We start from the raw sequence: 71,126 nt of genomic DNA, 5'->3' as shown, positions 1-71,126 counted from the left end.
AAGTGATGTCAACCCTTTTTAGCCATACCCAGTGACTAGTCCTCTCAGCAGTGTTAGTTAATTCTCTTATAGTTATTAACTATTAACTATGACTATTAAGCCGAAGGAAGAGATGGCCAATAAGGTAATTTGGTTATTTATTTAGCTCTGACAAGGTGATTTTTATTGCTGGTACAAGACTCATATACTTTGAGAACAAAACGATGAAACAAAAAGCCACTGCATAACATCTGGATTTAAAAAAAGACAAGAGCACAAAGAGTCAAAGGTCTGTTTTTGAACTGGAGGACAATTATGGCTTAGCAGAAAAACAGCTGAAGTTGAGATGAAGGTCTGCGCTTCGGTTACTAAGGTCATCAGAAGGCAGAGTCAAAAGTGCAGCCAATCCACAGCCAGACATGTGCTCCACTTTAATAGAAGGCGCCCATCCAAAGGTCAAATCACTGGCAACAAAATTTGTCAGAGCTTCATTTAAAATGATTTTTTATATTATGAAAAAAAAAAAAACACACACACACACACACAACAGCACAAGACGCAGACATTTTCCAATGTCACATAAGATGGAAATTTTTTAACAAGTCTTGAAAGGGTCAGACGGGTCAGACTTGTCTGGACGGAGACACTCGAGGAGGAGTGATCTCTAACAGAGATCTTTTCATTTCTACAGTTTAACCCTCTCAGGCTCAAATTAAACTTTTTGTTGCTAATGCACAACCAAGTCCTGCAGTGGTACTTCTGAGTAAAAAAACCTCATAAAATATGTATGTGGGGTAATCAGGTTGTTAGTGTTTAACTGTTGCAAATCTGCAACGCCTGCCTGGAGAGGGTTAAGTGCTCTTTGGAAGAGCTTTTTATAGATGGTCGATTAAATTGTTGTCTATGGGAGCACGGTTTAAAACCTTCAGAGTACATTTCATAACCCACAGATAAGAGTAAAGTGGTCTTTTCTACTGGTTTACACTTTTAACCATTCATGCTTCCCTTGCATGCAGACAGCACTCATGTCCTTGGAATTTATCCATTTCCCATTTGTAGCAAAAAAGCAGCAAAAATAACCAAGAAGGGCACCAGTAGATCCTCTGATGTAAGCAGTAAAAGTGTTTACATAAATGTTACTGAAACAACTGTTTGAAAAAGCAAGATGTATTTATTACCACACCCATCTGCAGCCAGTGGACAGGTTTTTTAATCTTCGAATTGCACTATACTGCACTTAAAATAGAGAAAAGATGAGTCACTTCAGCGAAGGAGTGGAGGCAGCGTTTTAGTCTTGTTCAAAGAAAAGCAAGCACAAAGTGTGGAACATAATGTGGAGAAATGGCTGTGATGTTTGTTTATGACAGATGATGTTTTCTGTTTAATAACCAGAGAGGCATGAGTGAATCATAAAGATGAAGCCTCTCTCACCCTTGTAACTGAAGTATAGGAAGGAGGGTGATACTGAAAAGCACACTCATCTGTGATGACTTCAGCTTTTGGACTAAATACTAAACAACCTCCAAACTCACATGTATTCTTAATGATTTATTACCCAGGTGTTTCCTTATCTCCATATCCATGACACTGGTTCAGCCTGCCGTAAATAACCTTGTGTCCTCTCATTAGTAGGACAGCCATGTCTCCCTTTGGCCTCGTTGGCACATACCCACACACAAACACACACAATCCCCTGTGAGACCTGGCCAGCCATCACCATCATAAATCCATGGGACGCACAGTCTGGCAGCGAGGGCTGGGCAGCTAATTATCCAGACACGAAGAGCTGGGCATGGAGGTGACCCAGACGGACAGATGGGGAAACCCAGATATGCATATGCAAGCTGGTGGCAAAATGTCGCGGGTCCTCCGCATGAGAGGTGGACACCCTAATCTCACTTCATGACCGAGAATTAAGTAATCAATTGGCTTTACCCACTTGTTGCTAATTAGGGTCACTTAGGGTAAGCATTTGTCTTACACGGGATGGAAAAGAGCCTGGACAGGTTTCTCCTCATTGCAGGATCTCACTGCCGAAAGGCCACTGTGACATGTGAGGTTTTTTTAAAGTGCAAAATATAAAATGCTATACAACCACTGCATGTTTTAGTTTCTAGACTCTAGATGCCACAGCCAAAATCTTTTACTCATTCAATAATAATAATTATTATTATTATAATAAAGAACTGAAATCTTGACAGCTTAAAAAAAAAGCAAATTAACTTCTTTAGGTTTGTGGAGACATTTCACCTCTCATCCAAGAGGCTCACTTTATCAATAGTGCATCAGTGACCCTCAGAACGACCTCCACTAGGGGTTAGATATCTCAGACTCTCCGCCATTTGTTTTCTATTGAAGAAGCTTCTTGGATCAGAGGTGAAATGTCTCCACAAACCTAAAGAAGCCTGTTGGCTTAAGAGCTCTTAAAAGCTCTTAAGATTCCCATGACCTGTGAAAATACTTTAAAAGCCAAAGAGCACAAATTGAAAAATGTTTAGCTATGAGAGGTGCAATGAATGAGGCTGGAAAGGTGGAGTGTTATAGACACTATAATATACTGGTGGAAATGTTTAAAGTATACATGACTCATACATTTATACATTAACCCAGTGGTTAAGTATCTGTGGTTGGTATTTCTGGAAGAAACCTACAAACACCTAGAATGATATTTACACCTGTCGAAATGCAAGATAAGAGGTAACTCTGGATAATCACAATGTTACAGTGCAGTACAATTACAATACCCACTCATATTTAATAAGCCCGATTCATACTTAAAGGAAAGGAAGAAACTATCTTGTCAAGTGAAAGACAAAATGAAAATCAGTTCAACTTGTAACAGTCTTTGGATATTTTAGAACAATAATCCATAAATGTAGACTTACAAATGAGTCAGACCACTTCCATTCAGAGCTGGCACTTCATGGCTGTCTCCCACCTGGTGTAGTCACGCTCCAGTGGATCGACTCAGTGGGGGGGAGATCAAAGCTCGCCAGACTCAGCCCAGCTGCTGATAAAGTCATACTACTGCTGCACTGGGTATGTTAATGGGGGAGGCGCTGACAGACAGGCGATGGCGGCCTGCTGTGCAGCAAGGTGCCAGAAAGTCAAGGTGCATAGATGCAGTATGTGTGTGACTGTTTATATCTGTATGTAGTGGACTTGATGAGCAGACTGTGAGTGGGCTGTGTGAAGTGCCAGGAAATGTTGGGGTGCTTTAGTATCAGAGTGTCGCACTAAAATATTTGTCATATGAAATGACTTGGTAATTTCTTAATGGGGAGGAATGCATAAGACAGATAGTTGTTTCTATTTCTGACTCTATTTACAAAAATCAGTCAAAAGTCTGCTGTTGGGAACTCAGCTTGAGCTTGACACCAGTCAGTTTAAATAGTGTAACATCAGAGATCTATTGAAAATTATAATTTCTTCTTGGACTATCAGTTTATAGCCCAGAGTAGTGTTTTTATTTTTTGCAAGTGAAGTTGTGTGCCATTTATTTACGACTGTGAAATATCCAAGGGAGTGAAGTTCAGGGTGGTAGATGGGGTTGCAACATGACTTGGATGCAGGATACCAGGGTTTGTGCCAAAGATCTTCAATAAACATTTGCTCTTGTTTTAGCTATTTTTCCTCACCCTGGTTTATGTGCCAAACCAATGTCACAGGACCATAACAGTTGATAAATAAGAGTCAATAAATATTGGAACTGAATGTCAAAATAAAATAGTGATTAAACACAGCTATTGTTTTACAGAGTTATGCATGTTCAATGTCATTTGGATGCTTGTTTTTACAAACAAAATTCAATTGGCCTAAAGTTTACCATTGAGTGCATTCATGTGCAAAGGTTATTCTTTTTTTTTGTTTTTGTTTGTTTGTTTGTTTTTAACCACCTGGGACAATAAAAAAAAGGTTAACAAAACCTAATGTGTTATCACAGTAAAGTTGGGGTCAGTGTTTCAGCAAACTTTTTGATTTTTGTATTTACAAATCAAGTGAACAATGAAGGAGTGGTATGTTTTAAAGTGTAATATTTTGTAATATTCTTGCTGTCTTGGCTGATAATTTGGCTGCACTGATGGCTCACAGGGTTATCGATCCAGGGTGAGTAGCAGTGAGTGAGTATGCAACTGGATGAATATATCTGCAGTCCTTTATGCAGTTTTGATTTTTTTTTATTTAGTGGTCTGCCTATCATCATGTATGGTTATGATCGTAGTGCTGTGGAGGACTTGCAAAGTTGAGCACTTTAAAACAACACGCTGTTGTGGAAGTCTCCATTCCTCTGTTCGAAAAGTCAAAAAGTGTTGAAACTTCAACATTCTGTTTCACTGGTCTGTTTGCTACATTGTTTCTCAATATATCCCTTCTCAGAAGTCTCTGATTTTTATTTCATAAAAACATCTCTCAAATCAAATCAAACCAGGGTCAGAACTCTGACGTCATGAAGCTTTAACATTTGTCACATCTCTCTAACACCCAACCCGTTCCATCGGCTTTTGTCAGCGCTGGTTTCCAGTGCAATCAGGTTTGTGTTCTGCATGTCACCTAGCAGCTGGCTGCATTCTGACAACCCAATCAAGAGCACCAGCGGGAAACCAGTAGGACCTAGCCACACTCAAAATGAGATTACAGTCCAGTTAGCAATACACCTGCAATCATGGTCAGAGTAACAAAGAGCAAATAGCATGATTTCTGTACTAGTGAAATCACTCACGTGTTTTTGGGCTCTGGTATAGTGTTAGGTTGCATATATTAAAACGAAAAGCTACAAATTTAGCTACAAATGCTTCAAGTACATGTGCATGAAATTCCTTATGTAGGCAATGCAAACTACCCAGTACTCACAACAGTCAAGAGTAGCTGTATATCAAATAAATAATAATATACACAATATTGTATGAAACAGTTAAGATTTCAGCAACATAAAAAGCTAAAGTTGGGGGGAGCAGTGCAGAGTAACTAAGCAGACAAGCATCTATTCCTCACATAAACTGCATGTAGGTGTAAGAAAATACAAGGTTGACTCCAGCCACCCCAGCAGTCATCTGACAAATTCATTCTAGTGACACTGTGTTGTACACGATGGATGGATCTGCCAACTGCCAACCTCTCACCTCCCGGACCAATCAGAAAGGAGAATGAGGTTCATTATTCAGGACAATTAGCCAATGGGCTGAGTGTCCTCTGTTGTTACTCATGGCTCATTTGGTCACAGTCAGATGACAGTGCCATGTCTACTCAGGCTGCATGCCACTCAGGGGAGCTGACACAGAAAGAGTAGACAAGCAGCCAGTTCAAGATCTGCTCAGTCAGGAATACAGCCCTGCTTTCTGGTGTAAGGTGTGTTATATGCTCATGACTGTATTCATCCTCTTTATAGCAGATTCTGCAAAATGCACAAATACTGTAAAAAGTGACAAGAAATAGAGAGATGGGGGAGTCATAGCTAAAGACAACAAGGTAACAACATAATATAGCAAGCATTTGATGAGGTAAATATTTTACAGCTTTTATCATAAAATGTATGTGGGATTAAGCCAACACATTAATTAATCCAGAAGTCTCCTCTCCCACAATATTATGACAACAGTCTGTAATGTTGTAATCAGTAAAGTTGGCTGTTGTATTTTTGCATGTGGGATCCTAGTTATCTACAAAGGAGACAGCATTTATAATTTTTGATTTATCAGTGTTGTGGCGTGGGCTCGTATGTATGATGTGCGGTACTCCCATATGGGATTCTGCCTGTGCATCAAATTAATGATTAATCATCAACCACAAATGCTGCTGAAATAGCTGATAAGTTCTGAAATCTGTTTCTAGTCTTTATAGCAAATAAGAGTGTTATTCTTCACTAAAGAGGGTTGGTTGTGGACTAGAGGATGGGGGTATTTAGTGATGACTGCCCCTTGATGACCGTTTTTTGACTGGCTTGACTTTGGACTTTACTTTTTAAAGCCAAACCTCTAGATACCTCTAGATCTTCTCATATAATTGCCAAAGTTTTGTCACATTTATCAGTGTATCACAAGTACAGCTTTGCTTAACCACTTTCAGCAAGTTTTTAATGTATGTATGAAGGGTCCCTGCTCCCTCCTGAATAGTAGCTCTGACACCTGCCAATCCTGCCCACTCCTTTAACCCATCATTATATGGCTATAAGAGTCTCAGGGCACTGGGTTTTGGTTGGGACCCTCCATGCAATTTGAGGAGTGTTTGGTAGTATCCATCTCCTCCCTGTGATCGCTTGGATAATCATCCAACCACTGAGCTGACTTCTCTGCCCCCATCCCATGGAAATGTTGGCTGACTTTCTTGCATCCTTGTAGTTCTTTCTGGACTATAGGATACACAGGTTGTATGTTTTTATGCCCAGTCTTGCTTTTCCAGTCTCAGTCACCTTCCCTTATATGGCAAATTATATTCTTGTATCCTCTCCCTCAACCCTGGTAAGGTAGATGAGTTAGTCAATGTTGTTTACACCTCTTGCAAAGCTAAATGTTATCCAAACACAGGAGGCGGCTGATGGTCATTTCATTGCTAAATCTGAACCCATATCTATGCTCTGTGCATATGCAACGGCCTGGGAGCCAGCCACATTAAATTATTGATGGAAGTTATCAGTGACCATTTAACCTCTAGTACTAGTTGCTTAGTCGTAGAGTCTTGGTTGATTATGCTGATTGTGCTTACTAGCAGTTACGATGCTTGATGTGTGCTTCATTGATGTAAAGAGGCAGTTTATGGGCTTGTAGGTCAAAGGTGGTGTACTCATATGTCTGTGTGAGTGCCTGCTGTTAGCAGTTCACTAATTATGCTACCAGGTAATTATGGAGTGTTGTTAGCTGCTTCAGACAGTAAGAGTGATTTATGTCTGTTTTTGGTGTCCATTCAAAATGCAACTTTCTCATTTTAAACTTATTTCTTGTTTGAAGAGTTTGCTGTGATCTGCTCTTAGATCCCTATATGGTTGCTTGTTGAAACTCCCTGAATGGGGTCTTGAATGGGAGAACAGATCTTTGTCTTCTTGGTTTCTGGTGTTTCTCCTCACATTAGTAGTCATAATCGTGAGTCTTGATTTGCAAGTTCAAGGTGCTAGCACGCTAATGGGACTCCCTTGTGCGCCTGTTTTAGCCAACTAACATACACAGTTTCTTGATGGTGATTAAGCACCCTGACATGACTGCTTTTGTGATTTGACAATATATAAATAAAACTGAGTTGAATTGACCTGAATGTCGGCATGCAAACCCCTCCTCCACAGATGACACTTCCTGTATGATACTGTTTTGATTAGTGCTGCAGTGTGGCATACCAACGCATTTTATTTCAGATGCTAACAAACTTGATCAGTGGACAGATTGAGTTGACTAGTCCTGCTAAAAGCAGGCAGCAATAGTTCCTGATTAATTACTTTGACAGACCATGCACATTACAACTCAGCAATACTTCATCAGTACATCTATTATTCAAGGATAGAAAGCTGACTTCGTTTTATAGATTTGTGTGTGGCAGCCGAACGAATTGATTCCTAAGAACAGTGCATAAAATTCAAGTCTTTGCAAAGTTTTGGAAAGCTACTCAGGTCTTTAGGTACAAGGTTTACTGGATTTTGAATTGATTTAATTCTTAAAATATTGAGACTGAATCATGTTCTAGAAATATACCAAACTTTTTGACTTCTACTTGCCAATGTAAATCATTTACACTGTATGGCTGTCTAATCTCATGAGCTGGTGGGATCTTATGGTACCTGTGGGTGTTTGAGCAAACCTGAAGTCATTATTAAATCTACTATTTTTGGTTTTTACTCGAGGAGCTTCATACTTGAAACAGACGGACGTCGTTCTTTTATAATTTTCAGCTCCGTAATGAGGTTTAGGTTAAGTATATAGAGTTGTATAGACTACCTAATGCATGACTGGTCTTTAACACCTCTGTTTGTGTATAGGAGAATTACATAATAGCTTTAGTGGGAGTGTCCAGAAAACACGGTTTAATCTGTAGGATTGATAAGCAGGTGAATATATAAAATGACTCCGGTTTCCATTAGGCATGTTCCACCAAATTGTTTATCGACCCATATCTCAGCACTGACACTCTCTGATTAATGATGTTATTAGGGAGGGAGGAGCAATGGGGGCTAGGACATGACAAGCCATTTTGAGACTGCTCAAAAACACTGAGCATGAAAGCGTGTGCTTGTGCATTTGTGCATTAAGTTTAAAACATGCCCATTCTGCCATGTGTGTCAGCATAAAAATGTACATTTTAATGTGGCCCTCATCATTCTTTCATGTTTATTCATGTTGTTTGTAGGACTCCATCACTGACTTTAATAAGCTTCGTGGATATTAAAGTAAACATGCATGGATGTACAGTATGTATTAACAAACTCATCAAAAACAGCGTAATGTATTCTGGCAGTGAAGTGTTTTCGTGCTGTTGTACCAGTGTGGGGTAATTTCTCGGATAAAAACGCACATTCTAGCAGATTATTGCATCAAATACTTATTTGTGAATATCGTCTCCACTCTGGATTGCACTTTTGGCCAAATGGAAGTGCTTTCGTTAAGAACGACAATGGCCCTTTCAGCCTGGTTAAGTGTTCAGCCTACATTTTGAACAGCTTGCTAATAATAGCAACCAAATGCCGAGGTTTTTGCAAATGACAAGCTATATTCCAAATTTCCGCGTTTATGCTCTGTTTTACAATGAGTCTATGACATTGCAGAAGAGGCATTTTCCCCACTTCTGTAATGACAAGGGAGATGATTTCTCCGAATCATATGTTAGGAGTGATTAGTAGTCCAAAATCGTCACTACCGCACCTCGTCTTTTTGCACACACACTTGTATCACAGAGGAACGTTTTTTATTTATTTATTTCCATCTAAGGCTGAAGGCAATTCCCATCAGTCTACCTGCTTCTTGAAGTACTCTGTCAGCCATCAGTCCCCCTGGATGGAGCCTTGTCCACCGGCTGTGAGCCCAGTCAGACAGCGGTACTGTAAGTCTAGGTGACCTTTGAGCTGTGGCAGGCAGCAAGTCATCTGACACCTGTCTCATTCACATCTGCTTCAGGACCCATGGGCTGCTGATTTTTAGTATGTGTGTGCTTGGACTCATGTGAGTGAGACAGAGCGAGAGAGAAAGAGTGAGAGAAGCGGCCGTGCCTCACTACACCTCCGACGGATCAGTCGGGAGGAGGAGAAAAATGAACTAATCAGCCTCTCCAGTGGTGGAATCTCACCCAATTTATTTCCAAGCTAACAGGCGTTGGTTAATGAGCTGAAACAAAGCATCCTCTCTTTTCCTTCTCTCTCCTTTCCTCCTGTCCTCTGCTGTTCCACTGGTAATTCTGCAGACCAAACCAATTACTCCTGAGAGCATCTATTCATTCGCACACACGTTCACATTTGTGTTACCAGTCATACATGTTCACAATGCAGTTTGAAGAGAGAAAAATAAAGCACACTGGTATATAGGCAGTCATTTTGAAGCCCTTTGTGCTCTTTGAGTTCTTTGTGCGTCAATTACAAAAAGTCTTAGCGAGGGTAAAGTTCCTATTATTTTAAAAAGCTGTGAAATTGAGATAGCGCCTCTATCTAAAGATCTTACTATTGAAATAACACCTTGCTGACTTTCTGTTAAGGTGCAGTTCAGACAGCTCCATGACTGAGCTATTGTGGAAAACAAATCCTTGCAAACCTACTGCGCCTTTTTGGTTTTTATGCTCATGTGGCAAAATAATGATTTTGAAAACCTTTTCTTACTGTACCTTTGTTTCAGCAACATCTCATGAATAGGCACATCTTACTAGCTCTATCCCTCTTCTCAACTTCTCCGACTAACTAGAGGAACAGTCAAAAAAACATCTATCTCCACGCCTTTATATTCCAAGGCACAGTGTGTATTCTCTCATCCATCAATACCTTCCAAAACTATCACAAATTACTGCCCGAGAATCAATTTTTTGGTGTAACAACAATGGTTAGAATTAGGCACAAAAACCACCTGGCTGGGTTTAGGGAAGAATCATGGCTTGGATTCCAATAAGCACTTAGCTGATGTGGGAAAAAAACATTGTGGTTTGGGTTGTGGATGCAATACTAAACGTATTTATGGTCATGCATAAAACAACATTGACTGTAAGTTTGAAATAGGAACTGCACGTCTGTCTCCTCTGTTAATGTATTATTAATTTTTCTTACAACCTTGTGCATTCAAGCATTAAAACATTCAAATGCTTGTCTCTGAATCTGATGGCGGGAACATCATGCTCGACGTCTCGACTAAACGTCCAGTCCTCTTCCGCTTATTTAATTGAGGGTTGCAGGGGGTGAGGTAGGGGGCTATGTGGGGTCAGCTGGAGACTAGTTGAACTGCCACAGGGTGAGAAACTGACCTGTAACTGTTTGCATGGTGTTGTATATCTTCCAAAACATGTAGGAAGAAAGATAGATATAACAATACTGCACATTACTGTGAGACTAGTTTTTCTTCTCTTTCTTCACTTCTGTTTCTTTGGCTTTGGAATTTTGGCTCAGCACACACCACCTAGCATATATTCTGCAATCAATAACTATAATAGTTATGGGCTTGTCTGCTGATATTGTGCCAGTATCACCAAACATATCTGTGAAAAAGCATGCTCTGAAAGTTGTACAGTATAACTGAACAGTGAACAGCTAAGCTGACCTTTTGAGAAAATGCCAAGAAAACCTTCAAGCAAAATCCCACATTCCTGGAACAGCGGTCCTGACATTATGGATGGGGATTTGTAAAATATGTGGCAGTGAAATCTGACTTCCAGTGCAGGAAGCTAGCTGACCAAAAGCCATGGAGTAATTAACCCATTACAAACATCCTCACGCTCCAAACCTCGTTTATATGGAACTGAGAAGGGCTACAAAGGTTTATAGGAAGCTATGATCCACTGTTTTCTAATATAACACAGTGATTGTGAAAGTAGTGGGTAAAAAAAAAATGTCCATGCTAAGTTACATATGTCAGCAGTTGGTGCGGATAATAGAAAATTAGCTTTTGCATTAGCAGCAGTCTGAATATTAATACACTTAAAATGAAGGTTTGACTCAATGACAGATTCATTGTGCTCCATTAGGTATTCATTTACATAAGAAAATTATTTAGAGTATTCAATAATAGATAGTGATGGATTTTTGTATCCTAAGCTCTAAACTGATAAATGTGCTAGTTTGATTAAAAGTGACAACATAACTGTAGTTAAGCCGTCAAATGTTACATCCGTGACAGCGTTCATAGGAGGATAATGTAACGATCAAAAGCATATACAGCAAAATTTGAGCCGAGAGAAACTGATGTGTCAACTCTGATCACTTGATAGAAGAGGAGAGCTTAAATTAAGTTACACGAATAGTTTGTGCTATTTTTAAATGTGGAGGATGAGTTTCATGTATCCTCAAACTGCAGAGTAGTCAGGTGGGAAGCAGTAGGACGCGGGAGTGACAGTTTTCCCCTTGTCTGACCTGTGACACGTGATGTTTATGATCTTGACCTTGGGGATTTCAAAACCCATGCCTTTTAACCACACGATTAAGTGATTTAACACGCATTTTGCATTTAATCTGAGCTCATTAGTGTGAACCCGAGTTTGCTTGTCACGTTTGATCAGCTCGTTTCTGAATATTCATCCAGAGACGTGGGAGGAAAGGCCAAGAGTTTAAGCCCCGCAGGCACCGACACCAATCACTCATGAGGACAAGGCACCTGCTAGTCATGTTCCCATGGCAAGTGTCTTTTCCCTCAGTGCTGTGGAAACCAGGCGTCCCTCTGTGTGCAGAGAAAGAGAAAGTCAGAGGGAGCACAGACTCAAGCTGAATAGCTCAATATTCTATCTGAGCCTTGTCTCATAAAGAAATCAATAAAGTCAGAACATATTGGAGCACAAACGCTTTTCAACACAGTACAAGAAAAATTCCAAGTGATGGCTCCCATTCAATAGCACATTCTAATAGACTGTTACACAAAATCTAGGACATAATCTAAATTAAAATGTGCCTGTGGATCTTTGCTTCATTGTGAGATTGTTTTTTTTTTTTTATCTTTCACTTAGCAGTTTTTTGTGAGGTCTCTTTTTCCAAACTTAAAGAGACGCTTCTTTTCTTAGAGGGGAAATGGCAACAATTAAAAGAAAAGTGGCTTTAACAAATTCCGAGCATATCTCTGAGTGCTGCTTGGGTAGTAATTAAGTCCTCCAGAGTGCTGCAGCCATTAGACTCTGAGCAACCAAATGAGGACACACCCAGCCCAGTGTGACCAGATTAAAAGAAGAGAAATCAGCCCCTCGCTGCTCCCAAATGTCCGCCATCGCTTCGGGCAGTCCATCAGTCTGCAATGTACGACTTGAATCACGCTCCGTCGGTATTAAAGTGACATAAAGTTCCCAGCTGGCTGCTTAACAACAGTCATATAACTGTATTTACACCAAGCTGCTCCCCCAAAATATTGTCTCAAAGCTTTTCAGGACAAATGTGTACTGGTCTTTTGGGTATATTTTGTGGGATGATAAATGGCTTGTAAAAGCATGACAACACTAACTTTCTTTTAGGCACCATCACTTTCTTGGCAACATCTAGCAGAGGAACAGATGCTGCAAGTTCAGATAATGTTACCTCTAATACCCATGAGAAACATCATCACACAAAATTGAAAAACAAACAGTGCTCTAATGAAAGCGATATTCCACGTTTAGCTTCTGTGGTCTGTTCAAAATCATTTTCCAAACAAAATACAAAGGTGTAATGGCTGGAAATAGATAAAATTGTGTTTTTTCTTCTCTGTTTCAAGCTACCTGATAAGCTTTCTACCCTCAGTAGAAAAACAAGCATAATTTAGGCAGACCACAAAGTCAAGCTGAGCCACAGACCCAGCAGCTCAGCTCAGTGCCAGCCGATATCAGCCCCCATACTTGTAGATATTACAGTGAGAATGTACAGTATATCTCTCAGATACAGTTTATGACTTTTGCTTGAATAGGTAACGCTACTTTGTAGCATTGATTCAGCAAAGCGCTGGAAACATTCCTTAGAGATTTTGGTTCATTTTCACATAACAGTCTTGCAGATTTGTCGGCTGCACATGCACAACGCTAATCCACTCATTCTCCGATCACCCCAAAGGTGCACTATTGGAATGAGAATAAAGCAAGATCAATGCCTACATGTTGTTTACGCCTAATCTCATCCTGAGTGTCACAAAAGAAATCAAGACTCATCAGACCAGACGACGTTTGTTGTAACGCATGTTTTTCCCTATCTGTTTGATGGAGTCTGGGCTTTCTCCTCTGATCTCTGGCATGAACTTAATTCATATTTTCTATCAGTGACGTTTGTAGTACAAGTCAAACACCTCACTGATTACCTTGAACATATCAGACCAGTACAGTCTCCGCCACCAGTGACATAGAGTCCAGTTCTTTCGATTTGTCTTTCACTTGAAGACCTCCTGAAGAAATATGACGCGAGTCTACTTGGGAGGAAACAAGGAAAACCCTTTCATTATCTCCTGTGTCTGCGGTGTGGGAGAAATCAATAGAGGTGTCCATGCTGGATTCATCTATATTCTACTGTGTGAACCTAATACCCTCACATTGGGAAAGGAAGATGAGTGGGTGGTTTGAGGGGAAGAGGTGAAAGAGTTTGAGAAACAGGGAAACACACTGGAGGGGAAAAGGACATTTGAGATGGAGAGGTCACAGAATTGTTTATACACAAAGTTTTTTGGTGCACTCACACAGGTACGAGCGACTTGCAGCTTTGGGGAAGTTTTCTAGATTTAGATGCAAGTGGGACAGTGGCTGTGCAAATATCACTCGTGAACTGGTTTGAACTGCAGCAGAAAACAAAACCTCTCCCAAGTCTAAGAGATATAAATGGAGACAACAGCATGTGGAGTTTTTTCTGAAAAAACAAACAAACATATGAAACAGAAACATAACAGACATAACAGGCATTTCAGCTGTGGGAGTCATGCTAACGAGGCACTTGTTCAAACTCTGTGAAAATCCACACCCGCACACGTTCTAACAACCACATCACCTGTCACTGGGAGCCTCATTAAGCTGACAGGCGCTGGCCTGTCAGGGCAGGCCAAGACGTCAGAGCCCTCTCCTTCCTGTCATGACATGATGGATCTCTCCACCACTGGCTGCCAAGCTGCCACTCAAGTCCACCTTCCTGTGGCCGTCCATCAGGAAACACTCGCAAAGCATCCTGTTGATCAGCTTATTTGTATATCCACCACCACCTTTCACTCTCAAGTCTGACTGCATGTCCAGGAGAAGATCAAGATTAGCTCTTTTAGAAAGTTCTTCCCCTGTCCCCACTGTCAGCATGTGCACCAAAGTATTTGCATGAATGGAAAACTTTAAACTGTGCTGTATACCAGCATTGCCTGTTTATATGGAAATAAGTGGCAAATAACAGACAAACTGAATTTCTCACCAAAAATCAGATTTCTTCAGTGTTCTGAACATCACAGCAGAACAAATTATTTTCCAGATAATTCCAGTTGCTAGTTACACTTGCTCCAAACAGGTGTAGTAGCATTTGTTTGGAATAATCTTATTTACCCTTGTTTGTCTCTTAAACTGCCAGATCTCTATTGAATTCACCTGGTAGAATACACCTGGTACTGGACAGGTACACGGGGTGCAGAGTTTATAAGCACAGCTCATAGGCTATTTGAGAGTGAAATATCTTCAGAAAGTTTTGTAGCTTCTGCTCTGTGAAATAAAATAAATACATAAGAATCCACAGTTTCTGTCAGAAGCATTTCAGGATTTGGATTTCCTTAAAGGGTGATTACTTTAATCTGTGATGTCAAACTGTCTTTCAGCATAAGCGTTAAAGTAGCATTAAAATCCTGAAATGAGTGAATTTTGGTGCAGACTAGAGAAACATTCAACTGCTAATGACGACTCTGACTTTGATGAATTCCCTCGTGAGGTTTGGTATTTTAAAGTCTTTGAGGAGAACCAATAGACTGTCAGTACAAGTGATGATCAAGCCTGACTGGACAGCTGTCAGCAAATGGGTGGCAGTGAGAGCTGCATACAGATGTGGTGCTGTATTGATGGTAGATATAGTTCACTGGTTTCAGTGCTATTAGGGTTTATATGGCTTTTTTGATGTGGGTTTTGTAGAACTAAATGTCATAAAGGATCATCCATACTATCTTTCAAATTCTTCATGTGCTTGGCTACAGACCTCAGGTCTGTCACAAAATCTCGAAAAATGCATGGTTCGATGAATGTTCTCTTGTTTTAAGGATCTTGCTGGCTGCCTGCAAAGAAAACTAAGACCTATTGATTAAAGTCATGCTTCATTAGGTGTGACTTTGTACTTTAGCTTAGATCAATTTCAATGAATTAACTTGTGACTTCACTAGAAAGGAGTAATAAAGTCAGATTGCCGTGCACAAGGATGTATAGCTTGCGTAATTTAGGTGCCCCCTGAAAAGAGATACACTGCACCAGTGTCAGTGCTATGACACAGGACCAGATGCCGCATTCATCAATGTTGAGCCTGTGTGCCAAAAAATCACAGTTACGGTAAACTGTTCTTTTATGTAGTTAATGACTATTTCTGAGATCCACTTTCACCATTGCAGATTTCGCAATAGTGAAGAGCACAGAGGTCCACCTAGGTCAGCTGGCCAGTTGGTGCATTTGTGTGCAGAGTTTGCATGTTCTCTTCTGTGCATTTTCCTTAGCTAATCCTGCTTTCTTCCGCATTTGAAAGACATGCATGGGTTAGACCATTTAGCATTTCTAAATTGGCAATAGCTGTGAATGTGAGCAGGAAAGGTCGTCTGTAACTCTATCAGCCCTCCAATAGATAGGTGGCTTGTCCAGGTGTACACTGCCTTTTACCTTCTGATGGCTGGGATACAATGGACGAACTGGGTATATACAAATGTCACATAAATGTGTGAGATTTAGCCATATAGACTATTTTGTATCTGCAGTAGCTGGCATGTTGACAGTAAAAGAATACATATCTTCTATATACTTGTCATTTTCCAGGACAAAAACGGTGCCCCCCCCCGCCACACACACACACACACACACACACACACACACACACACATACACACTTATAATAGTTGCTTTTCAGTTGGTATTACAGATTGAGTAGGAAGTGGCATCTCAATTCCACGTCTCCCTTACAATATTTTGGTTTCACTTCAGGGGTGGCTGTCATGTTGCCCAACTTCAAACAATCTATGGCGTATACCTGCTGGTGCCTGAAGTCTGTGAGCCTAGCAAATCTGATACTGAGATTTGTTGACTGTCAGCCTTACACAGAGCTCTTTAAGTAGTTATGCAAACACCTTTTAACCATGCTGAAGCTGAATACACAAAGATCCCGGGCCGGACGTTAATATCAGACAACCGTTAACTACCTAGAGACACAGGACATTGAATTGTATGATTAACTGAATGTATTTCTTCAAACACATCTCCTGAAGCACGTCCACACCTCACAAAGTGTAAGTACACAGATATTGTCAGCTTTGGAGATAACAGTATCAGACACCTGACACCTCCAGTGCTCGATCCCTCCATCCAACATTCCTGTGTGTCCCTTTCTCTCTGTTAGTATCATCAAAGAGCAGCTGGTGGCAGACGGTGTCCCATTGAGATGTGTATCCATCTGGTGGAGCCATTTGACAGCAGACAGCTAGTGAGGCACACGTACGCTCAGCCAGTTTGTACCAATTTAATGCTGCATGGTCTCATATGTGAGTCCCAGCGGTGACCCTGTGACCTGCACACAGCAGAGCAGGCGGGGTTGTAAATAGCTTGGTGCACATAAGTAATGAGGTTATCAATTAGAGGGAGGCTTGCTTGCATTTGTCCCTGTTATGATGCCGTGTTGTCAAAAGGGCTTCTGGGAAAAGGGAATCTAGGTGTGAATTTGTAATTTTCACTTCATTTAAAGATCCAGAAGCTTGTTTCCTATTATGGGATGTTTTATTGTGAGCAGATGTTTTCCAATGCAGAGAAGATTTGAGGATTTGCACGATAAATTACCCAGACAAGGCTACAAGTGATGATGTCCCATTATCTAGAGAAAGATAAAACTGTGCCATCAAACATTATATTTGCTTTCTGAGCTCATCCTCATGCACACAGAGACCACATATTCAGGTTTGCTGTGGATTTCTGTTTATACGTGGTGACCCACCGATAATGGTGTGTGTACTATGGTGGGTCACTCAGTATTCCTCTCAGCAGCTGGCCAGATGAAGTGAGCCAAAGGGTCCTGGGAGGTAAGGAGACAGAAAAACAGCCCAGGCCAGGGATCTTATACTTTCGCCGCATCCTTACCCTCAGAGGCCATGTATTATTCACAGAGGAAGACAAAGGATGTACCTCAGCTTGAGGCTTGGCAAGAAGAAAGAGGGAAAATGATGAAGGGAGGGACAGTAGCAGGCAGAGATGTGATGATGGCAGCAGTTGGGGGATGAGAACTTGTGAGAAAGAGATAAACTGATGCAAAGTGATGATATAAATTTAGTCAGGAGATCAAAAATGAGATGAAGATTGCTTTGCTAGTATAAAAAGCTGTGCATCTACAGCAGCAAACACTTGAGCATTTGATATCACTGATTAGCACTCCTTCAGTCAGAGGGGAGGAACTAATCAGTGAAATCACCTGCTGTTGTGTGTGGCTTAAACAAAATCGTGCATAAACATGATTTCAGTGGCACAGGGTTGGAGCCTGAGGAGCTAGACAGGAAACGCTCTTTTGATTGTGGGAACTTTTCGGAAGCAGCCTTAGACTGCAAAAAAAATCTATATTTTTTCACTGACAATCCATCTTTTGACTGCTTATATGAAAGAAAAAAAACCCCATATCTCAGCATATACATCCTTGATTCCTCTACTCACATCCTGACCTCATGTTTTAGTCCCTCATAACACAGATTCAAGATCAGAGAGACAAGAAAGAGACACCGGGGGGAGAAGTGGTGGCAACAGGCATATCATAAAATTCGGAGCTGTAATTTTAAAGCGATGTAAGCTAAAAAAAAAAAAAAGAGACTTGGTTTAAAGTGCCTTCATTTGTCAGTTCATTCGTAATGAGCATAACAGTGTTCATGTAAACGTTGAGATTTCAGACCACTTTGAATTCAATTCTGAAAATAGGACCTATTTAATGCATCACGGGTAAAAAAAAAACCCAAACCTATGCATCCTCAGCTATAGATGCTCCAGCAAGTCTCCTCATTCCTCGCTCCGCTCTCCTCTTGGTGCATTTTAAGAAGCGAGAAATTCTTCAACAGGGCATACTATCCCAATTTGCATGGGACAAGAGGCAGGGTACACCCTGGGCAGGGCTAACACAGAGACAGACAACTATTCACATTCATATTCACGCCTATGAGCAATTTAGAATCACGAATTAACCTAAGCCCCACTTACTTCATGTCGTTGAAGCTGGAGCGATGAGAGAAAACCCACGCAGGCGTGGGGAGAACATGCAGACTCCACACAGTGAGGATCATGTGACAGTTTGGTTTAAAAGTCCCCTAAAGTTACTACTAAAGTAATTATGTTAGGGAATAATTTCTGTAACATGTGGATCTAAATAAACAGTGACACACCTGCAATTCACATTCTGGGTTTCACCCTTATTCCATGACTGGTCTGCAGTTATTAAACTGAACAGTTAAGACACAGATTATTGAAATCAGCAGGTACGGAGTAACCTGCCCGTATTTTATTTCTCTACTGTCCAGACATTAAGCGAAAGGAAATCACTTTCTGTTTATAAAACAACAGATTTTCTTTTAATGCCTGCACAGTAGAGAATTACTTAAAATATGTGTGTGTGTGCTTGCTTTCACAATAAATACATTTATGTCTTTAAACTTAATGATTTTTTGATGGTAAAAGCTGTGCACAGCGCATTTAGATTCTGACAGCGTTCCATCCATGTGTCTTCCGTCTTGCACCAAAGACCGCCCACACTAGCTTACCCATTCCTCCTCAGGCTAACCAACAGTAGAGGTCAGTGAGGATTTCACACTGTCTCACACACATACCTTACATGCCTCTTTTTTCTTTTGTTTTGCATTCGCACGGCTCTGCTAATCATATGCACCAAACACCAGTCAAATAAAATTTGCATAGAAAACCCTCTCGTGCTGCCCCTCGCCTGACTGTTCATGTACCTAATTAATCTAATTCATCAGAAAAGGTATGTCTGTGTAATCAAAACACATGTTTTGTATCTGCCAGCACCATCATTATCCTGACACCAGAGCTCAGCAACGTGTGAAGGGTGAGACAAGACGATGAAACTTTAATTCTGGTTTTCCTCCTTGTTTCATTATCCTCAGTTATTGTGAAACATGACATTTTCCAAAGGCTGACACTAGAGCCACAGATTCCTCAGTATGTTTGGACCAGACATTTTTGACAGACCGAGTCCAGAAATGAAAGTTTGATTGTTTCGCCATAGCTGTAAACATAATTAATAAACACCTTATTAAGTCGTGCATTCGTATTCGCTGGATGTGTAAAACACAGATACATTTCTCCTGACATTTTAGCAAATCCATACAACTTACAAGTAACACAGCTGAATATCATGAATAATTTTGCATATATATTGAGCAAATCTTTGATTTAAAAATAAATAAATTTGCTCATCACTATGCTGCCCTGTCCTGGAAGGGCAACTTTAATGACTAGTTGGGTGCTAATCAATACTAGTAGCACTGCGAGCCAATGTTTTAGATTTAACATTCAAAGCTCATTCCGCTGATGTACAAAAGAAAGGTCTTAGTATATGGAAGCTTTTTGGTCAAGGCTTCCTCAAGGGGTGTCGGCAGCCATGCCTGCTGCTTTTGTCCTTCTCTATAATGTGACTTTGCTCAAAGACTTCTACAACTCCAGACTGATCAACTTCTCCACTGCATACACCAGACATCCCTCCGTCTCTCCACACCCTTTGTGTCAGTCGTCCTCCCCTTTCGTCAAGCTCCAAAGCCCATACACATGACAGTATAGACTACAGCACCAGTCTGTTGGAACCAAAGGCTGAGCAGAGCGATGAGGGGAAGGGGAGGAGACATGTGACAAAAAGAGATGGATAGAGAGGAGGAGAGAAAAGAGTCAGTCCTTCCCAGAACCTGTCAGCCTTTTTATTACCATGATGTCTGTGCTTTTATCACCGTACCCGCCAACAAAAATCTCTTAAAGCCAATGGGCCGGCAGCTATGCTGAGACCTTGTTGAATGCGAGCGGGCCTGAACAGTCCATTGATCCGTTAGGCATTTGAGCTTCACTTGTGTGGGATGTAGGGAAGGGCACTGGAAAATGTGTAGAGGACAGGCAGCGGCAGTGGTCAGTGAGACTCATTTGTTCAAGGAGAGATTTGTGGACAGGCAGAAGATTAGAAGACACCGCTGGTACATGGCTCACCTTACACTGTGAAGAGCTGTGCAGCAGACACAGACTAATGCTGTGTCGTAGTAAAACAATTGTCCCCTTGGACTAAAAAGAAAGGAAGGCAGAAAGAGATAAGAAGCAAACAAAGATCAGATATACATTGAAATGCGAGCTTTAATTCATTTTAATCTACATAACTTAACATAACGGAATAAAACCAAATTATTGGAATTCAAATGTATTTGCATAGATATAATTACATATCTTTGGTGGCCATTCAATTTAATGAGCGATTCATAAGCTTCTCTATTTCAAGTCAGGAGACTTTCTTGCATGGACCTGGCCTCCATTATCCTCCCATATTTAAGATACACAGCTAAGAGCATCACAACTCACTGAAGAATTGCTAAATACTTCCAGACAAGCCAGTGTAAGGCATATTGAATTATTGATATTAATACTGATTAAGAGAAGCTAACTCAATTAAAAAATGCCTGAGCACAACAGGAAGTGGTAGTCATTAATGCATCCTTTATATATCTATCTATCTATATGGAGTTGTGTTAAGATATGGAACAATTTCTTAAGCATATGAACCACATGCATGATGACACACCTGCAGTTCACATTCTGGGTTTCACAGTTGTTCTACTGTTGGTCTGCATTTATTAAACTGAACAGTTAGTTCATTTACAATCATGTGATAAATGTAAGTCTCCAACAACTTCTGGGGGAACTGTTTGGTTCTTGTGTTTCACTGTCTTTACAGCTCATTTCTCACTTTGTTATTTTGAGCTGGGCAGAAAGTATAAGAGTACAGCTGGTTTTCGATGGGTTTTGCTAAATAAAAGCTTTCTGCTATGGCTCCAAACAACAATGATGATAGCGCTCAAAGTGACTCAAAACATTAAAGTTGCGGTCCAGAAAACTTAATAAAAAGAGCATGCTATAAAGGCTGCAGATTTAACTTGCACTTAAACACAACTGTAGCGAGAGGCAGCCTTGGGGATAAAAATCCTGTTTTCGATCATAATATGTATGAATGACGGGAGATTTTTAAGGCTTTCTGTGCACTCTTGCTCTCTCTGATTACATTAGTGGGGACACAGCCACCTCAGCTGTCATTGCATCTGGCATGCAGTAAGTAGGCATTAGGTTTCATAAAAGGGTGACATGACACACCTCTTTGTACAGATAGAGACTGGCACTTAGAGTCGGCCTGGTTTGCATCTAGGCTCCCACACATACAGGCTTCAGCTCCCACAAAAAGCAGCCAGTAGATACTATTACACATCATCCCCACCGCTGCCCGTCTTGTCATCATTCCTAATGAATATTTAATTTCCCCCCACCCCCGTGCCCCCTCTCTCTGGCCTTCTCATCAAACGTCTGGTATTAATGTGCCACAGACGGTGTGCTGCGCCGCTCTCCCTCCGCTGCTCTACGATGACTTGTGTCCTGGCCAATGCACTATGACTGGTATAGGTGACTCAGGCTGGGCAGTGAGCCACTGGAGTGTGGGACGACATGAATGGAGAGAGTTATGTTAAGTGACAGCGTGATGCAAATATGCAGGCGAAGGCCCAGGAAATTTGTATAAATTCATTTGCTGTAAGAACGAAAACCTCATTGGAAAAAAAGGTTTTCTATAATAAGAATGGAGCTGTTTAACTGTGGGAATTTACAGATCATCTGGTTTATAAAGTTCACACTACTCCACAGTCTGCTGTTGTCATTAGTATAAGACCTCATGGGTCACTGAAATACAACCGGGAGCTGCAATAACACTGTTTAAGATGCACAGGCAGTGTTTTCTAAGCATAAGCAATGACAGCGTGTGATATATGCAATGGAACGACCCATAAAATCACACTAGAATGTCAGCAGACTGTAAGATAAGGATCCCTGCTTGCAGACGTACCCGAGGGAAAAACAATTTTCTCAAGAAATATATAGAAGTAACAGTAACTCATGTCTATAGAAGACTGCCATGTGTATTGAAGTTGAGTGACAATGTTATGTGATTAAACTGATGACACCGGTGTGTGTTGTTGTTGCAGCTTTTATTCCCCAGGTTGTTCCAGACAGACGCTGAGCTGAGTGGCTCACACTAATTGGCTGCATCTCAATCTCATCAATTCAAAATGCCAGCAGAGGAGCCCCAGTATGGCGTCTCAGCCGCTGTCAGAACGTTGCGCATTGAGTGACAAGACACCGGCACTCCTTTTCAATGAAGTGGATGGAGCAAAAGGAGGTAGTCCATCCAGGATTCACATAAGCGTTGTTGTCACATGTACAGTGTGTAGGTGGGAGAGGAGACAGCCTAACAACTGTCACAGATATAAAAAAAAAAATAATAATAAAGATGGTCAAAAAGCTCTCTATTTAAAGCACAAACTGATGAAGAGGAAAAGGGCAGAAAAGTAATTTTGCTTGTCATCAACTATGCATTCTACCTGTATAAAGGTTCTTTTAGGCTAACTTTTGAATAAATGCCTTCCAGCTTACCCATATACACTATGTTATATACTGCGTGCTGTAGCCATTGTTACTGCCATTTATGTGATTAATTAAGCTTCATAAAACCTCATTAATTTGACTCTGTTAGCATCCTCCAGGGCTAAACAGCAAAGCCAATTAGAAGTGTTCAGTAGCCACTAGAGGCTGGCCCAAAGGCGAGTACATCCCTACAGACTCCTGTGTTAAAATGCCCAAAATTATGTTATTAAAAAGCATGTTAATAGCCTGGGACAAAAACAGGTTTTGGTCTCTGGATAGTGAACTTTATGAACTAACATAATGAACTTTATTTTTTTTTTATAGTTCATCCATATAGCATGTTTGCTTTGATTGACAGGCATCTCAGCAGTGGCAGCTGTAGCTGAATACCGTCCATCAGGTTTTACCTTTGCTAATTGGAGTCAATGAACTGGTCTTGACAATGTTTGTACTATTAGTGCTATTAGGAGCTTTTTTTTAAATGAAGACATACAGTATTGTGCAAAAGTCTTCCATTACCTCTCATTTCCTTATATTTTGCTTCCAAGGAGCTAGACTTGTGGTCGTTTGAAGGTTTTCTTTGGAAATTGACTGTTTTCTCAATCTTTCAGTCCAGTCCTTGTACATGACCATTTTCAGTGGTGTGTTTGTTTGGCAAGCCATTTAACACTTAAAAGGCATCTAACTCAAGGGATGAACCAGCATGTTGCCTACACATAACAGATGACTTAGTAAAGAACTCATTTTTAATCATATCTTAAGGCATTTTGAGATTTTAAGCAAAAACAAACAAACAACATAATTTGGTTCCACGTCTTTAGTCATAGCCAGAGACAACAGTTCGACAGGTCTAAAATAGTATTTTTGACTCAAAGAGCTATTAGCAAAAACTTGGCATATTTTGTGTGCAATGTGTTCTTAAAAAAATCTGAGGAAACTCAACAAAAGGGGAAGGACAGGAGAAAAAGTCACAACCCTAAAAAAAACCTTTCAGTTGATGTATGTGTTTGCTGAAGCCTCATCAGAAATGGTCTCAGTGGAAGGGTGTCTGTCAAGCAGCTATTCTTCAGGACGGAAACCAGGGACATGAGGCTGAGGAATGCCAATTACACAAAAAAAAAAAAAACATGGTTTGGGGCCGGCGTTTTCAGCCAGTGGTGGTGATCTCAAAACTGATGTAACATCACTGTCAATATAGTAAAAGCATACCTGGACAGACAAACACACTGAGAACACTATCAGTCATGGATTGGCCTTCCCAAAGTGCAGAACTCAGCATAACTGAGGCAGTGCAGGGTCTTTACTGAGAACGTTTTCATACCAAATACTGATTTTCAAGGTTTTGGGAGTTTTTTGGCTTTGTGTTGGCTGAAGAATTTTGCGCAGCACCGTAATATATCTCGCTGTGCGGTCCAAGGTGTTTATGCTCCATTTTTGTATTTTAGTCATCTGCTAATTGCACTAATTTTCATGGTTAGCAGCTTGCTAAGCAATCTTGTTGGTGTTAGCTGATAACTTAGTCCAGAGTTTTCTGCAAATATGGTAAATTGTGTCTGAGAATTTTCTGAGAAAAACCAAACACATGCCAGAATACTAAACAAATGGGTGATGTAGAAAGCTACATGAATAACTCATAAAAATAGTGCATTCAGTTAATTTTAGTGTTCCTGTAAGCCATGCCAGCACACCAACAGGCAATTAACCCAAGCCTTGCAAGTGCTGCACCTTAGAGGTTGAAGAGGCATGGTTAATGTAATCTGTTCCCCCTGATGTTTCCTCTACTGCAGGTCAAAATGCCAGATGTGAGGTCATAAACCTGATCAATAATATGGTTTGTTTATTATTAGTTGGCAAAGGCTAGTCAAAAAATACGAACTGTGATCAATTTAGCTTGTTTTTCCATCAGTTAATGCTTAAAAACTGTCCAGTGCTCCGGCTTTGTCTGATGCTGTGTACAAAGACAGGGTGGGGCGAAGTTCTCAAGACAGCGCAGAGCACATTTGTTATTCATGTGTAAGCTTCCTTTTCACACTAAAACAATAGGATTTCAGTTGAAACATATTCCTATTAGGCAGCTCTGCTGTTATTTAAGCCGTTTAACCTCGCTTCCCAAAACATCAACTTGTGCAGGCTGTTCTCTAATGTACCCTAAGGCAGCGGTCCCCAACCTTTTTTGCGCCATGGACCAGTTTATGCCCAACAATATTTTCACGGATAAATGCAACAAAATAAAACTAGCACCGGTACCAAAAAAAAGAAGATTAATTCATAACACACGTGAAAAGACCCAGGAAAACCGAGTTAACGATAAAAACGATAACAAAATAACGCTGAAAACCGATAAAAACCATACATTTCACACCTGAGCCTCAACTCTTGCGGCCCGGTACCAAACGACTCACGTACCGGTACCGGTCCGAGGCCCGGGGGTTGGGGATCGCTGCCCTAAGGCACTTTATAACACGTACTGCTCGGGTGAAGGGGAGTAATGAGAGAAGTCAGACTCAGACTTATTGATTTTCTGAGTCAACTTCTTGTGATCCAGAACTGATATAATAGGAGTTTTGTACTGTAACACTTAAAGGATGAGGAGTTACAGTTCTTGCCTGTTATATTATCCTATAGCTGGCATTACACTGCCCCCTACAGGTAAAGCCATAAAAAAGGTAATCTTATTCCAGTCAAACTTTATTGATTATCTGAAAAATTAACAGATTCTGAACAAATGACAATTACACCCCACCTCCCTCATCTTCCGTCTCCCACCCCAACCAAAGTAATCAACTTCTGAATGTGGACTAATTGGAATATCTTTCAACTCAGTAAATAGTCAGTGGCCTTTTCATCTTTCTGTAAAAGGCAGCCACCGCTGAGTTCAGATGAATTCAATACAGAAAAAAAGAGCTGGGGTACATAGATTTCACAGTGCATTAAACTGCTCTGCAGTAAGACAATGAGCTTATGAAATCACAATCCTGCCTCATCAAGTTTATCTAAAGGTCATGAACAACCCTTTGTAGATATTCATTTTCGATTCAGTACATGGGTCTTCTGAAATTTAATTTAGCTTGTCACACATATTTAATCTTATGGAATATAAATGAGAAAAAAAATGAAATCAACCACACTTCTGAAAAAACACGTCATAGCATTCAGACTAGGTTATCGTTCACATCCGATTAAACATATGTTAATAAATTAATCAACTCTTAGTTAGCCCTATCACTCCCTACCCCGCCACCGCAGCCCATCCTTCAAAGAAAACAAAAACACAGTATTCAAACCAAAACTTCCCGCATCCTGTACTTGAGCAAACGGAGGAGTCAAAAAGTCTAACATCACACTTAACACCTAATAAAATGCCATCAGGAGTGAATGCATTATAGTATTTCATTGGTGATTGACATTGTGTGATGTGATTTGACTAACAACCATATTAGCTCGTTAACATCTTTGGTTGTCTTTCACTTGTAACTGGAAGTTACAGAGTCCCTTGTTTGTGATGGGATTATAAGGCTCAGTTCAGTCTTAGATCAAGTCCATGGGGACACATCAAGTTAAAAACATTTTAAGCTTGTGAAAAAACCAGCACATAGTTTGGAAACCTTAAATATCCTTAAGCCAGCGGTTCTCAAACTATGGGGCGGGGCCCCCTGGTGGGACATAAATCCACTGCAGGAGGGTTGCGAACGACCCAGGGAAAAATACAAAGTTAAATTAAGCTTTATGGCTATAATTTATGTATGTAAAATAATCAACTTTGCTGATGCTGAGAAAGTGTGTGTGTGTGTGTGTGTGTGTGTGTGTGTGTGTGTGTGTGTGTGTGTGTGTGGCATCTAAATGGAGGCATGCCAGGGAAAAAAGTTTGAGAACTGCTGCTTTAAGCTAACACTTTATCAAATTAAAGCCACGTTTTAATGACTTGGCCCCAGTGCTGATAGGCATACAATGTCTCACAGTCCCAAACATTGTTAGGACTATTAAAATAAGCATTGTACTCATTAAAAAAAACAAACAAAAAACAACAACAACAACAACAACAAAAAACCCACAAAACGCCGTTGTTGACCTGGATAAATTACAAATATAAAAAATGGCTCATATTCTATTACAAATATCAACAATTTTCTTTGACTAAGATTAATTGTGGACAAAAAACAGTCTGTAAAATGTCAGCTATCGGTCCAGTGAATCAAAGTGGCAGATGAGGTGGAGGTGGTGGTGGTGGTGGTAAAGGGTGTTGAGTGGTTCATGTTGGGCTTCACCTGGGCCCCGTTTCAAACACACCTTAGCAAGCTAAAAAGTTCACTAGCGCACACAGCACTTGGTTGGTAACAATGAAGAAGTGTAACCCTGGTAACCCATTGCTTTCCGATGCTGGGGTCACGGATGCTAGCGGGCAATTTAGTGTACGAAGATGTGGCTTAATGTGCACCTCATGTTCGCCTGGCTTTCTGTCTCTTGGCCTGACGTTTGGCTTCATCCATAGCAGCACTTTCGCTGCTGGCTTGAGCCATGCTCCTCACTCCCTGGATGCGGCTCCCCAACTGTAACAAAAGGGGAATCACCTGCAAACAGGTCAGGAAAAGGCATTAAATGAAGCTTACTGGATCAAAAACTTTAACTATAAAAACCAACCATGCGATAACTATTAGAATTACAAAGTATTAATACATTATAGGCTTGGCCTGGACAAGGCTCACTTCTAGTGACATTTATTCCTCACATTTAGAAATTGACAAATCAAACAAAAGCTTGGTTGAATAGTCTGCCTTGATTAGATGCAACTTGTTCTGTACCTTCTCATAATTGTAGGCCGCTAAGAGGAGAAGTAGAGTGAGCGGCAAAGCTACGTAAGACCCCTGAGCAACATCCTGGTCGGGCACTTTACGCTGTGGGAAAGTGCACACACATTTATATAGAAACATACTGTTCAGTAACAAATAAGACAAAACAAATATTCTTTGTAGGAAAAATATATACTTAAAAACATCTGTATCTTACAGTAGGGTGGAAGGTAAGAGTGACATGTTTGTAGTAGCCAGTGGAAGTGAAGGAGACTTGAGGCAGTGTGAAATCATACTGGGAACGGGACAGTGTGGAGTACAGCATCAGTACGTAGCTCTAGAAAAGAGAAGAGAAAGGTGACTATGGATAAACAGCAGTGTATTCTGGGTCATGTTTTACTATGAATTACGTAAAATACGCAATTAAGGACTAAGTAAATGATATTTCAGTAGTGCTGTCAGCATTAACGTGAACTGACCCACGTTAACGCGTCAAAATTGGCAAATCCCTGTTAACGAGTTAACGCAGGTTAGTGTGAGGGGTCACTCGGCGTTAATGCAGCTTAAGCACGTTAATGTTGCGTTGACACTGACAGCACTATATTTTAATAATACTGGCTTAAAAACCAAAAACCATCAAGTTGCTTTGCATGTTTCACAGTTGAAAAATAATCCTACTTTTATCTTATACTCGGCCTCATTGAACTGAGGGCCTGCACCACCTTCAGAAAGGTGTTTTACCTCCTCTCTCTTTAAAACCGCTCTCCCTTTAAGCCAGGTTTCTTCTGATTGGCTACTACTGCTAAACAGAAGGTTTGAACAGCATGTGGGTGGTAAATTTGTGCATATGAAGAGCGCTGTCCCTGACATAACCATGTTAGGGATGTCCTCTCACACTGACATTACACATGTCTAATAGTAGGAAAGAATTGTCTTAGTGGTCTGAAACACGAACCTTTTGGCTTACTGGGATTACTAAACGTACACTGACCTCATTACTCAAACCAGTAAAAGCATAACAGGAGCTCTTTAAGACTGAATTACCTCGCCATCTCTGTCCAAAGGAGGGAAGTGAAAGAAAAGGGACTGTCCCAGAGAGACGCTGTTGATTGGATTGTCCAGATTGTCACTCTTATACAATTTCACCTGGGGGGGGAAAGTGTAAAGGTAAAGCAAAATGATTACAGGTCTAACTTATCTACAGCTAATGCAAAAGCCTTGTAGAGACTTAAAAGTTTCAAAAGAAAGACAAAAATGCCGGGTTTTAAACGTCCTACTGATAGTGTTGGAAGGTGTTCGGGAGACGTGATGATGTTTCCACTGAGGTCAAATTGATTGATCTGCCTGAAGGCGATAATGTTGACCCCTTCAATGTCACTACTGCCAACCTGAAAGGGAATATAGAGCTCATTATATAGATGTAACAATGAAACTTGTGAAGAAAATACCCAATGTGAACCACGGATAAAGTTTTTTGTTCAAGTCACACGGTGTGATAATAACAGAGAATTAAAGAGAATTAAGGCATTTCCAGCCTTGCGAGGGAGATTAGGAGCGCTGCACTTTTCAGACAAGCTAAAATTATGAAGTGAGAGGTTTAAACTTTGGCAATGGGATTATCGCTGCTTTTGTTCTGAATATTGAAAGGACCCATGTGATGAGGGTGCCGATAAGTCATAATCACAGGGTTCCCACAGTTATTTTAACAATTCAATTACTAAAGTTTTCCATAGCCTCCTTAATAGTTTTCATAAGTGTTAAAGCAGTGCGAGTACGACTTGAAAATGTGTGCAAAATTCCTGAACTTAAAGCACTCAGTGAGCTTCATTTAGTAGCAGCTTTGCCTTCAAGAGTAACCCAAGTCAACTCTGACCCACAGCTTTTAAGTCATAAACAACATACTTCCTAAACATAGATAACTAATAAATTAGCTACTGACAAAAAGTCTAAATATGTAGCCAAACATGTAAAACTAACCAGTTATGCTTAAGCATGTGTGCCTTCATGACACTCAAGTGACCCCTCTCATATTTAAAGCTCTAAGAAACTTGGTATAGTTGTAATTTCTCCACCCCATTAAAAGCCAAAGATGCTGAACATCTGCACCGGACAAACTTGAAGCGAGCTGCTGCCTACCTCTATAGCTCTGTGTTGTGGCAAGGCCCTCTCTATGTGGTCGTTGCCTTCAGCTCGCAGTTGAATGAGATATTTGCAACCCGGCTGCAAGAAAAACATTAAATGAGTTAGAGGTATAATCACATACACTCCATTACAACTGAGCAAATCATATACCGCTTACAAATCACACTTTGCAAAATCACCAGTTTCCCTAGTAATCCAAGACAACACCTAGAGGCCATGATCTGTTTCAATTCTCAAGTCTGGTCTTATTTTAACAGCTCATCCCGTCCTCACCAGCAGACCCCTGAGTCTGAATCGGCCCTCCTCATCGGTGACCGTGTCCTCGCTGTAGAGGCTACAGTCTCCCTGACCCACGGCCTCCACAGCCACGTCCCACTCTGCATCCCCGTTGAGAGACTGCACCATTCCGTAGCAGCTGAGGACAAGTTTACAAGACTGCAATGAGCACATGTGCAAGCTGCAGTACCCACCAGCAGATCAGTATAGGCTCAGTAATTTGCACACTGAAAGATATTCCTATGCTTGCAAGCTAACAGTGGACAATGTACACTCATTTACCTGTACGCAGTTTTGATTCCAGTTATATCAATACTGAGGTTTTCACCCTCCTCCACTGTAATCATTTGAGATGCCGGCTCAAAGCGGAACTCCTTCATCATGGGCTTGAAGTAGTACTGACCAGGACTCTGAGGGAAAAAAAGGTGGGAAGCAGAAAATACAGGATGGACAAGTGAACCAAGACACAGGGCAAAGCATCCCTAGAATTACCGTCAACCACCAACAATGTTTGGCAGTCTGACATACTACTAAAAGAGGTTTCTTACCAAGTTATTGAAAGTGAGGATGCCAGTGTCTTGAGTCAAAAGGTTGGAGCGAAACTGACCCCCACTCAGAGAAAGAAGCACGCCGGCGAGAGGCTGACCGTCCTCCGATTTGATCTACAGCACAGACAGAATACTGGTTGATTTTACTGCTAGACAGGGACCAAATCAATTAAACCCCTTTAATCTTTTCACAATAAAAGATCACACGGACAAAATATAATGAAAGCCCGTGGCTCGAGTGAGCGCCAAATTGTGGGTGTAATCAGGCTGACAGGTGAGCTTAATTTCAGAGAAGATGTACAAGTGAAAAATAAAGATGGGCACAAAGCTCTGTCAATGCTGAGCAGAAGATTTCAAAGCAATTTATCACACAGTGTGAAAAGGAAACTAATACCGATCATTTGTGTCAGGATCTCACGGTCGCAGTAGGTAATTGCAGATCCTTTTAACAAAGGGCAGCACGAAGGCAGTGTACTGACAGCACGCGGCAAAACACAAAAAAAACATTTTTCCAAAACATACAGTAACAAGTACTTTTCATTATGTCACTTCTTTATCTCATGATCTCATGTCCAACCACCATAATCAGTGAGGGTTAGTAGTTGTGAACAAACAGCTGGACAAATATAAAAAGTACCTAAACGTCTGATGATTACTGGGAGGTAAAACATGCACGTGAGGATGGCTGCATATACCTTGAAGGTGACGCCAGCCAAAGCAAATGCCTTAAAATCTCCCTGGGTGCCCTCCACGGGACTCAGCACGAAACCTTCTTTACTTGCACTGATGTCGTACTGCCGGTCACTGTGGAGCGGACCCACACTGAAGAAAAGCGGGGGAAAAGTTAAGTGAAGGTCGGAATTTCTTCAAGATACTTGTTTGTTACTAAATGCAACGTGATTTGAACACAAGCCAATCTATAAAGCCTATTATAACGTCAATACTGAAACAATGGAACAATGTCAGCGTTAATCTCATTAAAATGACGCCATAACCGCCAGCTGCACGGCGTCAACGCGCCTCGTTAACGCCGTGCAGCCTCACGCACGGGGCGATCCGCGTTAACTCGCTAATGGAGATTTGCCGCGTTAATGCGGTTATGGCGTTAACGTCATTTTAACGAGATTAACGCTGACAGCACTACATACAATACAAGCTTTACTCATGTGAAAGAAAAAAGGCATGTTTCTTTGCTCTAAGGACACAAAGTCTACTTGCAGCCCTGAGGCTGTCCCCGTGACCCTAATTTTACAGACCAAGATGCTTACAACAGCATCAAGATCGCAGATCACAGGCTTGATAACGTATTGCAAGCCCTGCTTTTCTGCATACTGATTCAGCGCCAATGTCTCTAATGCCACCTGTGCTTTCGCTCTTATGACAAGCTAAAAATATCTGCTGTAAAAATGCTAGCCTGGTTGATGCTTCGTAAGTTTCCAGGGTTGTTGTTTTTTTTTTCAAATAAAGAAAAGAGGAATAAACAGGTGAACACAAAAGTCATTGAAATTCATCCTCTGGGCACCATGAACATCTGGGGCTCCGTGGTAATGAATCCAACAGTTGTTGGGTTATTTCAGTCAGTAACAAAATGATGATGGCTGCGCCCACAGCCATGAATCTCAACTTTTTTTCCCTTTTTTAACTTTAACTTTTTGGTCCTAAATAGAAAAGACTTCACACCTCACTCCAGGCCAAAAACCTTATTCTTTAAAAAAAAAAAAAATGCATTTATGAACTACCCTGTTAGTATAATGACTTGCTAAGGCAATAACATTTATAGCAGAACCCGAAGGCAGCATTACCCGAATGAAAAATGCTTGAATATCCTCGCTCTCATTTTCACACACCCTATTTTTATCACTGTGTTCATATACCTGTATGCTCCCATCTCATTAGTGGCCACAGTAATGAGTGGTGTAGCAGCGCCTCTCTCAGTGATAGATATTTCCACACCTTGTAGCTCTGGTGACACCTTGCCTTCTAAGAAAAGACCTGCACGACCGGTGATGTCCACCAGCCGACCTGGACACGACTCTGTCAACAGCAAAGATGCGGTTTATTTAGAATAACCTGCGTGGGTTGTATCAGAGTCCGTTTTAAGGTTTCCAATAGACTTTCTTCTTGTGTGACTTTACCTCCGGTGATAGTTGCCTCTACTTCAGGAGGGTAGAACAACAGCTCCTTCGAGGAGGGAGTCACTGTGATCTTCTCACCAGCCCTGCATATTTACACAGAAAGAAAAAAAATCACTAACAGCGATGAACAACAGTTCTAGACTCAAGTGAGCCTCTGATGGTTATTATTAGCAGATGTCAGAATTCCACTCTTAATTTCTCTCAAGTCCTGTTAATTTTCTACAGAGATGTAAAGCTGGAATTTCCAAGTTAACACTAAAGTGAACAGAAGTTTTGCCGTCAGCCCTACATGGTATTTTAAAGAGCAAAAACTGACCTGGCCCAGTAGGAGAACTCATAGTGGAAGGGGCCTGTCAGTTCATCAGCCTTTTCTTGGATAGGAGGACTATCGTCTCTGGCACCTCCTTCCTCTTCAGCTGCACGGCGTTCTCGCTCCTGACGTCGCAGCTCGATCTCCTGCAGTTGCTGCTCCTGCCTCTGCTCCTCCAGGCTCCGCAGCGGACCCAGCACGAGCGCCGGCTCGCTCTCGATGGACGACCTGACCAGGGGGATGAGGATTTAAAAATAAATAAAAACGCTAAAGCTGGTCATTACCAAACACGCAAATGCACGGCAGCATTTGAGCATACGAGACTACTCATGCAGAGTCATAATTACTTGATCGTGACTGTGACGTCTAGAGTCTTGTCGGTGGTGATGAGTCCTGTCATGTGATGCCGCACTGCAGTCAGGGTCAGGATGCTGGGGGCTGAACTGTTACACACAGGTCAACAGCAGTCATTAGAATGCTTTGGCTGCATGGTTGCATTGCATTAACCCAGAAATAAAAACACACGACGTTACATTACTTACGTATCGTAGGTGTAGAAGTCCTGCTCAAATTGGTGGCAGGAGCGAGGGGTGACTTTGTAAACACCTGGACAAGCCATTTTTAGCTGATTAATTATTACGTTCCAGTGGTATATTTAGACAAGTCGGACATGGTACAGTTGGTACAGTCTGATATTTTTTGATTATGCTAATTTCTCCTATGTTGAGCTAATGAGAGGTCAGAATAAAGAAACTCACCAGGCTTGGAGAGGCAGAAGCGGTTGACTCCCTTAGAGAGGTTGTACACGCCAACGTTTTCAGGTTTGCTGCCATCTTGGAAGAACTCCTGTGCAGCACCACACATTCAATAATACATATGGAAGTGTAAGCATCTGATCTAACAGGCAGCATGTAGTGCAAGAGGAGTGAGCTACTGATTACTAACCAAAGTGATGGCATGGGAAAGGGAGCAGCGCAGGATGTAGCCAATCTGTCTGAACTCCACCCCCAAGACGTCTGATTCCAGAACCTCCACCTCCACTGACTTATGTTTCCAGCACCACTCCTCGTGAGAAATACTTACTACAAGTGGTAAAGATTAGAGAGAATAAAAAGTGAGAAATACATTTTAAATGACAGGGGAAAAAAAGAAATATGTGAATTAAATATGTCACACTATTATAGGTGGAAAAATATCACAAGTTCCTTTCAGGATCTTTGAATAAAAAGAATTAAAAAAAGGATTGCACACATATTATATATAAAAAACTGTCCCAGCAACACTATAAACTGAATAAACATGCATGTGTGCAGATCAGAGTTTGTGTGGAATGAACAGATGGATCTACATTACCAGAAGGTGGGGAAACACTAGTTGAGTAATGGCATGCCTGCTGAAAGCTGCTGCTATAAACCAGTGATTGAAAGGCTGATGATTACCCGCTCATTTCTCTATTTAAGAATAACTACTATAACTTTCAAATAGAAGTGTGCATAGATTGAGGGGTTTATATTGTACAGAATGCTTGACTCAGTTGTTCCAGTGAAAACCTGACTGCATGCAGAGTTTACATTTAAATAAAAAAAAAACTAGAAGTATATTTAAAACCTTTGTATTTCCCCGGCAAAACGTTGTCAAAAGAGAAGCTGAGGATGTCGCTGCTCCCAGACAGAGCCACTGCCCTCCTCTCCCCCTGCCTACTCGCTGGCTGCAGGGTTACAGAGAGGTCGTCACAGGAAGCTAAAGGACAACCAGAGAACACAAGGTTGGCTCGTGTGAAAACATATTTCTTTATGGATTAAAGCTGCATCTTTGGTAAACTTTGTCTTCTCAAAAAGACAGTAAAGTGTAAATTACTAAGACTTTTACCTAGACAGTACACCTTTCCAGAAACAGAAGCCATGAACTGGGTAAAAACTAGGTCTGTGAGTGGTTGATCCACAAGGGAGATGTCCAGGGCCTGAGGCTGCAGAGCCAGGCCTGCTTTCACCTCTGCTTCAGGCAGAGATACCTGAACACACAAACAAATTTCCTTTTGCTTAAAACCATATTTTTTAATCAAACAGCTACGTGAACACTAAGCTTAACTGCTTTGGTTTGATGACACAGATGAATCTGTATTTCTGAATAAAAAAAAGTTAAAGATTTGGGTTTTTTGCTTTCCAATGACAAATGAGTTTTTCAGATGATGATCTGTTGCAACTGTTAAGCCATAAATGTGCAAATGTCATAGAATATGGGTAAAAAGCACCATCTGCGCTTTAGGCAACATGACATCTGTTCATCTTTTAGGAGGCTCACCAATTAAAATTTAGTATGCGTGACATATGTCAGTTTCTTGTATATATTTAATACCATTTGAATTAGCTTTCAAACTGATTAAATAAGAGGTTATAAAAATTAAGATGTGGATATGTCATATAAAATAAAATGCTGCTCGAGTCTTACATGGACACTGTAGTCTCCGGGTTTGGCCTGAAAGCAGAAGGCCCCCTGATGGTCAGATTCAACAGTCCGAATGAAAGCCTTGTCTGTGCTCTTGTGCGTCAGAGTGACCTTGTAGCGACCTTGCTGCTTCATGCCTTCAGGCAGGCGGCTGATGGAGATCTGGCCACAAACACTGAACCTGTGTTGGACCAAAATGAGGAAGTCATGACAATATGAAGAACCACACTGCAGCTAAATTTATGTAATAAGCTACTAATTCTTATAACGTACCCTGCTGTGACGATATCAGGAAGTTGAGGCGTATTAGGAGCGATCTTCACTGTGACTGGCTCGAAGAACATGAGCTCTTTGTTGACACGGATGGTGTAGGTACCAGCTGTCATGTTCTCCAACCGGAAAGAGCCATCTTCTTTGCTGACAACTGTGAGGACAGAGTGGTAAAGCAAGCTACAGTTTAAAGTGTGACAGAGAACCACTTCAAAAACTATAGTTAGATATTCTACTGAAAACATGAGTCTTCTTTTGCGATTACCCTTGATCTGGTTGTTTAGGTAGACTGTAGCATCGGGCACACCTTCCCCATCAGGACTGTTGAGAACCCGGCCAGTCACAGAGAAGCCCATCACACGGAAGATGGGCTACACATAAAGAGACAGAATGTCAAACTTGAATATTTTGCACAAAACTTGTTTCCTTTTGAAACCTGCTGATACACATTAATAATAACTATTTAAAAAAAAATTAAGATATAACAGTTCTCTTTACCTCTAGTTTCAAGCTGTTGTGTTCCACCTTGAAATTCATCCTAGAAGGAGCAACATCAAAAGTGATCCTTTCTCCTCTGTAGAAAGGTATCTGAAGTGAAGGATTTCACAGAAGCACATTTAGATGGAAAAACGATTACATCTCTAAGATAGAGGAGATAGAATTTCATTGTTCGCAAATAAAAATGATGCTTTCATAAAACCCATCATTCATACCACCTTGTCTCTTGTAGTTATATCGGTAAAAAAAAAAAAGTTCATACACATGTAATTCCTGCACTGGATTCGGATTCCCTAGCTAAATGTGGGGTGGATTAGAAAACAGGAAACATAAAACATGTTGTAGTTGTCATTACAATATATTTTAATACAATCCTATGAAAGTCTTTGTTTGGTTAATTTAAGTAAATCACCCAAACCTCTTTAAATGGCGTTAGAGCTGTTTAAATAGTTCAAATAGTTCTGTTGACGTCTAATTTTTGTGTGTGTGTCATCAAGTTTAAAAAAGCAAGATTTAAATTTGCGCTGTTTTTGAAATACTGAGAGGAGTAATGGAATAACGAGTACCTGCTGTGAGTGGTTGGATAAGAAGCTGTGAGTTTCATCACCTCTAACTCCTCAGCAAGATAACAACTGACTTTACCGTGTCTCGCTCCAACTCTCCTGTTTACCTTCTATTCAGGCTCCAATGTATTCAATTAGGAGTGAAGCAGCTTTGACTGACAGGTGGACACCTATGCAGGTGGCTATTCTGGCAGCTGTCTGCTAAGCTTGACCTCAGCCAAGCCAAGTCACTGAACATGAACTCAATCATTTTTGTGCTCTTGGTGCTTTTCAGAGATTAATAAGGCTGTATTTGTGGTCCGGTTTTCGGATCAAATTGTAGTACTCTATTTGTATGTTATGCAGCGCTAATTAGAGTGTATCTATGACTGTCTAATGCCCTGTTAGAGTTAATGGATGTAACTTGCTGGCGCTATCTGATAATTAAACACTCCACCCTCTCATCCAGAAATAGGAAACATGGAAGCAGCCAAATAGAGGCTTCAACATAGGAATTCACAAAGCAGAAGATGATGTAGCTAATCTTATGGCACAAAGGAAAAGACTTCCTTATTAAATCAAAGTAGCTGCACTGTGTACTTATACATCATTTGGTCTTCTGTTGCATTTCTGACACAATAGCTCAAATTGACAGCAGTCTTCTGTTGGCTTTTGCGACAATAACTCACCACAGTGTACTCGCCGCTGGCTAACGAAGGAAAGACAAAGACACCATCATCTCTGGACAGAGCGCTGCACAGGTATACCAGCGTGCTGTCCCCAGAATCTGCACCCTCCACTGGGGAAGTATTACAACCACTTATGTCCTGGAAATGACAAACATTCAAATTGAACCAATGGAGCAATGCGAAATTCAGCATATTCCAGAAATTACAAGACGTGGAAAATGTGTTAAGTTAAAGTAAAGTGTTAAAGTGTGATCATTTACATATAATGTAGGACGGATATGAAAAGTCGACATATTTCTGTGCAAAAATGGAAATTATGGAGGTTTACCTCTCTCTTGACTGTGGCTGAGTAAAGCAGGAAGGTGACCTCTTTCATGGGCTCTCCATCACTGCGGACCTCCCCCGAGACATCGTAGCCTCCAACCACCAGATGGTCAGCGGCCGGGGCATTTGCATTGGAGACGTGCACTGAGGTAGTACTCTATATGAAGATGGCAGAGGTCGCCCATAAGTTGCATTAAGAGATGGAATAATGGCCCTGTCAGGTTCACTGTGATTACTGCTGGAGCTCATTAGTTATAACCTTGCTCACCTGACAAGGAACTGTATCAGCTAAGCAAGTAGGTGAATAATGAAGTTTTCTACCCTCAAGCGATACAGAATCAAACAGACCTCTGAGATCATGCATTCTCTACAGTATTAATGACAGTACTTTAATTGGAAACTGGGATGCTGTGGTACTGAGTATGATGGTAGGTGGGTATGGGGGGGGGGGGGGAAATAATGTGGGAGAGCTTATTCGCATCATCAGTTACAAATCTGACAGTGTATTTTTGTACACAGAGATTTTAAATCTTTCACTAAAAGTTTACCACACTCTTTTTTCATCTAATTTTAACATCAGATATGAACCAAGTTACACTTTGTGTCATTTATTTTACATCTTGCAAAGTCCAGCTTTCTTCAACAGTCCAAAGACATGCATGATAAGTTGATCATCAATTCTAAATGGGGTTTGGTGGATGTAAGATGTAAAAAAACTGACATGAGGCACTCATAATAGAACATGGGCAACACGTTTTTAACGCAACGTGCGGTTTAATATCGATTGCCAACGTGAACAAACCTGTTCGAGAGTCCAGGAAGGATGAGAAGCTGTGATGTCATACTTTCCTGGTAGTACTTTAAAGAAGGTATACCTGTGTAAGCAAAAAAAACACAAAAAAGAAAGAAAGAAAGGGGCAAGTTCATTTCAAACATCTGTATAATGCAGAAACAAACATAAACACAGATGAACACAAAGGTGTGAGTAACTTACTTTCCTCCAGGCTGTGTGGTGACACTCTGGAGCTTCTCCCCTGTTCCGGCTCGGCTGAGTTTGACTTCCACGCCAGCCGGGCCCATGAGATGGCCCTTACTCAGAACCTGAGCAAAACACAATATATTTGAGGAAACTAGACACTAATCACCACTTGATACTACTATTTATTTTATCAATAACCTTTGTTGCATTGGTTAAAGAAGCTTTAAAGCGCTCCAAAGTTTTCTTGCATTTAGATAAACCCCATCAAATATGTCAAAGCACTTTTTTTTTAAATCACACATTTTGCAAAGTAGACAGTCTTAACTCTTAAACTTTCTGTCTACATACTATAACAATCTAAATTTCTTTTCAAGAAGACCATTCTCACCGTTCCTGACACTGAGAATCCCGTAAAAACAAAATTGATGTCTTCTTCTTTCGTACAAATGTCACTGACTCCATCCACATGCAGGTCGACACTGGTAGGCTCTGATGACAGTTAAAAGTCCAAAAGGAAAAGAGACCAGAGAATATGGGACAATGCACAATGGCTTTTATATGATAATTTGTGAATTATGGGGATGTTTCTGTGAGAGTCTTACCAAAGCTCCACCCAAGCGGAGGCTCGATCTTCAAAACGAAATCTCCCTGCGTTAAAGTGACAGCTTGATTAAATTCACCATCAGTGAAAGAATTAGTTAGAGCTAATCAAATCAGTTGCTGGCATACCTTGTCATAGAGAGGGATCATGAAGTAACCATTGATTGGAGCACAATCAGTTTGATATTTCAGTGATCCTTGTTTGGTATATAGTTTAATCTGAGAATGAAGAACACACAGTGATCATTAATCATAATGAAAGTTATTATAGTGTTCATACTATAATAACTAAACTGAGCGACTTATGTCAGCTAGCAACAAAGAAACAATCTAGTCTGTCGGATTTAGTTCATTTCAATATCTTAATTAACCAAATTGCTAATCCCATGTAGCCCGTGAAAAAGAAGGGATTAGGACGGGAGCACTTACTCATCAACGTCTGCAGGTTTTAGGATTAGCAGTGAATGCCTTGTGTGATATATGGATATTAATGCTGAGTTACCATCAGCTATCAAGTAAGTAGCTAAATCAATGTCAAACTAGACCAAACTCACAAATGTTTGCGAGCAATCAGAAACAGATTAAACACAAATACACTGCTTTTGTATTCATTTCATTCAAACTGTCATTGAAACGAAAAACTCCGCCCAACCTTTAGCTTTCTACCACAAACCAGCTAGCTGCTGGTTAGCTGCTAGCACGCTAGCCGGGACATTTGCACTCTCACCTCGATCAGAGAGTAATTGATTTCAACGTCGGATTTCACGAATCCACCGCATGCCACAACTATGTCATCAGAGGATACGGCCAAGAACTGAGAGTAGATGACACCGAACAAAATCCAAAGGGATCCCATTTCTGCCCGGATCGTAATTCTGAGCATTTTGAGTGGTTGAGCCAAGCAACCGCACGCTGCCTCCGGTTCCGTCCGTACCAGCTGAGGGGCTGTCAATGAACTGTTACGGGCGGCGTCTGCAGCGACCTCTGGCGGGTAGGAGGTGCCATTTTCTCCTTTGCTCACGGCCGGTTGTAACGTTTTAAGTTGTATCACTGCCCTCTTCTGGTTAAAGTTACAAACGTCTACGTTTTTACCGAACCCTAACATCCCTGATCCATTTTCTAACATCTCGGTTGTTGGAGAAGACATTGCTTTTTCATATTCTGGAAGTATCATACCCTGCAAAATACTATACTTAAAGTAGGAGAAGAAAAACACCAATTAACTCATCTATAGTGTTAGCGTATTGTGTTGGCCTTGTAATTATTCCATTTACTTTTTCAATAGCCAATTCGTAATCTTATTATTACCCTCTCCTTGATTACCCTTTATCACTTTTTATATATCATCCAACTGCCTTTTGTCATAGCACCATGACAGAGATTTTACCACCATCTGACTATTCAAAACTGAGTATCGCACATTCACTTATATCAGTTTGTTCCATAAAATATCTGCATACCCTTCATGTAAGAACATGAGACTAACAGAGTGAGATTTTTTTTTAAAAAAAAGAAAAAAAAAGGAGAAAATATACTTAAGAAAACATTTATTTTATATGTACAGTACCCACAGTCACATTAAGGCATCATGAAAGTACAAGAGTATTTTCACCCAAATCTGACAAAAAAAACAACAACCCCAGAGCAGAGACATTGTTAATAACATGCCCACAGTCCAGAAGATATTTTAAAAAGGTACTAAAACTAAGTAAAAAGTAGTGTTAAAAGTAATTTCATTCAAAATGTATTAGGCACAGTCATAAATATTCATTTGCATATGCAACAACACCCACAAATAAACAAGTCAACAAGGAAGCTGTAGTAAAAAAACAAAACAAACCCCCAAAACCCTGCGTTAATACATTTAAAGTGCATGAGATTGAGAAAAGTTTTAAAAACAAGTCCAGTAGTTTAAAAGAATCGAAGTCCTTCTCAGAAGGAAAAGATTACATGCAAGTAAATACTCTGCAGCTCAACAAAAATAAAGTTTTGATTAAAGGAAAAAAATATTTTTGAGATTGTCAATTCATATATTCACAAATATTCAGACTGTTTTTTTGGACAAACAAACAAACACCCAAAAAAAACCCACTGAAAAGGTCAGAAGCACTGTGAACAGGATATTTGTTTACATTGCAGTGTTTTCACAGTTAATTAAACACATTTAAGATATTAGTCTGAAAAGTTCAATTGTCTGCTTAGACAATTGAAGAATTGTCTAAGCATGCATCTCTGCTTTGTTCAGTAAAATAAGGCCTTTGCCTTAAACTTGAGTGGAGGAGCTTGGAGCTGCATGGGCCAGGAACACCGCATCACTGAAATTGGTGGCGAAGCTAGTGTGGTAGCTAGGACTGCTTCTGCTGCTGCTGCGGCGGGGTTGGAATTTGGATTGTGGGGATCTCACACCTGAGCGCTTCTGGGCCTGGCACAGCTTCTGGATCAGGAAACGCCGGTCGCGGCCCTCCTGATTGACAAATTAACACAAACAGATTTCAGTTCACACTGCATTTGGCAATAACTGAATTGATAACAAGAACACTCAGAGTACGCAACTCCCCCTGAAGGACAAGAGCTATAATAAAACTTTGACTTTTTATGATGTTTTTATTACTGATATCGTACAGAACATATTGAAAAAATAAGGTGTGTTATACAGCTATCTCCCCGCTATTTCATATGATATTACTTAACATGGTTTCTTGGAATTTTAAATTAGGTCAACTTTGATCTTCAGCGCTAAAAATGAAGCTCACATGCTTAGCCAGCTTAGGTACTAATGTTCCCCAAGGCCTAGCTGTGAAGTTTAAATATAATCCATAAAAAACTGTTGATAATATAGGTTTTACTGATTTTCACATTTTGTGTAACTTCGACTAGATTTTCACCAACAATAAATTAAGCCGTTATCTGTATCTACAATCACACAAAATTTGAAAACGATATCTTTAAAAGTGTGGGCACTAGACTTCTAACAAACAGAACCAATTACATACTCCCTACCTTTGGGGGGGGGGAGAATAAGACCTACCATTTCTAGTTGGTGTCTTAGTTCATTAATGACCCTCTTGTGTGCTCCAGCAAGTGCAATCACATAAAACATGGCCAAACTGGAAAAAACATGGGAACAAAGTATAAAATTACAGCAGAGGAAAAACAATGTTAAAAAGGTGAAAATATATAATAAGAGGACCAACCATGTGATAACAAAGAAAGACACAGCAAAGGCCTCTGAAGAGAGAGCACGGAGAAGCTTTTCGACTCCTTTGGGTAGCTGAGAAACTGTATCTGGCACCACGTACCAGGAGGTTTCGTAATTAACAAAAGGTCCACAGGCCCGAGAACAGTTTATCCTGTACAAAAAGGAAGTATAAGTGAGTGCTTACTAGTAAGAGTTCCTATATTTATCCATATTAAGAAAAAAATAATTATATGGCAGTGGCCAGATTTTGACCTTTGGCATGAATATTTCTGCTAGAGGTTCTTTTAAAGCTCCATACAAACTATACAAATATAATTAGAACACAGTATGAACATTACTCACTGTGCTATACTAGCTATGACAGGCACACAGGCAAGAGTCAGGCCGATCAGCAGCACGCCGAGGAAAAAGAAGTTGGAGCTGGATGCTCGGAAAGGACGTGTGGCTGGACGACAGTTTTTGATTAATGATACCTAGCAAACAAAAATTTGCAAATGAGGCTTACTAGAATATTTCATGCTTTTTTCCTTCACTTTTGCAAGGAAAAAAACTACATGCATTCAAACCAAAATGTCACCTTCTTGATGTAAAAGATAAAGAAATATTTGAGGGTGCAGATAGCAGGCAGCAGTGGGCAGTAGAAAGTGCCGATCCAGCAGATGGTCTGACCATAGACGATCTCCAGTACATTCTGAGGAATAGAAAATTCCTGTTGGCTCATCCATTTAGCCAGGGCAGAATTACTGTACCTCAGAAGCAGTCTGGGTAGGATAGAACAAGAAGGACAAAAATGACTAAAGCAGAAATAATCAGAGAAAACAAAGCCTTCAGTGACAGAATAATTTTAGCTACATTTATTTAGACTAACTAAGCTAACACTAAAACTACCATATTTTTCAGACCATAAAGTGCACCGGATTATAAGGCGCACTGTCGATGAATGGATCTGTTTTCATACATAAGGCGCACCGGATTATAAGGCGCACTGTCGATGAATGGATCTGTTTTCATACATAAGGCGCACCGGATTATAGGGCACATTAAGCAAAACAAAACAAGTCAAACTTTACTCAACTCATTCCTCTTTCTTCCTCCACTTCCGTACCATTGATTCATTAATGCTGAATTCTCTCACAGCTGCTCTATTCCCATGTTGTTGCAGTATATTAATGACTAACCTTGTATTGTGGATGGATTGTCTCAGTTGTTCTCCTGACTGAAGTTTGGTGCATTTACAGCATCCTGCCATGCGATTGCATTTGTCCCTAACCATCGGGAACCCTAACGTTAACTTTTATCGAGTGGAAAAAAGTTAGCGTTCATCCTCCAGTTTCACTGTGTTTATGTTATGCTAACATAGCTGTGTCATTAGCGATCACGTAGCACATCATTATATACCAGCTAGTCCAACTTCAGTAACTCTACAAACATCACTGCTGTTTAGTTTTCTGTCCTTATTTATGCTGGAAGTGATAGCAGAGCTGTACATTTTAATTTTTTCAGAAATCTCAGTCAGAACATGCTATATCATGTTTCGGTGTAAACTAGCGAGCTAACTTCATGCTAACTTCTAACTCTGTTAAATTTAATAAATTCTGTTTTCATGGATGCCTGGATGTTAAACTTAATTGTTCCACCTGGTAAAGCAGCAACGCTGATCATTTTATTAAAGATGAAGGAATTTAGACAGTTTCTAACTCTCAGTGATGTCGCAGTATTCATCTGACTTTGGGACCTGAAGCGGACGAAGTTTTAGACCCAGATTACTCCGCGAGGCTCCTGACTACGGTAGCCGTAATTCTCTGACAATCCATCCAAGCGGTGCGGCTCCATAGCTTACCAAAGTCGAACTAAAACATTTTTGACAGATTTTTTTAGCGCCGTGTACCACATAAAATCCGTTCGAGGTCAGCAAGCACAACCAGAATTCACACATAAGGCGCACCGGATTATAAGGTGCACTATCGAAAAATACGGTAGTCCAAGTCAGCTCCCGTAACTGTTACATTAGAGATTCTTAATCTTTTATGAAGGTGACATGTTTACACCTCTTCAAATGTCATGAGATGATCACAAAACTAGATGAACTGTACTTTTTTTCTACTGTGGATAAATGAGGTCTTACTTTCGAGGAAACTCCACAAAGATGGTGACGGAAACGATGACAATGAAGTCAAAGATGGTGAGTTTGTACATCTCTTGGCCCACATGCGTTTCCCAGCACTGTCGACAGCAACAAGGATATAGAGACTGGATTTTACCATACATGCATGTCACGATTTAAGAAATGTATTTTATAGGGTGATTAGGAATATACTGTTTTTTTAAAATACTTTTTTAAATTAAAAGTCTAAGAGACCAAAATATGGGCACATATTCATGCAGTTACACTTAACATATGTAATATTCACATTCTAACACATATGTATAACAGCTAATGCAAAGATACAAATGAGTTTGACACTGGTACCTGTGGCACTACCCCTGCAAACCACTGTATATTACATTATGGCAAAAGAGGATTACTTACAGGGTAAAGATCGTGGTTGTAGCCACAAATACAGGGATCATCTTTACATTTAGTGATCCGAGACCAGACAGAAAAGAGCAAAACCACAATACTGGTTAACCGCATGAAGACACACCTGTGAGGATAGGAAGAAAGAAGGCAAATCAGAAATACTTTCAAGTTCAAATCTGCATCTATGAGTAAGCAGGTCAAAACACAAGACTCCATTTTACCTCATAAGAGTGAAGCGGATCTCAAAAGCAGGAGAATAGTCCTCAAAGTTGATGATAAAAGAGAAAAGTACTGGGGTAATGAAGTTGGCAAAGGTGATAACAATTGAAGGTAGATACTCAAAAATGAGATCTACTATGAAATTCACCTGCAAAAGAGGAGAAACAACAAATACCTTTTATCCTGTGTTGCCAACATTTACCAGAAATTTCTACATAAAGGTTGAATCAAAGCGGGTGGAGAGAAAGAATATTTTAAAAAAAAAGTCTTACCTTTTGGTCATTCATTTGGGCTTTCTGGGAGAAGATAGTGGCTAAATAAATGCAGTAGAAGCAAGCAGCCAGTACACCAATGACGAAAAGATTCAGGATGAGACGGATGAAGTAAAGCCGACATTTTTCTTTGTGGGTGCGCTCTGCTATTTTCTGCTTGATCTTCTCATCCTCCAAGTCAGTCTAAAGATATAAAAATATGAATTTATAAATAAGGCAAGACAACAAAACAGTTTGATTATTAATTTTCTTTACTTTAGACTCATCAGTAAGACTAATGAAGTTTTTTTTGTTGTTGTTGTTTTTTTAAACTCGCTTTTGGTTGATTTTTATTTTTATGTTTTAGCTTCTATGAAGCACTTTGTGATTTTTATCTTGAAAGGTGCAATATAAATAAAATCTTGCTTTTACTTTACTTTAAGGAACATCAAGGGACAAGTGTAAGCAATTCTCAGTGATGTATTGCACCCTCTCTAACGTGCATATGAACTACTACCTCCAGGACACAGGTACATGGATAGAGCTGCATCAACACTGAAAACAATTGGCAGCTATGTGGCAACCAGGGACAATAGAGAGTGAATGACATTCAGTGACTTCATGTGGTTAGAGGCTAAATAACTGCTGGCACTGTGAAGCAGGCGGGACCTGTGATAAATTTATTTTAACTTCCTGGTGAGGATTTGAAGCGACTACCAATGATAGCACAGAATACCGCTGATTAGCATGTGACCCCGGTAGTAATGCATGTGGGAACTGGGGCCTTGAATGTCACTAAAGCCATAAAAGTAGATTATATTAAAATGCACATCTTATTTTTACTTTAGAGCAACTGTATGTAGCTGCTGGGGTGCCATGTAAGCACCCATTTTTTCAAATTAGTTTAAAACAAATTTGTAAACTGGCCATTGTTTTGACTAGCCAGTTTTACAATCATGCTTCTGATGTATAAACTAACCTTCAGCTCATAGAGCAAAGTCTTTTTCTTCAGCTTTGCAGCATTCTCACTGGTGATGCAGAAATCCCAGCCAGCAAAGATCTTGTTGCAAAAACTCTGAAAGCAATCCTCATCCTGAATCAGATTATGTTTGAACCCAGTGGCAGACCTTCGAAAGAAGAAAACACTCAAGACCACATCTCATCACATAAATATTATTTCTTATGAGTTTGCCTTTTTCATACCTTTTAACAATCCAGATAAGACTGAGGAAGAGGTACCCTATAGTGACCAGCAGGTACGCCAGTGCCAAATTATAAGTTATGTGGGAGAAATGGATTTTTTCCACATTGTAGAAGCCGTAGAAAAGATAGGTCTGTTCCAGAAAGCCCTGCAGATGAAGCACAGCAGGTGAGTACAGAAACTACAGAGTGGACTCTTTCTCAGGAGACTAATAATGTGACAACACTTACTTCGCCAGAAAGCAGATCAGTAATATACTTATGATAGTTAACAAGACCTCGACGACTGCCACTTTCATACACGCTGCAGTAACCTGTAATATAACAGATAAGCTAAGCTTTTTCGTCTTTCTTGCTTAGTATATGCTTCTAATTGAAACAAACAAACAAATAATCCTCTCACTATCATTCTGGCTGAAGGTGATATTTCCTGAAACATGGGGTGCAATGATGATGGGCAACATGACAAAACCGAACATGAGCAGAAAGATGATGAAGTTGAGTGTGACCAGGAAGCGCAGAAAGGAGAAGTAAGACAGGATCCCTGTTCCAAACATCCCTAGTGACAAGTGAAAGAGGCAAAAAGGGAGAACTTAAGTCTGACATAACAAAAAGGTACACTTTGTCTTAGCAAAATTATAATTACCGATTAGCACCATCTGAACAGAAATCCAAACAAGTCTTTGAGACCAAAGAAACAATTTCTGTCAGACAATCTGTTTGTCTTTCTTTTACCTTCTATTAGGTGGATGTCTCCCCTCCAGAGCTTCAAAGAGCTCAGCCATTCTTCGCTTTCATCTCTCATCCTCCTCAGATACTTGCGGGTGCTTTGTCGCCACTGTTGCCAGCTGCTCAACTTTTGAGCATCTTCTGCACACCGTTTCCTAAAACATCAAACAGTCAAATAAACTCCTGACACACAAAAACGTTATTTAGCTATTAGTGAAAGAAGTCATAACAGACTACAGTTTCCTACTGTTTGCGTTTCTCAGCCATGGGCTTGGCTAGTTCTCTGATGTGGCGCTTCTCAGTCTGACTCTTCTGTTTCACGGTTTGTCTTACAAAGGTGTTTATACCCCATTTCCCACTGCCAGATGAGCCAACCCTTGCTCTAGAGCTGCCTCTTTGTTTGGAGCCAACAGTTGACGACTTCCTGCGGTACAGCAGGGACTGGTAACTGGGGAGCTGGTCCAGCAGAGGGTTACTGCTGATTCGCCCACTGTGATCAGTGACGAACACTTGAAAAGACAAACAAAGTAATGTTTCTTACATGACATTTATTTTTGCTCTTCTGGAACAGATGCTAATATTGCATCTGTACAGAAAACAAAACTCGATGAAATATACATAATACAAAGTAATATGACTGTGTTTAACACTCTGAGCTAATTACCCCTGCATTTTCACAACAGTCACTTCAAATCAGGATCAACCCATCCATCCATCCATCCATCCATCCATCCAATCCATTCACGTCCACATAAAAAGATGGACAGCTACACGATTCACTTGATATTGGGCTAGCACAGATATATTTCTAAGGATGTATATGTTGTCTGAGATTTGCATAAATTAAACTTTTTTTTTTTATTTGCAGACTCAAGTTGGATTCAAGTTGAGATAATAACTACATCACCATGCAAAAGACACAAACCATCCCTCATTTCTTCATGTTTTGCTATGAAATTGAGAAATAAGTGCAGAGATCTACTGACAAGTGCAAACATGCATAGAAATAGCGTAAAAATGCTATATTTGTACAGCTGTACTGTACAAATACAATGCAGCTTGAAAGTCAACATTTCATTTGACCACCTTTATTCTTCAGCACAGTCTGAATTCTCTTAGACAAGTTTGCTTTTTATTTTTTTTCCTATTTTTTCCCCTCCATATATTCAGTTTTATCAAAGGACCACCACACACCATGACAAAAGAAATGAGAACAAACTGATATTAACATAGTGACTAAAGATAAAATTTAAACCATGAAAAAAAACAACCTCCAGAAAGGCTAAAAAATGCTCAACACCATTTAAAAAAATAGGTTGTAGCAGTGGAGAGAAAAGTACTACCTAGAGCTCCAGCAGGAGGGGCCCTTCCAAGCCAGGAATGAAAAAAATGCTTTTGTTTACATTTTTTAATCCCTATGTAAATTATGTCATAATTAAACTGCCTGAATAAATCTGTTGGATGATTACAAAAATAATAGAAGCTCTCTGCCAGACTTACAAATTTAGAAATGGTTTAGTCCAACACACATTGAGGCTCAACCTTATAGCACAGTTACTTTATTCTCTCCAGGTGACTGCTAATGAGTCTCATTACTCATGTCTTTCTCCAAGAAAGCAAAATTGAGAAATGGAAAAAAAAACAAAAGAATTGAGAGGCAAAGGAGGTAAACTGAGTTCACTTGTCAGCCATTAACACATTTCTTTCAAAAGGAAAGTCAGCAAAGATAACGGCTAACAGGTTAAGAATGGTTAAGAGGCTGTTGAAAACGTTAAATCAATATAGGATGTCTCTCAAATTTACCAAGCTAAACTTAACACCATTATAACATGTGGCCATGAATTTCAGAAACAGCCAGATAACCAGAAGCAGGTCTCCTCCAAATTATTTGACACATGATGAGCTCGTATCTTGAGAACAAAAAGTTATTTCAAGTAATCATTTGTTTCGATAGCAGCTTGAACTGAAACTTTACTAAGACTAACATCAAGTAGAATTCTGCTTCTGTATGTGGAGCCAGCTGTTAGGCAAGCAAGGCATTTTGAGGAAGCTGGTATATCTTAAGGCTTAAAATACCGAACTGACACTTCTTCTTAATCTAAATAAAAAAGAATGAAAAGGAAAAAACATTCACATGCCAATAGTTTCGTTAGATGTAGCTTTTTCTACATCTAGAAAACCCTCTGGTAGCATGTCTGTGGAAACCATTTTTACGTATTACTGAATCACCCGGTTTATATCTGCAAGACCTTTAAACTGCCATATGACTTCTGTTTGATAACATCAAAGTAAAACAAACAGAAAATGGCTGTCACAAGTTCAAAACATTGAACATATCATAAATCTAATTTCATCTAATGTATTTTTAACATACTTTAACATACTGATATCAGGTCTTCTCAAGGTACTGTTGTTATAGTGTTGGGACTCATTTAAAATTTCACAAATATAAAGATAGCTACATTATTCGTAAGAATTAAACTGTGCCTCAATGATCAGAGTTGACCTCTGACATGAGCCCCAAAAGGATGAAAACTGAAAAATTATACTTCAAGTAAGAGTTTGTGTAGCAGGGTGAGCAAGAACATGTGATAGAGGATGGTGGAAAGGAAGAGAAAGGGGGGGAATTGAGGTTGCACCTGAGAGTGGTGAGAAGGAGAGAGTTTTCTAACACTTTTCTAAGTGACAGAAAACTGAGAAGAAGCCGTTTTATATTATGGGAATAATAATAAAAATCAATACAAATGAAGAAAATGATGCACCCTTAAACTCGACATTCCACAAAAGTAATTAATGATAAATTGTAGATCACAGGATACTGATATTTCAAACTGTGCACACTTATGAGCTTTTAATAGATTTTTAATAAATACTGTACACGAACAGTTCACTACTGGCTACCCTAATGTCCCTAACACCCTGCGCCTTATAATAAGTTTACACATACAAACAATAACATCACGTCACAACTCAAGTATATGTATCTACAGCTAACAAAAAACATTGTTAAAATTCGACACTCCTTTTTTACGTTTGCCTCCCAGGAGAAAAGACAATGGCTAACCAAGGGAGCAGACTGTTTTATGAGCCGACAATTGAGTTTCGACACCGTAAACACACTCGAGCCAAACCAGACAAACAAAATCTCTTCCTGCTCTCATTTGAAGGTCTTCCTGTAATCGTTATATGACCCTCTGTCAAATCATTCACCAGCACAACAAACTTTTAGCTACTTTTTAGCGGCTAGCATTATTAGCTAGTTAGCTAATGTAGAAATAAATTGGGTTAATTAATGTTCTGAAGTAACGCACGAACTTCAAAAATACCTGAGTCGACTTCCATTGTTTCCTTTCCGACAGAATAAATACAGCTATTTATGTATTAGCTAACAATTAACCATCAGACTTCGTCAAAAACAAGGAGTTAACTCTCCCAGCTGTCAGGAAGATAATAGCAGTCTTTCCCAACATCTACTTCCTGGATGTGGATACAGCTCCGGGAGCGACACTAGCTATTATTTATTTATGTTATATCTGGGTGTCGTGTTTGGTTTCATTTTATAATAGTCTGTGTTGCTATTTACATGTTTAATATTATATTCTATGCTATGTAGTCATCTTTGTAGGATTTTTTAAGCGAATGTGCTAATTATACTAATATGACAAGTTTAAGTTTAAAATAGGTTTTAGTTAACTCACAGTCTCAAAAGAAAAAAACAAAATTATGAACATACAGATTACATATTATATTAGTTAGTTTCACAGTCACACAATATATTCCCAGTTTGTCTATGTTTGTCCTTTCACTTCATTAAAATGCTTGCTCACAACTCTTCCTTCCCTGTGTGGAGCATAGTAAACCCAATTCGCAAGCGCATTTTTTCCGGTTTCCGACTATTTGTTTATTGGTTAGGTTCCATTTATCTGTCTGTAACAGGATTCAACCCTATAGGTCAGCCTTTTGAGCCTTATCACCTTAAGTTTTAATAAGGATGCTAAATAATTATTAGCACTGGCGGTTTAATTATTCATGTCACAATCTAGCGTAACCTTTCAATATCCAAGTGCCAGTCCAAAAGCAGCGGACTTTTACCTTTGTGAGCTCAGGCTAAACTTCCTGGTAGGAGGACAGTCCTTCTTTTTATGTCACTGACGGTAATTCAGAGATACTCCTCAGACTTTTAAGCTGCAACTCTGTATTGTCAGGACACCCTTTTAGATATATTCTCTCCATTACAGGACAGTAACCAGGTAAGCAGAGGCTAATAACAGAGCAGAATGTCATTTGACAAGTTCTTTTAATCTTTACAGGTTTGTTATTATATGAGAACCTAACTCTAACTACACATTTCTTATAGGTTTCCTGTTTCCATAGTTCAGCCATCAGTCTGTTGTTTTCTGTTCATTGTTATATAATGAACAGAAAGGTTCTCTTGCCATAATATAATGGTTTTTGTGAGAACCACAGAGCTATACCACTGCAACCAAACCTCTTTCCACAGGCTGAAACCAAACCTCCTACATGAATTTATAATGATCGGACCGAGCGCTCTAGAGATCAAATTGCACATGCTTTCTATGAAGCTGCCTCTATACAGAAAACTATGTGGTGTTAACATGTTATACTACTTGTTTAGGTTTAGTCTTTAGCTTGATAACTTGACTTCAAGCACACTTCTATTGCTTTATTTTAATATTTGTCTTTTATATGGAATAAGTCGTTTACATTTTGCCACTTGACACCGAAATCCTCATATTGGGAGCGACTGGGGCATACTGAGCTGAGGAATCACTGCTGTCTCCAAAGAAAAGCAAACGGATCGATTTGAAGGATCTCATGACAAGTTACAGGAACGGGGGATTTTTCAACCATGCATACCATGACACCGAGACTCTGGAAATTGATAGAAGGTTTGTGTTTATATTATAACATAAAATTTGTTTTTGTCCTCAAATGTGCATCAGAGAAATCTTTTTTCCTGAAAAGTATAGAATTACAATTTGTCAAAGAATGTGTTTGTGAAGGAGTTTGAGTGGTGTGTTGTGTGTGCTTGTAGTAAGAGGAAGTACTGTGAAGAAAAGGTCAGAATGTCAAGCAAGCAAATGAAAAACTAGCTTTAACAGGATCGCCTCATGAAAAAGGCAACAGCGCGAATTTGTTATATATCTTTGCTTTATCCTCGGCTGGTTCATTTTAGTGTTAATCTTTTTGGTACAAGATTTAAGGTCTGAGGATTGTGGATGATTATATGAGAGCCCTAGAGTAAACTTTAGCATACTAGTCTCTGCAGTTTACTGTTAAAATGAGTCCAATACTCTGTAAGACTGAATGTACTTTAAATTAAATAAAACCTCCACAGTTTAAATTCAAATAACTATATCGGTGACTTGAAATTTCCGTTCTCTTCCTGATGTGATAACGTCAGTGCTCTTAGGTGTCATACATTTATATAATTTATTAATAATTTAATTTATTCTGTTTGGGCTCTAGGGCTTCCAGCAAAACCCATCATACTAACCCCTATGACAACAAAGACCCAACCTGGTGGGGTGACAGGGCTAGCAATGATGCTGCTATAGGGAGAGTGCCTCAAGGTGGCTGGCAGGAACAAAGCTGGAGGGGTAGAGAAAACATCCCAATGGATGCCATCTCCATACGCCCAAGGAGTCCTCCAAGGCACCATGGACCCAGTATGTGTATCACCTCTTTGTGGCCATGTTAAATTATTTAACTATAAAGCAACATAAAGTTTTTGTACACATTTGTGTTTGTTTGATTGAAAAAGTTGTGTTACTTGTTCAGCAGCTTCGTTTTTTGTATATGCCAGTGGATGTCGCTAAGTAACCCTTCTGCTAAGTAATACTTCCTCTCTATCTCCTCTACATTTTAGATCACAGTATATTTGGGATGGACCCTGAATATAATCAGTCAAGATCTATTCCACTTCCATCGTCTTCAGGTAATACGCTTCATGACACTTAAGATTACACAGTTCCTTTATGGTATAACTAAACACACATTAATCTGTAAAGTTTCCATCACAGGATAATCATTTCACTCAAAAAAATCTGTTGTTGGATGAACACAATTTAATCATGGCGCCTTTTTCCACGTGATTTAACCAAGTACAATAACCGATTTTTGACCATGTCAAACCAACACATTTGGCATTTGGTGGCTTAATGTAATCAGATTATGTTGGATCAGCGTAGTATACTTACATTGACTTGAAGTGATTTATTTAAGTATGTAGAGTGAAATTTGTTTTAATTGATTCTACACAAGTTAAAAACTTTAGGAAAACGCAATGAAATCTTGTTGTTTGAACAACTACTTTCTTAATCAAGGCAATTACTGCTAGTCGTGCTCAATGAACCAATATGGGGGTTGATGATTTCATGGAGACAAACAACCATTTGCACTTATATTCATGGGTAATTTAGAATTCTTGCTGTGAGGCAACAGCACTAACCATCACGCCACCAAGCTGTCAATCCAGGTTTACCAAAACTAGGAAAGCTATGATTACAAGGCTTGATGCAGAATTTTCTGTATGTTTTTGTCCTTGACAGGTTAAACCACAATAAATAGCGATAGCATACACGTGGTGTAGTTGTCTGCCTCTTAAAACTCCAGCGATTTTCCTGCAGTTTGACATCTAATGTGATCTTGTGAATTTCGTGAGTCCAGGCAACTAACCACTCTTACTAGATTGTATCATGTCATCTCAACAAGAACAAATTAAGTTGCTGAATTTCATGCAGATGCTACATGATTTAATTACATTCACCATTGAAACATGAAATTATTTAGTTCAAATTACAAGTTTGAATCTTGTACATGTAACAACCACCCAATTTCATTTTTTTTTTGAGTGTAGATAGAAATTCAGGATGAATTATAACTTTGTCTTCCATTTCCTCCCATTTCATTTAATCTTTATGCTTCTGAAAGACTAAAAAGAAATTCCAGAGTCATACCAAGACTAAAACTAATGCATGCAAATAATACACACAGACTGATACTCTGACAATAACTGCAAAGTAATACAGTTTGGTGGGCAATGGCATCAACACCTTCAGTATCATAGCATTATATGAAATGAAAATAAATATGAAATAATAAATTCATCAGAAATAAAGATTTTGAACAAACAGTTGCATATTAGGACCCACATTAGTTTGTATATGGTGCTGTGTCCTGTACTATCAGCAGTGCTTTCTGTCAGTGTTTTTGCAGTCGATATTTATCTTAAGATTTATAAATAAGTAGCAGCTTATTGTTATTATAGAAAAGAGTAAGTGATAAAGGCTGCATAAACGGCTGCAGGTGTTACATTTAAAAATGCTACCCAGATCATTTGCTGACTGTCACTCTGTTCTTGTATCCATCTCATGCTTTTGAGTTTGAAAATCCACAATAATCACAACAGAAGGCTGGCTGTCTTTTGCTTGTGTGCAAATCCAGGAAAAATGACAATGCGGTGGAGAGGAATAGCGATGAGAAGGATGAGCATGTTTCCTAATGCAGATCATACCCAAACAGCTTTCACAGAGGATGCCATCTGGAATGAGATGCAAAATGGTAAGCACACCTGAGGGGTGTCAGATTATCCTGTGGATTTTTGGATAGTGAATTATGACACCTGATATGTATTCTGAAAGGCAGTACTCGCAAAGATTTAACAGCCAGCACTTGTCTTGTCATCTTGTGTCTGACAGAGCAACAAAACCTGCTCGAGGAACTTGCTGCTCTGTCAACACGAGACAGAATCCAGGCCATTCGGGATCTTCCAATGAGCTTTAAAGAGAAGAAACATATCAGGTGGGTGAGCCACAAACAAATAAAGATGATAACAAAATCCTTCTCAGTGTCATTCGAAACATTTAGTTAAACATTGCATCCTGCTGGGAACCATAAACTGGGCTGTATGCAAATGTTTGGAGGCCACAGGTGTTGCAATAAAGATCTCTGAAGGAAGTATTTGTCCAACACAAATTACACAAGAAAGTACTAATTGAAGTCCAAAGGGGCTTCTACAGCCTGCAGAAACTTGTGATGCAGGTAATTTGCTTGACAAGGATCCCAATGGTTTTACTCTTACAGGAAAGAATTGGAATTACAGTCTTCCAAGAAGTCTCGCCAATTCACATGTTTGGCAGATTGCTCTGAAAAGCTGTCTCTGGTGAGTGTTTTATCTGTCACAAAAGCAACAGCTGCATCTCTTTGTGAGCCTGGCTCATTCATAATTTGTGCTCATATGCTACATACAGAATGTTATGATCTTTTTTCAGTTTTCACGAAAATGCGGGTACCATGTAAAGTCAGCCAAGCAGACCCTGAAACTGTGGCAAGGCGCTATGAAAAGCATTGGTGGGAAGTTTGGGACCAGTGTTCTCACCTATTTTGTGTTCCTGAAGTGGCTTCTCATGTTTAACATTTTCTCATTCCTGGTCAACTTTGGCTTTGTCACCATCCCTCTGCTTGTTTACAAGCAAACCCCAAACATTTCTCAAATCGTGAACAACGTAACCCAAAATGTGACCTTCAGAGGACTGGAGATACTAACTGGAGCTGTAAGTAGTACATGCATTTATCTTCTGTTGAAGTCACAACCATCATTATTTTAAAATTTAAAGCTAATGTAATAATTACCATTTAATTAAATGACTATGTAATATTTAAAGAGCTAATTATTTGGTTTATGCTCATGGCTCAAATCTGCATTATTTTGGATGCAGTTGTTTGTTTTCCAATGATGGATACAGTCTGGACAGATCACCAGTGTCACATCCACACCTATAGCCAATTTAGTCACCAGTTAACCTAACATTCATGCACAAAGAGCACATGCAAACCCCAACCACAAGTGGGGTTTCTTCAAGTGGAGTGACAGTGCAACAGCATTTGTTTTCACAAAAGAAAATCTAAAACATGAATCTGCTCTACATGGCAGATCATAATCAATTAGAACTAGCAAACACTGTTGATATGTATTATGTAATATCATGTTAGATGTTTTCTAATTCTCTCTGTACTGAGTGAACAAGAGTTGCATATATTTTGGATTTCCTAGGGTTACTTCAAGTATACGGTCATGTACTACGGTAGCTACAGCAATCAATATCTGGTGGGTTACAACATGCAGCTGGCCTATTTCTTCACCATTGCAGTCTATATGGTGCTATGTGGAATTTCACTTATTTTCAGGTTAGTTAAGTCCTCATCATGCTAAAGATTTTACTCAAGTCCACAGGGAATTTGCTTTGTTATGACTCCTCAACATGCATGTGGGAGAAGAGGAGATAAGTTAAAAGAAAAAATTGATAAATATAATAATAAATTATTAGAAAATGTGAAAATTCTAATATAAGTATGCCAAAACAAGCAATCATAACATTGATTAATAGTTGTAGATATAAAAACTCTCATAGCTGCTCCAATAGCTCTGATTCTAACAATGATTCTGAATCTTGATTTGTCCACGTGCAGCATGGCAGTCAATTTCAAGAACAACTATGTACTAGCAGACTCGGCATCAAACAGTGCATGGCAACTTCTTTGCACCTGGGATTTTAGTGTAACCAATGAGAAAGCAGTGAAACAGCGCAGGAACAACCTTTGTGTCCAGCTCAAGGTGACTTATAGCTTTTTTCTTTTTCCTAAAAAATATCAAATGCTGAATTAACTGTGACAGATTGAAATTCTGTATTTTACACCTACATACACATCAGTATTTCATTGTTTGTCCTCTTGCTGCTCGCTCAGGAGTCTTTATCAGAAACGGCCCAGCAGGAGCGCCTTACAGTCTCTGAAAAACTGAAGCACTATGGGATTCATTTTGGTTGCTGGCTTCTCTCCACAAGCTTGGCTTTTGGTTGTGCAGCCAGTATTTACTATCTCTGCGAGTATGAGATTGAGGTACATAAGTTAAAATGGAATAATTAGACTTTGGAACTTGTGTGTTAAATGTAGACTACAGGCAATGTGAATGCATATTTTTTTTCTCTAGAGAAATCACTTTTCTTGTTAGTAAAACTAGTATAAACTAAAAACATGTAAAAATATATACCTCACCTGTACTCTCAGAGCGTGAAAATCTAAACCAGGTGTCATAAATTTACTGAAAGTCTTGTCATTTATTGTTTCATTGCACACAGTATTCGTCATTATGCACTATCTTTACCTGTTTTATGTTTTACAGCAGGCAACAGAAAATGACAATTGGTCTCTGCTTGAGGAGGCAAAGACACTCCTGGTTCCCTTTGTGGTGTCTTTAATAAACCTGGTTATTCCACTCTTCTACTCCCTCTTCAACAAATTTGAGCATTACTCCACCCACCGCAAACAGATATATGCTCTGTTGATCAGGTGAAATAAAACAATATATGTCTATAAATATGTCTATGTCTATGTCTAGATAGATAACAAAATACAAATATCTTAGTTTACCATTAGTCCGGAAATAAGGAGGCAACTAACCTTGTTTTGGTGTGCCTATGACATCATCACAGAGTCACCAGCATGGTAGCAGGCTCCCAATCTTGTTAGAGTTAATTGCAGTGTAATTTGTGGGCTGTGTTATAAAACAATGTAGGACTTCCTGAAGTATAGTGAGAAGACTGGGAGTGCTAGGATCTAGGAACAGTTCTAGGATCAGGCTTAAACAAAAGTAAATATAAAGTATAGTGGTATCTATGTAAAGCCATGACTGTATATATGTAAAGTGGTGCAGCTATCGACACATCTATAAATTTATAGACCATAAATGCCTTAATGGTCTTGCTCCCCCATACCTTTCCGAGTTACTTCAGCCTTATATTCCTTCGCGGACCCTTAGATCAGCTGCTTTTGGTTGTCCCAAAATCTAGGCTAAAACGAAGAGGAGAACGAGCCTTTTCAATTATGGCTCCAAAACTTTGGACTACGCTGCCTTTAAATATTAAACAGGCATCTTTGTTTCCTGTTTTTAAATCGCTTTTGAAAACACACCTTTTTTCGATTGCGTTCAGACTGGTGTGAGTTGATATGTTTATTATGTGTATTATTGTGTTTTTATGTGAGTGTCAGTGGCTTCATCTTTGTTTCTGTACAGCACTTTGGGAAAACTTTCTGTTTTTAAATGTGCTATATAAATAAATTGGATTTGGATTTGGATTTGGACATCTAGCACAAAGCAAATATAATTATTTATTTAACCAATAATAAAAATTGAAATACTTTCTTTTTTCACATACAGAAATGTCTTTCTCAAGATGTCCATTCTGTCTGTTTTGTGTTATTATTGGATGAATCAGGTGCCTGCTAAAGGTTCAGTAAGTAATAAATATCCATTTATCTATTTATTTGTGTTTTTTTAAACACAACATACGTTTATTTTATCTGTCCCTACTTTATTCATTAGGCATAGACATTCATTCGTGAATTTGTTTCATTCATCAGGGTTGGGAGTCCATGGTAGGGCAGTCTTTGTACCGTCTGGTCCTTTTTGACTTCCTTTTCCTGATGTTGGGATCTTTCTTTGGAGAGTTTCTTAGCAAGTGAGTTATAGAATTTCAATTCATATTTTATATTGTTAGATGAACCTATGTTTAAAATCACATACTCAATTTCTTCCTAATAGTGTGATCGGGACAAAATTAATACCACGCATGGGGGTTCCTGAGTTTGACGTAGCCAGAAATGTGCTTGAACTCATCTATTCACAGACGCTGGCCTGGTATGAACCATATGAACAATACATTCGACATTTCATAAGTTCTAGCAGTGTGTCAGTGGATTTTAGTCAAATCTTATGTTATCTATCTTGATCTTGGACCTTTTTAAATTATTTAAATGCAATCGTCTATTTTCTCTCCACAGGATTGGAATCTACTTCTCTCCTCTGCTACCTGCCATGCAGATTTTCAAATTCTTCATCCTGTTTTATCTAAAGAAGGTAAATGCTGCTACCAGGACTGCTCCATGCTCCATAAGGGTCGTGTTACTCTATTTGCACACCCCAGTCAATAATTAATTAAAATCCTTTCATCACATTGAATGGATGCTTTATTTTGGGTAATGGAAAAGACAGCCTGGGTTTCGGATTTAAGGAGTAACCATTATGGTTTAATGGTACCAGACAAGATCAATCAATCACTGAAATTTAATGAACTTTGTAGGATTTGTAATTTGATCTAGGCCGGATCTGCTGATGCTGTGTGTTTCATGAACCTGCTGAATGATCTTTTAAAAGGTCAATTCCAAGCTCTGTTTTCTGTTATGGCTCACAAGTTTATTAGCAAAGTTACTACAAAAATAAATCAATAATATATTTGTTTATGGATGTGTATTTATGGGGTAGTACAAGTTTGGTTTTTGCACTTCTCAGGTCAGTCTCACACATAACTGTCAGCCCCCACGGCGATCTGGCAGAGCAGCTCAGATGCAAACCATCTTCATCTTCCTTCTCTTCTTCCCGTTCTTCGTGGGAGCCCTGTCAATTGTTGCATACACTGCCTGGAGGTAAGAGGACATGACTTCAGCTGCTAAAAAAAGAGAAAAATATATCCATCAATTCTATTTTATTCTTTTCTAAGCTAAAATAAAATAATATATTTATATATATTTGTCTTTGATTAATAATGCATTTTGTACTGAAAATACAGAAAGGTTCCAGTCTCAGTCTTGTTTTGTTGACTCTGTCTTGCTCCATAGCCTGACTCCCTCAAAGTCCTGTGGCCCTTTTCGTGGACTCAACAATTCCTTCAGTGCGGTTGATGTCTGGATAGATGATCTAAAAAACATCACTGGCTCTCAGTGGGTCGTCGAGATTTACAATAATGTCATCCGGAGTGAAATCTTCTATTTTCTAATCACACTCATCATCCTGTAAGTGCATAGTGCAAGTGCTGTCTTATGTACACAGCATGTACTTTGTAACGTTGACTGAAAAAGTCCAAGCCATGTTTTGCATATAACTGAGCTTTGCATATAAATGCACATATGTACTGATGCAAATTTTGTGTCATTAAGCAAATGGTTTTCCTGTGTGCAATTTTACTGCTCAGTGTCATCATATACATATTGTGGCAAGTCACTAATGGCCGAAAGGAGCTTATTCGTCGTCTGAGACAACAGATTGTCAATGTGAGTTTGTTCTAGAAACTGTTTCCCTTAATATATGTTTCACCAGACATCAGGAACAAGTGGAACTTGTCTAGTCTTGAATACATTTACATTTTGTTTATGTTTTTGTTTTTGTTTGCCTGACTGCTTCTGTTTCCCTCCCACCAGGAAGGGAAAGACAAGTCCTTCTTGTTAGAAAGGTTACAGGACCTTCAAAAATCTATCCCAAACAAAAACACCAAACAGAAGAAACAAAAAGGGGTTTGTTGTTAAAATTATTTCATGCTGACATCACTTTGCATGTAGAAGCTTGTTATCAGCCTTACTGAATATTTTATTTTCTGTTTAGAGCATGAAACAGCATTCATATGATCACTCATCTGGTGATCAGTCCAACTCAAATGCCATGGTTCAAGCTTTACTTGCACGTCAGCAACTTGAAGAGGAGGAGAAAAGATACAGCATTGGTGGAGTACCTGTTCCTTCTGAAATGTCTAACTCTAGTCCTCTGATGCAAGCCATGTTGGCCCGTCAACTAGCTGACCAGGAGAATGAAGATCAGTATCCGATGCATGATGAAAACCCATCATCTTCCAGTACACTTGCTCAGGCCATGGCAGCCAGAAACAGGGTGGAGGATGAAGACAATAATCAATATGACATTTTCAACAGATCCAGTACCGTCACACAGGCCATGCAAGCCAGAAGAAGAGCAGAGGACACAGAAGATGACATGGGTGACCTGCCACATCCAGTGTCAAATGTCATGATGCAGGTCATGCAGGCCAGGCAGCAAGCACAGGAAGATGACAGAATTCAGTGGATGACTGCTCCACCACAAAACCCTGGGCCTTCAGGCTCCAGTGCTCTTATCCAGGCCATGCTAGCCCGGCAGGCGGCCCAGAATGAATACGATGATGGATACTGAACAAAATGCTGAGTTTTATCTTACAGTGATGAAAAAACAGATGTATGAAAAACATCCACGTGGCTTTTTAAGACTGAATTTGCACTTTGCGAAGAATATATGAAAGAGATGAGTGTGCAGGTCCACCTCTTAATTCAACTTTTATACAAGTAAATTTTGAAATCTTTCTATGATAGTATGTCAGCCTTGTGTGATGAGTAATCCTAAACATAAATTTGTGCCATTTGTAATGTAAATGTTGTATAAGTTGTTAATTGTTGCACATAATGAAATGTGAGCTAGAAAAGGCAAAATAAAGGCAAAGGTTAAAAAAAAAAAAATGGCCCTGTAAAATTTGTTACAGTTGTTACTGGAGTGAAATGTAATTTTCCCAAGTGGCTGATAAAGACAACACTGCCCTCTTCAGGAACTATGCATACATTGCTACATTTGATTTTTTTTTTTTTTTTTTCCAAAACGACAGCTCTTGTTCTGGGACATTTTTAGAACACTCTCCAGAAACAGGAAAAAAAAAATACTAGGTTGAATATCATTTCTTTTATTTGTGCAAAAAAAAAAAAAAAGCTTCACTAAAAACTACTGAAATCAACTTTGTACTATTTTTACAGTTCAAAAATGTAACTGAAAAGGTTTAATAAACTGTGTGTTCTATATTTGTATCATACTAAAAACACCAGATGTGTTTTGTGGTGGGAAAGTAACAGTCAATCAAAACACAATTTTGAAATGGGGAACTTTAATAGTCATCATACTTGCTTGAAACACTCCGCAGAGCCATTTTACCGTCATGAAGTTTCTACTTTTCTCCAGTTAAAGCAGAATCATCAAATGAAAATGACTTACACTGTTAGAAATGTGGTGTACTGACTGTGATCACTCCAATAGTGCTAGTGTTTAGCACTATTGGAGTGTTGGAGAGTTGGGTGTTCGCCTTGTAATCCGAAGGTTGCCAGTTCGAGCCCCGGCTTGGACAGTCTCGGTCGTTGTGTCCTTGGGCAAGACACTTCACCCGTTGCCTACTGGTGGTGGTCAGAGGGCCCGGTGGCGCCAGTGCCCGGCAGCCTCGCCTCTGTCAGTGCGCCCCAGGGTGGCTGTGGCTACAATGTAGCTTGCCATCACCAGTGTGTGAATGGGTGGATGACAGGTTGTGTAAAGCGCTTTGGGGTCCTTAGGGACTAGAAAAGCACTATACAAATACAGGCCATTTACCATAGTGTTTATGGGAATTTTGTTCTCTGCGGTAAATTTCTTTCCAGTTTAAAAAAAAATAAAAAAAAAAATAATTCTAGTCCATCAAAAGTGTTTTGCAAATGATCGTTTGACCTTTATGACACCATCAAACTTAGCCAAGGTGAACATTCAAAAGAAAAATGATACATTATTACCAACAATCATTCTGTGTACAAACTTTACATCTATTTTACAATAAATAGTACCCTAAATACTGTAAACAGGCACATCATTTGCAGTATACATTTATGGCTTTGATTCACAAGAATGAAAACCCAGTTAGATTTTCTGACTGAACATGTCTAATAAGGCTAGAAGCTTTAAAGAGACACTCATTCTTTTGAAACAGTATAGATACACTTAACATTACATTTTAAATCTACATCGTGGTAAGCTGCACAAAAGAAAAAAAACAAAAAAACACCTTCATGTCCATTTTTATCATTTGTCAGCTGCAATTTTCCAACTTTAAACTTCTATGACTTAAACTTTCATGATGGGTTTTCATTAAGGCAGTACTTAAATGTGTCAGACAGGGCTAACACCGCGGCCTGTTATCTTTGTAGGTGTTTGTCCCACAGTGAAAACTTACCAAAGACAACTATGCGTCAGTCCAATGAGATGCCACATTAAGAGAAATGCCGCCACCTACTGTCCTTTCTCACTCAGCACTGCTCTTCCCCCAAAGAATTTGCAATGTCACTGAAGTCCAGACAGTCACCTGGTATAGGAGTTTTCCTGCCACTTTTTATGGTCTGACTAGAGTAATAATCCACAGATTTGGAGATGGAGTGCACAGAGTGCTCCCGGAAATATCCGAATGCCTCCCGTGCGTCCTCCTCCCTGATGCTTTGCTCGAAGGTCTTGCGTTTGTGTCTGAACTCAATGACGGTCTTCGTATAGGAGTTGAGGGTGGTGACAGATGCACCCATACAGCAGGTGAAGGAAGCCCAGGCCATGCTGATATAAAACAGCAAGAGAATTCATATTTTAATAAACAGATGTGGTAGCTGACAAAAAAAACTAACAAAAAAAGTGAAAACCTAATGGTGCGCTTCAGTGTGGTGAGGCATTCTGACGTTTTACCCTCAATACCGTGACACTGTATTTGGTAAGATTAGTGCCAATCACTTTAAGTCCCCCTGGTCTCCTCAAACAGGCTGGTTCGCATGTGAGGTCAGACAATCAAATCATCATCCCATGTTGTTTTCATGCAGACTGGATAATTCCCACAGAAGGTCAAGAATTGTTTAGCCTCCAAAATGAATTTTCAGCATACTGTGCACATTGTAAAGGAGTAAAATATTATTCCCTTATGCAATTCTAATCACACCCGCACTGGGGCTTTGGACACCAAAGCCTAATCCTACCATAACACGAGAGCTTTGGGCTTTTTTCATTACAGACAGTGATGCTGAAGAGAGGTGAGATCAGAGCTTCTGCTGACAGTGTGAGGCAGCACAGACATGCAGAGTGGACTTCTTCATCCTGTTTCTTAAAGAACGATTTGACTTAACTCTATCTATGTAACACTATAAATAACACTATAAATAACACAGCGTATAAAATTATCTGTATTTAGGTGGATGTTTGCAGAGTCTTACCAGAAAGACCAGCCATAGTCCCAGTTGTAGGGCCTCCAATCTGGTGGGCCAAGGCTGACGGTGACCTGGAAAACCTGTGTGTACATGACATGAGCCACCATGCCAAGAAGACCTGAAATCATATGCACAGTATATTGTTAGTAAGCTTTTCTGATTGATTCAGTGTACAAACAGAAAAGAAGAACAGTATTAAAAAAATACTTAGATGATTTCTTTTGAGTGCAGAATCAACCCTTTCCATGGGTATGGAAATATGAATATCCTAAGTAAAAACAGTGATGTTATCCAGGTATAGATAACCTTAAATCCCCATCCATGTAATTTACTAAGGTTCATTTACAAACTGTTATTTTGGGAAAAGAAGTGAAAAACATATTCAGCTGACACTCTGCTTTCTTCTCAAGGCTTCTGTTTCTTTTTTAGATTTTGAATTGAGTTCAGATTTACTTCTGATCATTACAAGGAAACCAGAGGGATGTTTCTCTGGTTCAAGAACAACAGCTCCCTCCTTATCAACAGATTAACCAGGATATGTTTGTTATGTTGTACTTCAAAAGCTGGCTTACAAAGATAAATGACAATCTTAGAAACCAGAAGCAAATACTTGAATACAGTACACTGCAGGAAATGTCACAAAAGCATTAAAGTTAGTGAAAAATAGAATCAAGCACATACCTGAAAGCACTGTAAAGATGGCAGCAAAGGCATTGAGTTTGAGTCCATCAATGACATTGCTGGAGTGCACTAACTCCAAACACATGAGACTGAAGCCAACCACCAGCAGAATAATGTACAACATCTCAGAAACAAGTGACAACCACAGCATCCCTGAAAAATGCCCAAAAAGCAAACAAGAAATGCACAATAACATAAATTAAGGTGAAGATTCTTTATTAAAGGGAAGATTTTGATTTATTGTCACCTAACATCTCAATCTCACTGGTTAGTCAGACTTAATGTGGGGTGAAAGTAACATGACGATCTCATATGAAGTGCTACTTGAACTGATGTCAAAGCTTTCCGGTTTACAGAAAGCTTTATTCAGCCTTCCAATTAATCTAGTGGAATATAATCTGGCTGCACATGATGATCAGACATTTCAACTCCTCTTCACCCCGTTTCTCGATTTTTTGCTTTTCTTGACAGATTGACAGGAACTAAGCATTTCTCAAGTGAAAGTGTCATCGCAGCTAAACATCTGTGAAACTTTAAACTGAATGTGTGAGCCCTCCTTCATGATTTCACATTAAAACATTCTTGAACTGACAGTTGCTGATTAGATCAGAACGGACCAAGATGTTACAGTGATGCAGAAATATTCACAAACATGGGGAAGTACAGCTCAGTGAATGAAAATAGGGTAAGAATTAGAGGGCTTAAAGAGTTGTGATAACCAAGGTAACGCAGATAGCACTCACCTTTTTCTGATGCAGGGGCTAAATCAATAAAACTTCGACATCTCTCACCTAGAAACACAGCAGAAGATGACATGCTGTCATGATTTATTATTTATTACTGATCATATATATATATATATAGACTTTAAAAACACAGGTAGGCTCAAAAACTGTGGCATAATGACAGTCTGTGACAAACAGGATACAAAATAACCAGTGACACTAAGGATTCCTGCAGACATGATGTTTTCCATCTGTTGACCAGAGCATGCCACTGGATTTGTTGCAAGTGGAACGCTTTAATCAGGTAGAAGGAGGGTGGCAACAGCTGTTTTGAGGAAAAACTCATCAAGGCCTCTGTTACGTAATCCTTATTAACTCAAGCTGTCTCAGCACCCCCTTCCTCCTCACCATCCCACAGTCACTTGATGAGATAAAAATGTGTTATTGCAATTGCTTCTTGGATATTTTGAATTTGTGGTTTGTTTCTAGTACATCACAAAAACACAGATTATCAGCACAGGTTGTCATGGCGTATTACAGAGCTGACAGACAGATGCTTCAGTAATTCCTTATCCAGCTGTAATAAACTAAACAGAGAGAGGACTAATCTGGGCTGATCACACCTTTTGTCCCTGAACTTTTCATGGTCATGATCACTCCTCTGACACACGTATAATCCACCCTCTTGAGCCCTCTGTTATTAATTTACAATACTCCATAATGGTCAGACTTAGTGAGTAACTCAAGCAACACACCATTCAAGTCCCAGGCAGCCGGCCAGCTGGGGATCTAAGTGCTATTTTGTCTCCCTTAAAAAATAAATAATGACGAAAAAGTGAATTAAATGATTTCAGACTCAAGCTTTCAAGTGCTTCTGCTTACTTTTCTAAGGCATAATGACACAAATGGAAAGCCATTAAAAAAATAAGGAAAGAAAATCTCTGAAGGAGCAGCCAATCTCCATTTTAACTAAGTGTTGTATTTTGACAAAGGAGGAGATTAAAATGACAAGTTTATAAAAATTACTATTTGCTGTTTTTTTTTTAATTTTTTTTATTTCTTTGGCTATTTTAAATGTTGAATGGTTGTTCGTTAATGCTTACATCAGCTCAGGTAAAAGAATGTTGTCAAGTTTGATGATGGCAACAATTATAAACAATTAAAACTAAAGATTAAAAAAAGATTATAAATAATAAGAAAAAATAGCTCCAAATGGTTAAAGTCTTTACACTGCTTTCAAAGCCATTCCTTCGTAATCATGAATTGGCGCATGTGCCATTTTTCTTCACTTACAGAAGCTTTTATTGCCGAGATTATCGTTGTGTTACATGAATAGTTATGTGTTTCTCTTAAGTTAGGAAAAAGAACCAAAGTAGTATGTAATCATTCCAGCTGCCGTGTTAACTAATAAAAAACATTCACGCACTACACACACACACACACACACACCTTACTTTCATCGTGAATATTTTCCTCGCATGAGATCCAGATTCCGGTGTGGAACTGACGGAACAGGAACCTGTCGTCGCCTGTCTCCCAGCTGTACACCACTTTGTTGGGGTCCGTTTCGTTCACCCCGTAGTCTATACACTGGTGCGTCCGCAGCTTGCTGCACTTTGGCTTGGGCACTCTCTGCGTCCCGACGCACCAGTAAGTAGTTATAAACGCGGTTATGGAGAAAAACAGCGCGAAGAAGTTCAAGCTAAGCGACAGAAGGGTCCTGGATCGGCGGCTCATCCTCATTGTCTGCGTAAAGGATGAGGCAGCGCGCGGCGTTCCGAAAAGTTCATGGGTGCGAAGTAGGAGGGACGCGCGAGCCGCAGCTAATTTCCAAGCACAACAGGTGAGGCGATGATCACATTCGGCACTCGGCAGTTTTCAACAACTTCCACTGGTGCACAAAGTGCAAACATCATCTCCGAGAGAGCTGAGCTGTGCGCCAAAATGTCACATTTCCGTCATTTTCACACGCGCTGCCCCACGAGTGTCCACCCTATAGGATGTCACGTTGCGTGAGGATTTGTCCAAGTTTGACCAAGGATTTTCTTATGACGCTCTCTCTCCCGGACTCCCTCTCGCCGTCATTTACGCCTCCCCTCCCTCCATGCCTAAGAATTTAGGTTGCTGCAAGACGATTATCAGACGGATGCGTAGGAAGTTACCACGGAAACGTTGAAATAAGATGCAGCAAGAGTTGAAAAGTGAAAGCTGTAAGAGGCTATTCAGGGATATGTGAGTGTATTTTCACGAAGCGGAAAATTAAAATAAAAAAATCTCAGACCTATAAAACAGTTCACATGGAGAGTTCAGCTTCAACAAGCTATTTTAAAGCAATACGGCAAAAAGAGACTTTCTTCTGACATCTCAATAGTCCTCTATTTGGAAACCACTTTGTAACTGTATTCTTTCATATAATAATAGTGGCTATTTTGCCTTAAGATGGATGATAATAATGCTACACCTAGAGGACAATAGCCTATTTAGCACAATGAAAATTACTGACGTGAGGACGTGAAAAAAATAAAACTCAACAATAAATGAACCTCATGAAGTTTCGGTTAATTTTATGTTACGACCAGTGACAATAGCTGTAAATAATCAGTCAATTAACTTAGCAAAACCTGTTAAAACTTGTTAAAAATGTAATACAGGAAATGTTTTCAGATGTGTATCTGTCGATCTTAATTGAGGAAGACTCAGTGAAAGAATTGTTTTTAATTTATTTTTGTTTGAAAAAAGAGTATCAGACTTAAAACATTACAGATGAATAAAGAATATCTATGACGTCCTCACCAGTTCATTCAGTTCTTAAAATGAATGAAATCTAATAGAATTCAGTTGCATAAGAGTTCATTTGAAATTCATTGCAACACTTTCTACTTCTCGCCTTCATTTCTGAGAGTTGGTTTTGTTTTCAGAGAAGCTGACCTGCGCGCTTGCATTTAGAGGGAGGTCATGTGGGGAGGATGATGAGCCTGCAGCTGCTCCGGACAAAATCAAAAGTGAGCAGAGCTCAACAGACTTGAGCTCTGCTCACTGATATAAGCAGAGAAAACTGCAGACTCTAGAGGCGAGGTGCCGAGTCCTCAGAGAATGACTTCTAATCTGAATTTTGCCGGAAACGTGCTTATCAAACAAAACAAACAAAAAAAAAAACTGGGCTCCTGTACAGTAAATATTTACAACCCCAGGGGAAAAAGAGGGCAAATAGGCCTGCCATCTCTGTTAGCTCAGCAACATGCTGTCATTTTCAGCCTGGGAAGCTAATCCGCACTTCAACATGACTATGAAAACTGATAAAATAGGCCAGAGCATGTTTACCAGAGTGTCCCAAATACTCATGAACAAACTGCTAGTCATACTAGAGTAGCAGGGCAAGGTAGTAAACACCTTATAAGATCAAAGATGATTAAGACGTGAGGAAAACATTTGTTGTTGTTGGTTTAATCTTTAACTGACATCTACCAGTCCTCAAAGGGTTACAGGCTCTGGGACTCCAGTGAACCACAGTGGGAGCCATTATCCACAAATGGAGAAAACTTGGAACAGTACTGAGCCTTCCCAGGAGAGGCTGGACTACCAAAGATTCAGAATGTGTTGATAATTAATCCAGGAAGCCACACATACACACACAAAGCCAGTAAAACACCTAAAAAACTGCAGGCCTGACTTTCCACAGTTAATGTCAGTGTTCATGATTCAAAAACAAGGAAGAGACTGGGCAAAAATGGCGAATTGGGAGAATTCCAAAGAGAAAAGTGCTTCTGACCAAGAAGAACACAAAGGTTCGTCTCACATTTGCCCAAAACAATCCCCAGGACTTTGGGGAAAATATTCTGTGGACTGATGAAACAAAAGTTTAATGTTTATTAGAAAGTCTGAGTCCCGTTAAATCGGCATAACCATGAACCATGAATGTGCTACCATAAAATCCTGAAGAAGAATGTCCAGCCATTAGTTTGTGCCCTAAAGCTCTAGCACACTTGGGTTTTATAGCAGGACTAGAATGGCGAGTCCATAGCAAGTCCACCTAAATGAATGCTTTGGAGTAGCCTAGTCAAACTCTACACTTAAATTTTATTGAGATGCTTTGGCATAATCTGAGCTTGGAAAGGCAGCGACTGTCTTCTTGTAGTATCTCGAAGACGTTTCACCCAAGAAGCTCCCTCAGTTCTTCTCGGATGAGAAGTAAAAGTCTTCAAGAAAACTTAAGAAGTCTAGTTATTTTCTTTCAAAGCTACTTAGGCTAGAATGACCTGGATAACTAAGAACCTACACGGACGCTTTGGCATAATCTTAAACAGACAGTTAATGCTTAAAAAAACCCCTCCAAAGTGGCTGAATTAAAATAATTCTGCAAAGAACAGAATACCAAATCCCCCCTACCATGATGTGAAAGACTCACAAATACTTGATTGCAGTTCTTGTTGCCAAGGGTAACACAACCAATTATTAGGTTTTTGGGGCAATTACTTTTTCCACATAGGTTTGGATAACTTTTCTCTCTTAATAGATGAAATCATCATTTAAAAATGGCATTTTGTATTCATTTGGGTTGTTTTTTTTCTGCACTACAGTTCTTTAATCTGAAACATATTGTTGCATATGTGAAAAATATGCAACAAACTAAGAGCTCAGGAGTCAAATAATTTTTAAGGCCCTGCACTTGTCTACATTCTGGTAAACTGCTTATGACGTCTCTGTGATGGTCATAGGCCGTCTCTTAAGCTCGTGACAAGAAGTTAATCCACGCTTTTAAGTTAACCAGTCTTTTCCTGTAATGTGGGAAATCCAATCACACATCCAACCAAGACTTTGAGCACAATAATTCAGTTCGCAAATGTGTCAGAGAGTTTTGCTATGCACACGGCATCCCCCAATGGAAATTAAGACTGATTCAGTATTCATATCAACGTAGTATAAAGCTAAGCAAAATAGATGTTCTCTAGTTTTCTTGTACTTAAAGTCCAGCTTTTTTTTTTAAAGTATACTCTTGGTTAGGAACTATAACTTTGGAACAGCCAGGGCTTTCAGTTTTTGGATGGTAGCTGAAGTTGTCAAAGCATGTAAAACAAAGCAGTGTTTTTTTTTACTTGTGCACATTGGGAATGGCATTTCTCATTCTTTGTTAGCACTGGCAAATGTTTAGGGCATTAAGGCAAATGGCTAAGCACAATTGTTCAAGCACTTCAACTAATTACAAGTTGTGATCAAAGTAGATACTATTTCAGATAGTTTTACTCTCCAAAATATATTTTTTT

At 39.6% G+C, this 71,126-nt stretch overlaps 4 protein-coding genes across 5 annotated transcripts; 1 reads left to right on the top strand and 3 right to left on the bottom strand.

Moving 5' to 3' along the window:
* Positions 1-25,602: 25,602 nt before the first annotated feature.
* On the bottom strand, positions 25,603-40,618 carry nomo (nodal modulator). Its single transcript, XM_040004595.1, has 31 exons — positions 40,205-40,618; positions 39,607-39,696; positions 39,480-39,525; positions 39,266-39,366; positions 38,893-38,999; positions 38,701-38,773; positions 37,903-38,055; positions 37,575-37,712; positions 36,344-36,433; positions 36,111-36,216; positions 35,849-35,999; positions 35,579-35,756; positions 35,000-35,141; positions 34,739-34,870; positions 34,076-34,212; positions 33,889-33,976; positions 33,673-33,736; positions 33,478-33,573; positions 33,137-33,358; positions 32,821-32,903; positions 32,560-32,719; positions 31,381-31,507; positions 30,686-30,799; positions 30,420-30,547; positions 30,135-30,276; positions 29,856-29,939; positions 28,997-29,107; positions 28,764-28,865; positions 27,937-28,056; positions 27,732-27,824; positions 25,603-27,500 (listed from the first exon to the last, which is right to left on the bottom strand). Exons 1-31 carry the CDS (start codon positions 40,601-40,603, stop codon positions 27,369-27,371), a joined length of 3,909 nt encoding a protein of 1,302 aa, XP_039860529.1. The 5' UTR covers positions 40,604-40,618; the 3' UTR covers positions 25,603-27,368.
* A 431-nt stretch (positions 40,619-41,049) lies between these two features.
* On the bottom strand, positions 41,050-51,075 carry LOC120716901 (transmembrane channel-like protein 7). The gene is made up of 16 exons (XM_040004598.1): positions 50,923-51,075; positions 47,844-48,105; positions 47,603-47,751; positions 47,271-47,426; positions 47,099-47,181; positions 46,871-47,016; positions 46,647-46,794; positions 45,689-45,871; positions 45,419-45,564; positions 45,207-45,321; positions 44,802-44,899; positions 43,254-43,437; positions 43,019-43,149; positions 42,672-42,827; positions 42,506-42,584; positions 41,050-41,941 (listed from the first exon to the last, which is right to left on the bottom strand). Exons 1-16 carry the CDS (start codon positions 50,936-50,938, stop codon positions 41,741-41,743), a joined length of 2,253 nt encoding a protein of 750 aa, XP_039860532.1. The 5' UTR covers positions 50,939-51,075; the 3' UTR covers positions 41,050-41,740.
* Positions 51,076-51,176: 101 nt separating this feature from the next.
* Positions 51,177-62,407, top strand: tmc5 (transmembrane channel like 5). 2 transcript variants are annotated; one of them, XM_040004597.1, is made up of 21 exons: positions 51,177-51,846; positions 52,314-52,506; positions 53,087-53,286; positions 53,487-53,555; positions 55,064-55,180; positions 55,318-55,420; positions 55,703-55,781; positions 55,891-56,172; positions 56,673-56,806; positions 57,089-57,233; positions 57,365-57,517; positions 57,804-57,967; positions 58,836-58,911; positions 59,039-59,136; positions 59,220-59,315; positions 59,459-59,534; positions 59,967-60,100; positions 60,293-60,466; positions 60,646-60,724; positions 60,872-60,964; positions 61,053-62,407. In XM_040004597.1, the coding sequence occupies exons 2-21, from the start codon at positions 52,433-52,435 to the stop codon at positions 61,629-61,631; spliced, it is 2,925 nt and encodes a 974-aa protein (XP_039860531.1). In that variant the 5' UTR covers positions 51,177-51,846; positions 52,314-52,432; the 3' UTR covers positions 61,632-62,407. The 2 variants fall into 2 exon arrangements, with proteins under 2 accessions (XP_039860531.1, XP_039860530.1); XM_040004596.1 differs by having other exon boundaries at positions 57,801-57,967; positions 61,053-62,406.
* Positions 62,408-63,426: 1,019 nt separating this feature from the next.
* LOC120717076 (germ cell-specific gene 1-like protein) lies at positions 63,427-68,159 on the bottom strand. Its single transcript, XM_040004906.1, has 5 exons — positions 67,320-68,159; positions 65,884-65,931; positions 65,141-65,293; positions 64,466-64,577; positions 63,427-63,821 (listed from the first exon to the last, which is right to left on the bottom strand). Exons 1-5 carry the CDS (start codon positions 67,606-67,608, stop codon positions 63,527-63,529), a joined length of 897 nt encoding a protein of 298 aa, XP_039860840.1. The 5' UTR covers positions 67,609-68,159; the 3' UTR covers positions 63,427-63,526.
* Between the last annotated feature and the right edge of the window lie 2,967 nt (positions 68,160-71,126).

Source organism: Simochromis diagramma, unplaced genomic scaffold (genome assembly GCF_900408965.1).
Source record: "Simochromis diagramma unplaced genomic scaffold, fSimDia1.1 OVJJ01000487.1, whole genome shotgun sequence".
Classification (NCBI taxonomy): domain Eukaryota; kingdom Metazoa; phylum Chordata; class Actinopteri; order Cichliformes; family Cichlidae; genus Simochromis; species Simochromis diagramma.
This window is presented reverse-complemented; position numbering and strand designations above follow the sequence as displayed.

Excerpts from the sequence above, each read along its gene's own strand:
- tmc5 (XM_040004596.1), top strand. The coding sequence starts at position 52,433 with ATGACAAGTTACAGGAACGGGGGATTTTTCAACCATGCATACCATGAC. Across the intron at positions 58,912-59,038 it reads AGGTGCCTGCTAAAGGTTCA|GGTTGGGAGTCCATGGTAGG; the intron begins GTAAGTAATAAA and ends TTCATTCATCAG. Across the intron at positions 59,535-59,966 it reads TCCTGTTTTATCTAAAGAAG|GTCAGTCTCACACATAACTG; the intron begins GTAAATGCTGCT and ends TGCACTTCTCAG.
- LOC120716901 (XM_040004598.1), bottom strand. Across the intron at positions 45,872-46,646 it reads CTTTGCTCTATGAGCTGAAG|ACTGACTTGGAGGATGAGAA; the intron begins GTTAGTTTATAC and ends TTATATCTTTAG. Across the intron at positions 41,942-42,505 it reads TAAGACACCAACTAGAAATG|GAGGGCCGCGACCGGCGTTT; the intron begins GTAGGTCTTATT and ends TTTGTCAATCAG.
- nomo (XM_040004595.1), bottom strand. The coding sequence starts at position 40,603 with ATGTTAGAAAATGGATCAGGGATGTTAGGGTTCGGTAAAAACGTAGAC. Across the intron at positions 39,526-39,606 it reads TGATCCCTCTCTATGACAAG|GGAGATTTCGTTTTGAAGAT; the intron begins GTATGCCAGCAA and ends ACTTTAACGCAG. Across the intron at positions 32,720-32,820 it reads AGAGGCAACTATCACCGGAG|AGTCGTGTCCAGGTCGGCTG; the intron begins GTAAAGTCACAC and ends TGCTGTTGACAG.
- LOC120717076 (XM_040004906.1), bottom strand. The coding sequence starts at position 67,608 with ATGAGGATGAGCCGCCGATCCAGGACCCTTCTGTCGCTTAGCTTGAAC. Across the intron at positions 65,932-67,319 it reads GGAAAATATTCACGATGAAA|GTGAGAGATGTCGAAGTTTT; the intron begins GTAAGGTGTGTG and ends CTGTGTTTCTAG. Across the intron at positions 65,294-65,883 it reads AGCCCCTGCATCAGAAAAAG|GGATGCTGTGGTTGTCACTT; the intron begins GTGAGTGCTATC and ends GGCATTTTTCAG.